Here is a 59,499-nt window from a genome sequence, read left to right on the forward strand (position 1 = left end):
CTCAGTTTCCACCTTATTAAAAAAAAATTTGTAGAAAAATAGAAATATTTTCCAAATTTGTTGCTAATTTGAATTTGTACGTAGTTTAGTCGACATATCGAGATCAAAAACATAAGTCCCGCAACATATCCTATTTAAAAATGTTCCTTCCTATTCATTAAAAGAACACTAAAGTGTGACCTTTCTGCTCGCTGCCCTGTAAAAGGAGTGACTTAAGCATTGGATCAGTTTCTTTTTAATTATTTTTATGTTTAATAACGAGTCTTTGATAATCTGAAAAGAATACCGCCGTAGAGAAGGGGAACCCTTAGGCACTTCCTTTACGATTGTCCAGCTCCAGCTAGAGCCAGAGTGCGGACAGTAGATAAACAGTTCTTTCAGGGCCTCAAAGAGATCTCAAGTTGCAAGATGGAGAAGCTGCTGTCATTCGTAAATGCTAACAGCTGCCCCAAAAGATCTAACTTAGTTGAAATTTGCTCCCATTTCTCTTCCCACGACAGTAGGACCTTAGAAGTTTATGACCCAGAAAATAAACAAATGAATATATGTACCTAATAAAGTTTAGATATTTACAATACTCTTTTTTGTATGAATATTAAATTACAAACTATATTAAAAATTGGGTAAATTCCCTTCAATTTTACTCACATATTCAGATTTTTTGTCAAATCATACTAATTTATGTGTGTAAATACGGTTCTTTGTGTCGGTTGCATATGGCGTTAAGTTTCAATGTAGCAGATGGAAATTCGACGCACGACTAACATCTTATTTACAGACATTGGACAACTAAGGCTTGAAATGGCCCCTCTTGAGGAATTGTCACGGCAAATATTCCTGGAAATCCATTATTTGCGAAACATGCAAGAAAGACAGAAATGGGCAAAGACATTGCAAGGCAAATATTTCAATGTCCTGGGACATTTTTTCAGTTTGTATTGTCTGTGGAAAATTCTCATTGTAAGTTTTGCTAAACCATATCCACTTTTTAGTAACTTATGAAAATCTATTTAGTGTACAATAAACATAATCTTCGATCGGGTTGGCCGGAAGGACCCCGTTACTCGTGGGTTGGAAATAGCTGTTCACTGGTGCGGCTTCGACATAGATTTAGCATTCTGGAATCAGCATATTTCATTTTTTCTAGTAGGATGTATCGTAGTCACGTCAATCCGTGGTTTGCTGCTGACTTTAACGAAGGTGAGTCTTTTTGTTACGATAAAAATTTCATTTGATTTATTAATGAGAGTATTGTTTGTAGTTTTTCTATAGAATTTCATCGAGCAAATCATCGAATTTAATTGTTCTGTTATTGGCACAAATAATGGGAATGTATTTTTGTTCGTCAGTGCTTTTGATGAGAATGAATATGCCAGCTGAATATCGTGATATCATAACCGAAGTGTTGGGAAATTTACATTTTAATTTTTATCATAGATGGTTTGATGTAATATTTTTAGTGAGTGCATTGACAACGATTGTTGTATTATATTTATTACAAAAGCCCATACAAACAGAGAATAATCTCCAGCAAAGTTAACACAAAAACATTGTGCGTATATAAGATTATTAAATTATATAATTTTATTAAATATCTGTTGGTTTTTCTAATAAAAAAATTAGTTGAAATTGGCGTAATTTCCAAGCTGCATCCATCTATCTTGATATTTCACCGCAATAATAGGTATGAGCTTCCAGATAGCATCCATTCTACTTAAAACAATTTCGTTGAACTCTTTGCCCACGCTTTCGAAAACCAAGAAAAAAAGGTGGAGCAAACAAAGGAAGCCGAACTGTAGGAAAGGCTTTACTAAGTCTCGATGTCATATGAAAGCCTTTCATGTATTTAAGCTATTATTGCGTGTGTGGAATAATTTTCGTATTTTTCACTTCTTAAAAGAATGCAAAATATACTCTGAATGTTCGTTGAAAAGGCCACAAGAATGCTGATGAAATAGTACCAAACTTCGCATAACTTCCACTACCTTAAAGGGGGGGGCAGTTAACTGCTCTAAATTCTTGATTGATAAAAAAGAAAGAAAAGATTTTCAATTTGAAGAAGATTTATTTAGCATTAAGTAATTAACATTACTTATATTTTTATTAAAATATTTAAGCGAACATTTAATATTAATGGTTTTACATATTATTAGTCCTAATTCTAATCAGCGAACTCAACATCAATTCTAGTCAGCGAACTCAACATCAATTCTATTTTCCCAAATCAAAAAGACTTCAGTGTTCTTTTTTCAATTCCAAACTTAATATTAATAATCAGTGACAGGTCTGAAAAACATAATTACTGCGATCTTCCACTCCCTTGGCGTGCTACGCAAAGTGGATAGATCCGCGCCATCTATATTGCTCGCACTCGCAACATTCGAAATAAATTTCGAATGCTGCGAATCCTGCCGCGCCACATCACTCCGCCCCCAGATGAAACCTAGGGGTTTCAGCGACTGATCCCCGAACTTCGTTCGCCGTTAATCCGCAAAGCGGACACGACGTTGCTTCGGGGCGCACGCGGGTTTCAGCCTGGACAAAGAGACCGCCTTTTTGTGACCACCGATCTCGAGCTGGAAGAAATGTTCTCCCCGCTCGAGAACGCGGTACGGGCCCTCATATGGAGGCTGCAGCGGCTTCCGGACGGCATCCGTTCTGATCAGCACATGCGTGCATGTGTCCAGTTCCTTGGGCGAACAAGCAGGTATGGACGAGTGTCGAGTGGGTGGTGGCGCCTTGATGCGCCGGAGATTGTCCCTCAGCAGACGCACCAACCCCGACTCCGTGAGACCCGATCTCTTGTCGAAGACCGGATCGCTTGGGAGTCTTGGGTTCTCCCCGTAAACCAGCTCCGCGGGGCTGGCAGCAAATTCCTCTCGGCGGGTTGTACGAAGGCCGAGTAGGACGAGAGGCAAGACTTGCGTCCAGGACGGGTCGTCGCGTGCCATAATGGCGGCTTTCAGCGTCCGGTGCCAACGTTCCAACATCCCATTGGATTGTGGGTGGTATGCCGTAGTCCGCTGGCGTTTAAAACCAAGGAGTTTGCCTAACTCGGAGAAAAGGGTGGACTCAAATTGCATTCCCTGGTCAGTGATGACCACTGCAGGGACGCCAAAGCGAGGTATCCACTCTCGACAGAGGGCTTCAGCACATGATTGCGCCGTAATGTCTTTCAGAGGTATTGCCTCAGGCCACCGCGTGAACCTGTCGATGATTGTGAGGCAATACTTAAAACCGTGCGAGTCTCGCAAAGGCCCTATTATGTCGAGGTGTATGGTGTGGAAACGCTTGGTAGTGCGGGGGAATGAGCCCACTTCTTTCCTTACATGCCTGGAGACTTTACACTTTTGGCATGCGATGCACTCTCTGGCCCAGGAATTGATATCCTTGTTCATGGAGGGCCAGAAGTATTTTCCGGTGACTAACCGGTTTGTTGTCCTGATGCCGGGGTGCGCCAAGTCGTGAACTGCGTGGAACACTTCCTTGCGAAATGTGGCCGGAATGTATGGCCGAGGTCCCTTTTCCGAGTCTTCGCAGCAGAGCGAGAGGTTTGAGCCGAAGATGGGCAACTCCCGAAATTTGTATTTGGGGTTGGACCTGAGGCTCTGAAGTGCTGCGTCATCCACTTGCGCCTTGGCAATAGCCGAGAAATCGAGTGAGGCGGGGATGTTGACTTCGGAGACACGAGACAAAGCGTCAGCAACAATGTTGTCCTTCCCGGACACGTGCTGGATGTCCGACGTAAACTGGCTTATGAAGCTCAGGTGTCGAAGCTGACGAGGGGACGCTTTGTCGGGCTTCTGTTTCAAAGCGAACGTGAGAGGCTTATGGTCCGTGAACACTGTGAACGGCCGGCCCTCTAGGGAGAAACGGAAGTATTTGATGGACAGGTATGCGGCGAGCAGTTCGCGATCGTAGGTGCTGTAGTTCCGTTGAGCGGGATTCAACTGCTTCGAGAAGAAGCTCAACGGCTGCCAAACTTGGTCCACCTTTTGGTGAAGGGCAGCACCTACTGCGATGTCAGAGGCATCAACAAAAACGGCTAGGGGTGCATCTTGCAGAGGGAATGCCAAGAGCGTAGCGTCAGCCAGTTGTTGACGAGATTTGTCAAACGCGCAGATAGCCTCTTCAGACCACACGATCTCTCGTGTGTCCTTAGTTTTGGGGCCAGACAAGTACGCGTTCAAAATGGACTGGAGATGGGCGGCCTTGGGCAGGAAACGACGGTAGAAGTTTAGCATGCCCAAGAACCTCCTCAACTCCCTCACTGTCTTTGGACGCGGGAAGCTTGATATCGCTTGCACCTTGTCTGGGTCGGGCTGTATTCCTTCAGGGGAAATGAAATGGCCGAGGAATCTCACCTGTTGTTGAAGGAATTTGCATTTCTCAACGTTTAGGACTAAACCGGCCTCAAGGAGACGTTGAAAAATGCACTCGAGATAGGCTAAGTGCTCAGACTCAGTGGAAGAAGCGACCAAAACATCATCCAAATATACGAAACAGAATTCGAGGTTTCGCAGGACTGAGTGAATGAACCTTTGAAAGGTTTGCGCCGCATTGCACAATCCGAAAGTCATTCGGGTGAACTCGAAGAGTCCAAAGGGTGTGCATATTGCCGTCTTTGGAATGTCTTCAGGAGCTACTGGAATTTGGTGATAAGCCTTGGTTAAGTCCAAGGTCGAAAAGATGCGGCAATTCGCGAGGTGATGCGCAAAGTCGTGGATGAGTGGAATTGGATATCGGTCAGGAACAGTCTGTGCATTTAGCCTTCTGTAATCCCCACATGGGCGCCATTCGCCGTTTGGCTTAGGGACCATATGCAGTGGGGAAGACCAACAGCTGTTTGAGGGCCTGCAGATACCCTGTTGAACGAGTTGTTCAAACTCTTTCCGTGCAATTGCCAGTTTCTGAGATGGTAGAGGACGCACCTTCGAGAAGATCGGGGAACCAGTAGTGATAATGTGGTGCTGCACATTGTGCTTCACTGGTTTGGAGAGACTACAGTTGGTAGTAATCTGGCTGAACTTTTGGAGAAGTGCCCGAACACGAGAGTCGGTAATGTCTTCTAAAAGAACGGAAAGATTATTGCCTGGGTGAGATACCATATGTCCCGACGAATTAAGGTTGGTCGTGGAATCTATAAGAGACTTGTTTTGCAAGTCCACCAGCAATCCATAGTGACACAGGAAGTCTGCGCCTAGTATGGGGAAGCTGACATCCGCTAGGATGAAACGCCACGAAAACGTCCTACGCAAGCCAAGACTCACGTCCACTTGCCTATACCCGTACGTGTTTATGCGGGAGGAATTTGCTGCCGCAAGTTTGAGCGGTTGAGGGAAAAGTTGATGATGCTGGGGTACGGGAAGGACCGAAACCTCTGCACCCGTGTCGACGAGGTAGTTGCGCCTGCTGAGTGGGTCGAAAATAGTTAGGCGACGTGGCGCTGCGTTCTGGGTGGCCGCCGCCAAGACCCCCCGCGGACCTAGTTTTTTGCGGTAGAAGAGAATCTACACGGTAGCGTACATCTTGTCGCTTTATCCCCGAATCTGCGGTGGTACCAGCAAATCCCTGGGTCCGTGGACTGTCTTGACGACCTGCTACCTGATCGCCCTTTTCGGATGGCAGACCGCGAGCGTGCTCGCGATCTGGCGCCCGAACGCTGAGCGTCCAACGTCGCCCGCATCTCGGCCATACTGGCTGTTAAAGCAGCAATTTCGCGCCTCAATTCACCCACCTCATCCGACGGTGGTTGAACGGCCGCCAAGGTTGGGCGTACGTACACCTCCTGAACCTGGTCGGCCGTCGCTGCCAGTTCCTCCAAGGAACCGGAGACGCAAGCGAGGATCGCCTGGGTGCCCTCCGGGAGCCGACGCAGCCAGAGCGACTTGATGAGATCGTCGCCGATCTTGCTCCCACCCAATTGCCTCATTTCACGAAGCAATTGGCTGGGAGTTCGATCACCCAACGTTAAACCCGCCAGCAAGTGGTCTAATTTTGCCGACTCGCTTGCCGACAGGCGCTTGATCAACTCGCTCTTGAGTTGCACGTACGATGTCGACTTCACCACGTCGGACACCAGAAGTATGGACTCTTCGTCCAGGCCGACCACCGCGTAGTTGAAGCGGGTCGCGTCCGATGTGATGCCGGACATTTGGAATTGTGCTTCCAAATGCACGAACCACAGCTCGGGGTTCCGCCGCCAAAACGGAGGAACGCGTACGGCGAGGGCGGTCACTTGTGGGTCCGATGGGCCTGGCGCGTCTTTATTGTCAAACGACATTTTTCTTAAGTACGAGATGTAGACGCGGTGAGTTTATACTGAATCACGGCAGGCCGCACCCACAAATGCACGCACGAAACGAGAAAAAACGAAGCGGACGCTATCCAGCGCAGACCAAAAACACCACCAATGAGAATGGAGGACTCGCGATGCTAAATACCTGCGCGCCGTCTCTTGCAGCGATTTCAATTTTTTTATTACTATTTTTTTTTAACTGAATAAATAAATAAATATTATATATAAATGAATAATAATTTCACTTAAGTATAACTCCTTGACGGCGGCGCTGGTCGAGTTTGTCGGCTGTAGCTGCGGCGTTGGCGGTGCTGGGGACGTCCTTTTGTTGCTGTTGTTGATCGTTGTGGCAATGATGACTAGTCCGGTGCGTGAAAGGTGTTGTGCAGGAGGGCGTGCGTACGGGAAGTCGCGTAAAAATCTACTTCTGGAGAGGGTCCGACGTGTGTCGCGCAGTACACTGTGTAGAGAAGGTTTTCTCGCGTTTTTTCTTGCCTCTGCTCCGACTCGGGATGTGAAGATGCGACACGTTTTCGTGATGTTTACCACATCACTCCACACTCAACTGTAGATGCGAACGCGTGAAAATCGCTTGCCGTACGGTCTACTGATGTTTTGGAAGGATTTCTCAGTCTTTGGAAGTTCTATTTCTGCCGTGTTGCTCGGACGAATTTTTGTCGTTAATAGAACTTCACCAATGTCGGCGATGGTGGACAATTATTCACTGCTGAGGAGGCGGCGATGGTGGCGGAGCCTTCGGCTCCTGCTGCGATAGCGATGGTTGCAGCGGTGATATTGGTGTCGGCTGCGACGGTAGCGGCTACGGCGGTGACGGCGGCGGCTTCGACCTCTGCGGCGATGGTGGAGTTGAGTGCGGCGGCGAAAGTGGCTGCGGCAGCGATGGCGGCTGCGGCTGCTGAACTCTTACTTATCTCCAATCGGTTGTTGCGGCTGCCTGCTGAGCGATTGTGCTTGCGCAGACTGCGATTTGTTGATGGGGATGATGATGTGCTTGAGTTTTTCAATTTTGCAGGTTCTGGGAATTCGGGATCTTAGTTGTTGATGCTGTTGGTGCGAGTTCCGGGGTCACCAATTAAGTAATTAACATTACTTATATTTTTATTAAAATATTTAAGCGAACATTTAATATTAATGGTTTTACATATTATTAGTCCTAATTCTAATCAGCGAACTCAACATCAATTCTAGTCAGCGAACTCAACATCAATTCTATTTTCCCAAATCAAAAAGACTTCAGTGTTCTTTTTTCAATTCCAAACTTAATATTAATAATCAGTGACAGGTCTGAAAAACATAATTACTGCGATCTTCCACTCCCTTGGCGTGCTACGCAAAGTGGATAGATCCGCGCCATCTATATTGCTCGCACTCGCAACATTCGAAATAAATTTCGAATGCTGCGAATCCTGCCGCGCCACAAGCAGTTTGAATAGACTGAAAAGATGATAATGACGCACGACCCAACCAATAGAATTAAATTTATTGTATTATTTCTACTGTGGCTGATACAGTGTTACAACTTTACAAAGATGCATCGGCGGTTAACGACCCTACTTTAGACAGAACAGAAGCCAAGCCTCCATCAACACCCATCTGCTTCGTATCATCGGAGTACCCTAGCTTGACACTGTTTCAAACGAAAAACTTGTTCGGTGCATAGGCCTGTCTTTCATACGCACTGTGGTCGGAAAGCGGAAGTGATAGTGGATAGGTCATACATTAAGGAGGACAGCAATTGCATTGCTGGTTACGCCATGCAGTGGAATCCACTCTTTCAAGATAGCAGATGGGTGGACCGCCCCAAGAGCACAGAACAGTAGAGGAGGAGTGCGAGTATCACGGGAAGTCGTGGGGGAGCTGAAACGCATTTCAGGTAACTGTGAATGATGGCGCGGAGGTGTGGTTGTCGTTCTATACCCCACCAAGGGGTAAACGACAACATAGATGGCAAATATTCAGAAAGACAGTAAACCAAGCGACCACTAGTACGATCAGCGCACAAGGAGGAACGGACTCAGGACTGAATGAGTCGATAAACTGGTCTGACTATTATTCAATATAGCTCTGGAGCCAAAGGTGGAGTTGCTAGATAATTTAAACGGGAAGTTGCTATTCCAATTATTCCAGATAGTAGTTAGCTCTGTTACTAGCTAGGAATGTCGATAATGCGCGCAGAAGAAGTCCGGGTAAGGCTTGACATAGGAATCAAAAATTAAAAACCGCCAACGCACTGTGTGTGTATAAGGTGGAGGAGAGGAAAAGCCTCTCAGTACTCAGACCATAGTCGACTCGAGTACTCGAATTCCCCGCCTAGCGGAATACTAGTGGATATGACACTAACCAATGTTTTAAATATCATGACATGAGCCACTCTGCCATCTTTTCATTGAAAAAACTCATCTACTGCTTGATGACAAACATAATTTGGATACTATTTACGCATTGACTTTTTAATTATAACTTAAAACTTCCTATTTCCTAAAATTTGTTATGACTTTTTAATTTAATACAGAATGGATGGGTAATGGGAGCGATTCACAATGTTGATGAAATTATCATTATTAGCCTCATTACCTTCGTATAAACATCGAAGAAAATCTTCACACTATCCAACAATCATAGCAATTACCCTCATGATCGGGTAACCACAAGAAAGCATAGAATTGAATGTCTGGCTGAGTAGTCAGCGTTCGAGTACCAGCCTCATGACAAAACCATCCATTAATCCGTCTCTATTCCTCTGACCTTTATGATACTGGAATCGAAAGTATTACCCAACGAACCATTACTTCAACTGAAGCCGGCAATTATACAAGTTGTCTAACCCGTCGGAGTTCTGATGCACAAATCAGTTCAATTTTTTATACTTTTACTTGCAAATTGATCTTAAAAACGTTTGGATATTGCCGTTCCATTGATAAACGATTGGGTGCTGAACAGAAGCTGCGTGCTTCAGATAATGCCATCTGAAGGTGTTTTCTTAAAATAATTTCAACACTTAATGATTTAATTGAGATTTTAGTCAAGGTGCGACCATGCCGTTGGCGAATGGGTCGTTGCCTGCAAAATCATACTTTCCTGGCGTAGGCGGTGATATAAGGAAGTTGTTATGAAATGGTACGAAGTTGACCCTCGGAATTCCATCTAGTACGGCTACGGCTCTAGGGGCTTACAGCAGGAGTGGCTCTCCAGGGCTTTCGTATCACTAGATACTAATTGTAGACGCTTTAAAATTTTTTTTTGCTTGAAAACAAAACACTTCCAACAAGTGTGAAGATTTTCTTGATTTGTCGGTTTTGTCTCTAGATTGAATCACATCAGTCTTATATGGCAAGGTATTTTCTGTTGGAAATTGGAGTGTCTAATGGCACTCAAACGAAAACAATTTGATGTCATACAATTTTTTAGGATTTTAGGCAAAGCATTTTGAACTGTCGTTTCAATAAAACTTTCATTTTCAACTCATTATGATGTAACTCAATAGAAGCAATAAGCGAAGTTTTTCAATTACCGGAAAGGACCGGAAAATATTTATTTTTATACGATAACATAATGAATGTGGATTATAAGATATAAAACAAGACAAATCAATTTGATAGTCTTTATTGAAAATTATTTCCACTACTTTGTACTTTCGTGCTGTTTTCATATAGAAATGTGATGTGCGAACCAACTATTACTATCCGCTGTTCACTGGAGTACCTTTCACGGAAGGCATAAAAAACACAAGGTTTCAACTTGAGCACAACTTCATTGAAGTACCTGTTAGCACCTATTTGCTCGACTCTGTGTTAGCCAACTTTGGAAGTTTGGTGGGTCAAGTGTTTGGTGATCAGTGCAATGAAATTGGGGTGACACCGGAAAACTGATCAACAGTGATACCCACTATTGAACGAGAGGAACTCTGACTTTTAATTATTTGAACATTCGTTTTAAAAATAAAGGTATAGAGAATAAAGGAAAGACCACTAACCGCACCATAGACTGCACTTGGACAAGAGAAGAAACTAAGAAATGGCTTCCAGAGAGAGCCACGCCGGATGTGTTCAGCAATTTTCATGCTTATGTGAAATCTCGTGTCAATAGGTTTAACGGTTTCCGAGGAAGTGCGTAGTGGAGTAGTAGGTGGAGAGTGACCGACACTGTTACTCGACGCTCTAATTTGATTTACTATGTGCCACATAGGGATTTATGGCAGCCACATATATGTATAATATAGTTACATGTAGAATCTCGCGTACTTGAGATGATTATTTTGACGTAAAACCCCAACGCTTATAAACACAAAATACAGCCCCTAGTAAAATAAAACCTCGAGTCCTTCTTTCGACCAAACCACTTGTGGCCTAAAATTATAGCTAGCTCAATATTTACCCTGCTCTTATACATACAAATCAGTTGCTCTTTATAGTTTTTAATACCTCGGGTTTCCAGCCAATGCCATCCACAATTTTTCAAATGATTTTCCTCACCATATAATATTTATGCAGCTTTTTTAATTCTAAGATTGTGAAGAAGGAATCTACTTCCTTCTTAACTTTGACAGGGTCGTTTTCCACGTAATAGGTGCAGAATATAGAGATTCCCCTAACCCACAGGTTTTGAATTCACGTCGGCTGATTTAGCGCAGGTTATCATTGACTCAAAAGTAGTACTTTGGAATCGAAACTTTTCAATTAATGCCCGGATCGACGATTTTAATAGGATTTTTTTTATTTCATATCCAAGCCTGACAAAGTTGTGTATCCAACTAGAGTAGAATTAACATCTAGTATTATCAGAAAAAAAGAATAAAATTCTTGATAACTACTTTAGATAGAAGAAGTCGGATCATGTGGAAAATTGGTGAAGAGTGAAGGGATCTATACACCGATTTCTTCGTTATTGTGCTCAATTTGCGGAATGTGATAAATCCGTCATTTGTAGGTTCGCAACTGTCGTTTTTCGCATTTATTTCATCAATTTATATAATCTAGATACATTTTGAAAAACAACTATAGAGCGCAATCAGAACAATGAGGTTGAGTTCTTTTTGTGAATGTATCCTTACATGAGACGGAATTGGGATATGAAAAAAACACGAAAACTTTCATATGACCAACCCTGGAGATTCAACTCCCAGCGCATTGTTCAACATTTTATGATGGTGAAAAATCATTGCGCATGTTCGACCGTCTACAGTAAATGCGCGAGAAAAATTCCGTGCATAAGATCTGGTGGCACTAGCCGTGTATGAGATGCACTGCATTGACGTCCGGCCATGACTACGGGCATGTGGCGTTGCATAGCTGTGTATGATTTGTCAAATGGGATGGGAAGACATACACAAGCAACCCTCTAAGCGCCATCGACACAGCAATACATTAATCACATGGGTCATGGGCCAGTTAGCTACCTCTTCCCTACCCCATGGTTACACAATGGCATTCCGTGTCCGTTAACCATTTGATTTGCTCCTGTTGTATTCAGTCTCCTTAGGTCAATCCTAAGTTACGGCAACGAGACGTGAACAGCAAGTCAGGACGAAGATCAGGCAATCAACACCTCCAAACGTCGCATTCTCAGAATGTTAGGGGCAGTGAGGAAGGATGTCATATGGAAAATTGAATACAACTTGGATCCGGTATCTTTTATACGACGATCCAGATATAACTATCAAGATTCCAAAGTAACACTGGGCATTCCATGTAGAGAATATGAATCGCGAAGAAATTCTCAGACACCAAGGAAAACGACCATTCGAAGCACCCCGAACAGACGGAAGTACTGGGCAACCCAAGCTACATGCTGCTCACCTTCAACTATTAGGGGAAACGGTCGCTCTACTTTCAGAAGCACAGTTTGATGGTCTCGACTGATAATACAGGGTGCGGAAGCATAATTTCCTTTTTTCAAAACTCAATAAAAACTATTGTATGCATCGGAAAATATTTATTTATTTTTTATGATGTAGGTACATGTCTAAAGTTTTTATTTACATTGTTTTGAAGATCAAATCTGTTAGGTGACGTCCCCCATTCTCCATACATTGCGTAAACCGATTTCTGGCGTTTGTCATGACTCTTGTTAGCATAGCAGGTGTTATGTTGGCAATTTCTTCTTGGATGTTGGTCTTCAAATCTTGTAGGGTTCTTGGACGGTTCACATAAACACGGGATTTCAAAAAACCCCATAGAAAAAAATCACAAGGGACAGATCGGGAGAGCGTGCCGGCCATTCCAAATCACCTCTAATTGAGATAAGGCGCTCTGAAAAGTGTTCCCTGAAAACAGCGAACGATGCTCTTGAAGTGTGTGCTGTTGCACCGTCTTGTTGGAACCAAGTGTCCCCCAAATCCAAATTTTCTAGCCGTGGGAAAAAAAATCCAAAGCATGTTTACATACCGGTCCGAATTCACTATCACTGTAACCTCATTTTTCTCAAAAAACCAGGGACCAATAATTCCAACTGAGAAAATTGCACACCACACTGTGACTTTGGGTGAATGCAAAGGCTTTTGATGCAATTCTCGAGGGTTGGTGTCAGCCCAGTAGCGCATGTTTTGTATGTTAACCGACCCACACAAATGAAAATGGGCTTCATCGCTAAAAAAACAATAGCACCCTCGGAAACGACATAAAGAAGAAGCTCACACGCGTTCATCCGAGAATTGAAGTCACGTTCTGAAAGTTCCTGCACTATCGTCATCTTATAGGGATGAAAATGAAGATCATCACGAAGAATTCTTCTCACAGAACGATCGGATAGTCCAAGGGCAGATGCGTATTTGCGCGCAGAACGCCGTGGCGATCGCAACATTGACGCTCTCACTGCTTCAATGTTCTCAGGTGATCTAACGGGCCGAGGGACTCTAGTTTTTCCTTTTGTCGCACTTGCAGTTTGTCTGAATGTAGTGACCCATGTAACAATTGATTTGCGGTCTGGGACGGGGGCCAACGGGGCTAAATTAAAGCGATTCCGAAATGCGCGCTGTGTTGCAATAACCGAACATCCGCTTCAAAAGTAAACCTTAACGGCAAAGGCACGCTCCTCACTATTCCAACGCATGATGACGACTGAACCGTGTCGGGACAAAACTTTACAGTATCCCCTCTTGAACGAGACCACTAGCGCTCCGCTATGACATCAACTAACTGAGTGGCGCGCATTTTAAAAAAGGAAGTTATGTTGCCGCACCCTGTAGCTAGAATCAATTTAGCCCTCTGCTAAAACTAACAATGTTGGATAAAACCTAGTAAAATTAAATACAAAAATCGTTTGTTAGCCCTAATCTTTTTTATTTCATAATTTTAGATCGATTTGTACAATCAAATTTGCTTATAAATTACATTACTACCATTTTGTACAATTTTGTACGGACGTGAACGCTGTCGCCCACGGAATGCTTTCAAAAACGTTTTATCCTGTGTAAATTCGGCTGGACTATAAAAGGGACCTTCTGTTTCCAAAAATATATCAAAACCCGACATAGCTCGCCTCAGTTGAGCAGATAAAATACACGACTTTGTCTTGGCAGTGGATATTGAGTTGACCCAATGTTCCATTTCCTGTAATAGAAACGTTTTGTTAAGACCTTAAGTACTTTTTAGCATAAAATAGAACTTACTCGTATCGCTGCGTTGTTAATTGCATTATGTTTTCCATTCCAACATAAGTTTAAATTCCATATTGGAGTTGTATTTGGGAAATCCGACGAGATGCAAACGAGGCATTCCAATTTAGCTGATCCCCGTGTAATTACGGCTCGGTAGAATAAATCGTGCGATGTAACCAAATTTTCTTCGATGAATCGTTGTGTTGATAAACTACTGCTATATTCTTCCCAGGTAGTTGATAACCATTGCACAAGGCTACTTGAAATTCTAGCAGGAGCAACATCGATTACATCAGACGAAAGATCAATATTCTTATTTTCCAATGCATAGATTTGCTTGTATAGTCCCAATCGAGCCTGCCACCGAGATTTCAAATGTTTCACAATCGACGGAACTGATTCTTGCGCTAATTCATAAGACACTGTGTCTGAGAAAAATGAAGATCGACTTGTAGACGGTTTATCTGGCACAAAATCTATTCCGCAGAATCGCTGTGCCCACTTATAAGGTTTACCGAAATTTTGTTCATTTAAATAGGCAAGAAGTTCAGCTTCATTCATATGATATTCGTCGATCTAGACCGAATATTTTGTATAAATTTTAATACAAACATCAAAACAATTTTGTATGTTTCACCTGATACTTTGTCTTTGGATTCGGACTGTTTTCCCCAAAATCATCTGCATAAATGCAACTCAGTATATTCTCCGTTGAAATGACTTCCCTACAGAATGCAAAGAAAACATAGCTCTCTCTTCGATTTTCTTATATAAATTTTTAATCCTTATGCTCACCCTGCTGCTACTCCTGTGTTATTGATTTCAATTGTCGGTTTCGCTGTAACAAATCCCAGGCCGGGAAAATATCGAAGTGTTATTATTATTTGGCCATGAGGTGAATCCTTATTAATCTGTAAAATTAACTCATCCTTAATATTTTGAATATTGTTTCGATTTTTTAAAACCCACTGTTAAAGATACACTTAACGGATGCGGCTTCAGCAAGTTCTTCCTTCGAATTTCAATAGTTTCGTTTTTCGAATACCTTTTATGATGGACTTTCCGATTGCCTGGTTCCAAATCTTCATTATCCGATTCTTGATTATCGTCATCGTCCCGATCATCACATTTGTCTTCATCATCCAAAATCTTCGCTTCGTCTTCGTCTCCCTCTATAGTTGTAGTAATACTACTATCGCAAGCTTCTGCATAGGCTGATACATTTGCGTAAACCAGATAAAGAGGACGTGACAAAAGTCGTGCTGATTTTTGTACTTCCCATTCTTTTTCTATGTCCATTTCAAGAGCAATTTGCAATGGTCTTGTTGCTTTAAGCAGCGCTTCTAGACAAGGCGCTAAGGAGTTCAAACGCTCAGCTTTCAAACCTATATCCTTCGATGCATCCTGCTTTGCAATTGATAACTTTTTGCAAAGCGCTGACAGCTCTTTACGTTCGTGCAGCTCCCAATCTAGGCGCGCCAAGCGCCTCGCATGTTCATCGCTTTTTGTTTTTTGTGGTCGCGATATCGATTCTGGTGCATTTTTGTAAAATTCTTCCTCCGAAACCAAATCAATCTCTTCATCTTGGCTTTTGAATTGGTAACAACGTTGCACCTCGCGTTTCAGATGATTTGCCTCATACAACAAATTTTGTAACTGTAAACGATTGCTGTCTACTCGTAATTTTTCTTTGTGCAAAGCATCGCGACCTGCTCGCAGTCGAATTTTATCTAACCGGTTTAGCTTTTTTAAAGCCACAAAAATCAATGAACCTTGTATACGTTTTTCGATGATTTCCTGATTACTCTGTGAAATTATGCGTTTTAAATTGTAAATTCATTTGTGTTACAAAAGGAACTAGATAGTAGTTGCAAAAATATAGGGAATCCTCCACCTTTTCGGTATTATCTTTTTTAAGTGCGGCGATTTCTTCGAATATTTTTTTCAATTCAGAACATGTCTGATAGAACATGGTTTTATCCTTATCAGCTGATCGACGATGCGCCTCCTGCTCTTCGTGTCGTATGACATTCTGTAAGCAATGTTAAAAAATCAATAACTCCCTTTTTTACTTCTGTCATTTGAATTAATATTTATTACTATTTATGCTACAAAACTGATGACCATGCCTGACCATGCCACGGAACTGGACTGATTTTTCGGTCACGAACTGATTTTTCGGTCACGAACTTTTACTTCCCACAAAGGATTCGAATTGGATTCCTAAATGGGCGCACACTCCTCAACGATAGTATCGACGTCTCCCGAAAAATGCCCGGTTATCTCAACTTAAGGGGTAATATCTATTTGCAATTTTTTTTTCTCCATTTTTTATATTGGCTTAAAATACTCTAAAACATTCCTAGATTTACAATCTCGTTCTTGTATAAAAATTAATTATAAAATTTGAAATAATAAAAACTTGTTGTTTCTTTTTCGTTGGTGTGAATATTTATTCTTGCAAATACCGATATTTCGGGAACCACTTGTTCCCTTCATCAGTGCTAACAACTAGCACTAGCGGAGGGTCTTCAAAAAATCTTTTACTCTTTAGAAAGGCCTGCAGCCGCCATTTTGTAAAAAAAGGTCAATGATAATTTTTTTCTGACATCTTCGTACATCTGATAAAGAAAACCAGTTTTGAGGACTGTGAGAGGTTTGTGGTTTTCTGCAGCTCCTACCACATCATTGATGGCACATGTTTCGAGCACAGAGCTTGACAAAGGTCAGTTGGATTTCAACTGATCAGCAACGAATATTCGATCAGATCTTATTCCGTCTGGGGCTGCTTGCCGAATTGGGAATCTTCGCCCCCACCCCTTCCATTTGAACATCGATCGCTTCATTCGAAAGTGGTAGAGCTATGATATTTTATTGATCAGACGGCAGTTTAAAAGTTGGAAAAGCACTTTACCTCGATTCTTAATCGTATAACAGATGAAATTCCATCTCTAATGGATGACATCACTAATCATCGTTTTCTTTAGTGTCTGTCTCGTTCAGTAGCGGCGATCGTTGTTTCTGTCGGCCTTTTGGGCGTTTCCCAGCAATTTCGATTCTCAGGCCAAACTTAACTAGTGAACAGCTAGCACGAATTATAATGGCCATGCCATCGAAGACGCTTTTTCAAATTATTTCACCGCGTGCGGTGGCACCTCATACCATTCGCAAATGTTGTTAATTCAGATTTGATCATAGCGTATCACGCCACTAATCGAATGCAACATCGGGGGTCAACACCAAAAAATAGAGCGGCAATGAGTTTGAGACGCTCGTTAATGCGTCGAAATGACGGCTCCTAATAAGAGAAGCCGAATTATCTTTGCCGTCAACGCGCTCAAGCGAAATAAAACCGCCGGCCTCCAGTCTTTCTGCGGCAGCCCTATGATACCTACATGACAGTTTCTCATCAGCCTACCATAAATCAATGCATCAAAAATTGACTGACAATAAAAGATAAAAAAGACAGTTTTTGTTGCACGCATTTCAAATTAGAACCATTCGGGAGTCGTTTCGATTAACGACATAATGGCAACTGAACTACACTCAACCTATCATCAATCCAGCCAAGCAGATAGATTTTATTTAAAAAATTAAATATTCAGCAGTCATAAACAATCATTTTGCCATAATTTTATCAAACCGATGAAAAATTGTTGGTGTAGAGTAGGCCTATAGTTTCTGCTGAGCTACCCATTACACTTTTCCTAATTACTACTATCAAGTACTGCTTGCGACTCATATCGGTAAACCGGACATGTTCCCGTACTCAGCCCATGCTTGTATGCAAGGTTTTGATGGATAACCTTACATACAGCATTATGCCTGGTGATGTATTGCACCGGTGCCATAACAGTACAGCCAGAAATGAGATGGTCCAACGTCTCTAACGCCGAAACACACATTCTGCACGGGTCGTTCTCCACCCGTTCTTTCATGATGAGCTTCTTATAAACTCGGGTGGCGACCACGCCGTCCTGAATGGCACACACCTCCGTCTCAGCAAAGCGCTCCCCAGCACACAGCCATCTGTTCGACAAATGGCTGCCAAAGACAATTCACACAATTATTATTTTAATGATTCTCATATGTTTTCACATGTTTGCCCTGATCATTCATATATATATACATCGCTACGTGCAAAATATCTACAAACAAACCTTCAACTTATTTGCGTGGTTGCTGCTGAAAAGCGATTGTTACAAATTTATTTGCGATTTATTTAGCGTAACTTAATGCTCCCTTTGACTTTTTTTATATATATAAATGACAATGAATGGCATCTTGCGGTAATGGAGACGAAGATGTTGCGTTGGACTAGTGGCGTAACATGTTTTGATCACATCCGAAATGAGAATATCCACGATCGTTATGAGGTCGCACTGATCGTGGAAAAATTGCAAGAGAGGCATCTTCGATGATATGGTCACGCAATTCGCGGTAACCAGAATTCACTTGCCAAGATTGGTCTGAAGCCGATTATAAACGACTAAAAGGCAGGCCGAAACAATGGTGGCTTGATACGCTGGATTGAGATTTAAAAGCCTCCCAATTGCATCCAGATCAGGCATTTGATAGAGCCATATGGTGAAACCGATCACGACGAGCCGACCCCGCTTGTGAACAGGACAGAGGCTGAAGAAAAAAACCTGTGCAATATATGTAAAAACCACTAGAATCGAAGGTGTCGCAGTTGAACTATGGTAAATATTAAATTTTAATACTTTAAATCGCTATGATTTGTAAATTGTGCAAGTCTAGCGATTAAAGTTTGGGAACGATTGAAAAAAAAACATTTTTTGAGTTTATTGTTATATTTTGAGGATTGTCATATTTTGAAGACTTTCAAGATAAGTGTAATAGAAAGGCAATCAATTTAAAGCATCATGTGACTGGCGCAAAATACGCTGGCATGGTCTCAAGTACGTTGGTAGCCCTCAATTCAAAAAAAAACCAGAAGTTGATGCGGGAATGGCAGTGCTATAAGACACGACAACGTTTGTCCGGTCAACTAATCTTTAAGAAGGGGTCGAAAAATGTAATTTCGATTTTATTAAGAGCAAAACTTTTCGAGTTACATTTTTTTCACCAAATATAGTCATGTGGCTATCAATTAGTACTCTCTAAAGCAAGTCTGAATTTTGACATTCGTTGGAAAGGTGGGGAGTGCGGGAGGTCGAAAATGATCATTTCTATAACGGACCCACTCTCAGAAACTACCCAACCAAAAAATCCGAAAAAAATCAAGAGACTGCTACCATGTGGTGCCTAGGCTCCGAAATACCTTTCATGCCGATTTCTGTTCAAATAAACTTAATAATAGTATATTTCTATAATTTTTAGTAATTGGCTGCAAAACCCCTTAGCTGAACTTAGCACCACGAAATGCAATGATGTAGGCTACGACATAGAGTATAATCCTACCAAGTTTGGTGCAAATCGCACTATTACTAACAAAGTTATAATAGGTCAAAATTGTCGCTTCTTTGGAAATTCAAGACTATGAATGTCAATATCACTCGAAAGTGGATACTCCCACATAATATATGCATATATTACGTGCTACGTACTAATGGGACAAATGCACACTCAAATGTCTTTATATAAGAAATATACAAAAACTTTCGTACCTGAAGCGTCCAGCTTCCTGGTTTCCCGACTTGTTTTTATCTCAAACCCTTAAGGGGGTCATCCCCTGTGTCGGATTCGCCGAATCGAATTTTGTTGGCATCAATTGTATCTAGATATAGTGTAGAATCTATGGGCAAAGTAATTTTTTGATATTCGGTGTCGTTTGGAAATTATAGTGTTAAACACGCGATGAGTCATATGCCAGATTTATGTAGATTGCCGTAATAAAGCTCGTATTTATCGATCCGAATGACGTTCGAATGACTTCAATAAATGGACAAAAATTGAAGCCAAGGCTGTACATGTGTTTCTTGAAGAAACCTAAGGTTTATGGATTAGGTATAGCAGATTAATGGTCAGTTAAGGTTTTATGGCTAAAAATCGCATTCTACTTTTTAAATGCGTGTTTCTCAAAACTGCATGTTGAAAATCCGCTGCCACCATAGCCCAAAATCCATCCAACGAAATTCTTCGAAATTTTCAGGACTTATTCAGAACATATTTTTACGGTCCGCAAACTAGGATAATTGCGATTCATTCAGTAGTTTGTTTTATTCATTGAAGAAGCCGTGAAAACAGACCAAAGGCCACAAAAAAAAGTTTAACACGGCACCAAAAATTTAGCTTTTAATATTTTTTAAAAATCCTAGTTTGCGGACTATAGTTAAGTCTGTACGTTAAAATGCTGTTTACTTTTTTTCTTTAAGATGATCACAGCGCCGTCTAGCGCGGCAGAAGAAAAACACCTTTTTTTGGAGATGGGTGCATAAATTGCCCCGTATTTCTCTAACCAACTATGCTATCGAGGTGGAAAATTACTATGCACGCTCAAGATATTAATAAATCTATGTTGAAGAATTCGTATTTGTATCTTTATCCAGTTCGTCACAAAAAAGTTTTCAAAAAAAACCAAAAAACAACTGCCTTCACACGGGATGACCGCCTTAATATTTAAGTAAATTATAATGGTGCTTCTCAAAATATGACATAAACCCGAAAAAAATGCGTTTTTTCAATCGTTCTCAAACTTGGGGCCGTATAACATATATAGGTACATACAAATGATCATGAAGATAAGCTGCATAACATATATATGTGAAAATAATAAACAGATCGAGAAAACGCCAGCTGGACACTACTGATATAAAAGGTGTGAGGAACTTTGACACGACTGTTCTACTTGTGCATAGCTATCTATTCAATTGTGCAGTAGCTTTCAAGATCCTTTCCACGAAGAGAACTGGCTTTTTCAGTCAATTTCCGAGATTAGTTAATTAGATTTCTTTTCAGTAATAGATAATATCCAGATAGCTGAGTGGTTAGAGTACAAGGCTGTCTTACGAAAGGTCGCGTTTCAAATCTTACTAGTGGCAGTGCAATTTATATCGTGATTTGACGTCGGATACCAATCGACTCAGCTGTGAATGAGTACCTGAGTCAAATCAGAATAATAATCTCTGGCGAGCGCAATGCTGACCACGTTGCCTCCTATAGGGTTCTCTAATCTGCAGTGTTCCGTTAGTTTTGAATAAAGTGCTCTAACACACTTCAAGGCCCTGATCCAATTGGATTGTTGCGCCAATGATTATTATTATTTCCGAGTTGTGACAATCTCAGCAGATGCCGAATTTTGCCTAATAATATCACTAAGTACCAAGCATTTAGGCTCGGACGATCCTACCTGCTTAAAAACTAAAGGGGCGCCGATGGTAGGTCAATGGAAGAATCCGTCGAGAACTCCCCGCAACATCGCCGATTGTGTACGCTGGTAAATTTCTTATACCAGAAATTCTGCACCCGATCCAGACCTGGACCCCCAGTTCTTCGAGCTGTTTATGGCTCGTTGAACTTTGTCTTCGTAACATCCGCAAAATAGATGCCAGGCATATTGGCATGGCGCGTTCATTCGGAGGGGATCCACTCAGCATGCTGGGCGGGTAACCCCCAAAGTCCACCCCAATACTCCTTCCCTTCCGTCACCGAAAACTGCACTGTCTGGACGCTCTGTTGGGATTCGTTAAGAGATTTGAAAAAGTTTCGCTGGTTCCTCGCGTAAGTTGCATTCTGGAAATGTCTGAAGTCACTTTCGCCATACCGTCATAACCACTGCATACGACAGAAAGTTTCTGCTTTAGTGTGTCCAGAATTTTTACTACGATAATTTCACTGGGAATGGCATCGTTCGTTTATTCTTCACACGTCTGCTGGTATTTCCAGAACTGAGTTGAGTTGACCTAGCAATGGCCTGCCTTAGTGAGTCCCGCCGACGTTCCAGACGAATTTCCATGGTGGATCTCTTCGGTCACTCAAACCAACAACGGGAAAGCAGATCTTCTGACCGTGCAATCTGACAGCCGTACACACGATACATTGTGTATGCCGTAACTGCACCACAATACATTATGTATACCGTAACTGCACCACAATACGTTATTGCAGCAGCGACATAACCACAATCGAGATGCGATCTCATCATTGATTTGAGATAGAATTCTCGGAGTTGTTGGAGATGCATAAAGCCTGGGAATACGTGGTCTATACAAAGGATCCATTTCCGAGGATTCTATACACGCTCTTTGAAATTCGTCCCGAACCTCAGCGGAAACTTCAGCTGGACAATGGAGAAGGGTACTTCGGCGGGTACTGAAACTGTTGCCTGCGGTGCGGCGTAGTGTTGTTAATGCCGTCACCTCTGCCCCCATCGACTTTCAGTCACCAGTTTCCGCGATGACCTCAAGTGGAACACACTCGCTGATAATGGCCGGGATTATATTATCATTAATAGATAATTTAATGTAATGATCCATAGTATCTGCACTTAAGGGGTAATACAGTATGGTTTAGTTTCCCGAATTTTTTTTTTGTTTTATTGGACGAAAGCCGCCCACCAAAGCATTAGGCAAAGCATGCACACCATGATAACGCTAGGCCACATACCGCAAATTTAACAAGGGATAAATTCGACTGGACTATGATTGGTCTTTGAAATGTGCGCACGTACCTCGACAACAGTATCGAAGGTTCCCAGAATGCTCGCTTTTTCAAAAAACCTGGATTCCAACGGCAATGTGCTCTGAGAAGTCAAGTGGTAGCAGACGCGTATCCAGTGTTGGATTATTTCTCATAGCTGCGATCATCTGAGGCCCTCTCTTCGTTTTCGTCTGACCGGCAATTAACAACTAATCAGATGGACCATATCGTGAACAGTGATCTATTTAGGAGTTAGCCTCCTGAATGTGTTCAACAAAAGAGTTTAACATCAGCCTGGGATTAGCAAGGGATCGTCACCTGATGACTGCGTGTCACCACTGCATCTGGTTACAGGAGAATAAAGCGTCGACTCCCTAAATCCAATACGAGCTGGCTTCCCGATCACCAGAAGGAAGCGACACAATCTCTCAACAACCTGCTCGAGAATATTGACGAGCACTGGGTCACCCTTAGAAGTGCCTTTATCTCTAGCGGGAGTGAAGCTGTCGATCATCCCCAAAAGGACGTTACAAGCACTACTTGGTTGCGGAAACGTGATAGAAAATCAATGAATGAGAAGTACAGTGTAGTGTACGTCATGGCAAAAGGAATTCCACCTTTGTGTTGGTGAGGGAAATAGCGACAAACAGCAACGATTTCGCTTCTGACTGTCGCACTACGAAAAAGCAGATAATCGTAAGCCTTTTGATGGTCCTGTGAGGGACGTCAACGAAAGCCCCCTATTCTTGTGGCAAGTCACCATAACATGTGGATATGAATTGCTCCTCCAAACAAAAGCGAAACGATTTTTGCCATCAACGCGCTCAAGAGGTACGAAATCACCGGCTTTGACAACGATGTTCGACATATTTGTATTCGTAAATATGAAAGGGAATATATTCGTACAATGATTTTCTACCGAATAATTGAAAATTTCGTTTTTACAGAAGTCAATATGAATACAGCTGTATACTTACATCCAAGTGTGAAAATAAATATATTCATATTTTCAAGTGTGAAAATAAATATATTCATATTTTCAAGTGTGAATACGAATACTTTTGTATTCAAATGTTCGTAGGGCCTGGATAGCGAATGTTAGCGCCTTGATGATCTGATCCCATTGCACATACAGGGTGTCAAAAAAGTCGACGATGATACTTAAATTTTTCGAGATATTGGTAATTCCGAGTGTCACCCCTAAAGAAAATCATATTCTTAGATTCTAATTTCAGTTTTTCTATTATAATTAGCCATTTCCTTAATCCAATAGCAATATTTGATTACAAAATCTGAAGTATGACATTTTTTTATTTTCCATTTCCAAACGTTGAATCCTCACCTTAGACTTAAAAAAAAATACTGAGCTAATTTGATCAGTGACTTGAAAAGTCACTTAATATTTTTTCTGGATCCTTGTGAATTGTTCAACCAGCCCTTTAATTATTATCGTTGACTTTTTGGACACCCTGTATGTATGAAGGAATTGCATTTAGTGTCCCAAAAATATAGGAAATAAGAAAACTAAAGGACAGGTGGAGATAAAAAAATATATACGTATAAACTCGAAAGATATTTCCAAGTCTGAAGTCTGATCTTGGTCTTCTGTGATTGCGTCTGGTAAATATTGTGTATGCATCAGACATCAGCCAGACAAATGTCTGTTTCAGACAAAGCCTGCTTCTGTATCAGACAAATGACAAGATTAGAAATACATTCGTTCTTTGATCACGTTTTTTTCCGGCCGTGTATGTTCAATATGATTAATTTACTAAGGCGCTAATATTCGCTATCCAGACGAACACTTAACATTTGAATACCAAAGAATTCGTATTCGCACTTGGAAATATGAACACAATAAAAATGGGTAATCACACTTGAAAATATGAGTACATGTATATTCACGCTTGGAGGTGAGAATACGAATATATTCGTATTCATAGAAAATCATCGTACGCATATATTCATATTCCAAGTTAGGAATAAAAAATATGCTCATATCTGCTTGACAGTCTCCCTGCAAATTGTGCGAAAAAAGGAATTATGGTTTTGTCTGGATCCTCCTATACCAGTCATATTAACGCCCTTCGGATCATTGCGGAGTTTAAACCACCCTTCCAAGTTCTCTTCCTCCAAGGGTGAAAGCTTTCGATAGCGTGAAGAACTGTATTTAATTGCGAGTGTAAGGGCAGTGAGTCCTTGAGGGGTTTAACGTGAGCACCTGTCTGGACGAATTAATCCCACGGTCTTCTTAAGACACGGATTGATTTTGTGACCACAATCAGAGCCCCGCTGAGACAAGCGACAATGGTACCAGTCTATACCAAGTGCATTAGCATTCATACTGGTGGATGCAAGACATACCTAAATCTCTACCGAACTAAGGAGTACGGCACCCGTTTTGAAACGCAACACCACGCCGAGGTCCGAAGGTCTCTTCTCGCTTGAGCATAACCACAACCCCCATGAAACTCCCACTAGGGTGCCTACCGCAAATAACCGAGCTGTACTCACATACCCGAAGTATGAGAGTCCAGGAGCTATCCCGGTTTCCATAGTACCAGTATACTCCTGGTAAGGTTTCGTGACCCATTTGCCACTTCAGATGAGTCTCCGTGCAGACTCGGGTCTGGCCGCCCTGATTAGGCCTTTGGAGCATTCGCCTACTGCATCACGGACGGCAAGCCAAAGTGAGTACAGCGTCTCCCGGTGCCACCACTATGGAAGTTCTCCTCGGCCACCTGGTTTTGGTTTGGCCGACAGGGTTGCCGCCCCGTCTTCCTCACCGACACCTTTGAGCACCCGAATGTAAGTGCGGGAACAATATTGGCTACTCCGTTACTTCTTGCATTACGTTAATGTACGCTACATTGTTGTGTAAGCTTACTCATTTTCCTGTCCTGTCCTGTCCTAACATCAAAGAAATTCAAACTATGCAGTGATGGAGTGAAACGTGTTGGAAACTGGGTACTTCCCCCTAACTTTCTAAAGTGAACTAGTGTTGTTGTCGTTACTCATATCTACGCGCATATTTGTGCATCTAACCTTGCTTCCCCACATTTGTAGGCTTCTAATGGGCATAAAACTTATTTTAAGAATAGTCAATTTCACCCCTGAAAATCATTAGGATTCGATGATTAATTCCAATAAATCGGCATAAAATACCCCAAAATTAAAAAAAATACATAATTAAATTCAAATTGTGAGGTTATATTCCACTTTTTATACCTCGTACGCATCTTCCTTGTTCTGCTTTCCACCCGAACTAGAATCACCACTGCTGCCCTTTCGCCGTTTTTTCTCACTCGAATCTTTTTCCGAAGAATCTTTATTCACCATTTCACTTTATGTGATATGTAAAGACGTATCTAATGCCACCAAAAACCTTCAAGTATTAAACTGACAGCGCGAATTATAGCCCAAATTACAGGCAAGGATAGATCGCGCGTTTGACAAGTTTCCAGGTTTCACTTTCACACAGGAATGTACATTTGCAAAAAACATGTATCATTAACCTCCACCAACCGCTGTAAAGATTTCCCGCTGTAGCTGTCAAAAAGATAGTGCTTTTGTTATTGCCCGCCAAATATGATAAGTTTTCTATTGGTGGACTTTACTATTTTATGTAGGGATTCAGATTAATGATGGCGAAAGGTGATGAAATATTCTCGTTGACACCTATCCCATCAAAAGCTTCCAGTAGCCTATCGCTATCGCTAAGGAAAACTAAGGTAAAGAGTTTCTACTCGTTCGGCTTAGTTTAATAACAAACTCTAGTTGTTTACATTGTTAGAGGTTACAGGGAAGAAACGGATATCTCAGTGAAAAGGAGCTTACTCTTGACGCAAATGACAACCAATTTGTTCCACCTAAATTACCAACTGGTATAGAACCAAATGAGTCAATGGTGGCAATTCCATCCTCAATTATGAAGACAATCCGTGTGAAAAGTATCGATGAATTGAAAAATCAAGTCCCATCATCCCTTGAAGGGGTGAAAGAGGGTGAGGGTCCACCAAATATAATTATCGACACAATTAACATCTCCTCGGAAGATGAAGACATATTCCAGCCAATTAAGAAAAGCGTGAAAAAAATACGCCGCCAATCTTCAACTGCTTCGAATGCCACTCCACAAACTCCCATTCGTAAATCAAAAAGACGAATTAAAGGAGATGAAGTAAAGGTAGAAAAAATATCAACTACTCGGAAACTTACAAAGAGCACCAACCTCAAGACTTTTTCGGCTAAGCACATGCCAGCTAGTCAACAGTCTATACACAAATATTTTAAGACAATTGATCAGTCAGAAAATATTGGATATTTTGATACATTCAAAGAATCTTCTCTTCAAGAAAGCCCTGCTCGTAGGAGACTTCGACCGAAGAATCTAAACAGTAAATTTATTAACACAGATGAAGTAAAATCAGAATTGAAGTCAACATCCCTGGTGGATAAGGAAACCGCAGAAAATATTCCCAAGCTCCTTGAGTACCTTGAAACTTTGTCGCACACATTATCGAGTGAAAGACAATCATCAACTTCTTCAAAACAAAACGCAACGCAATCCAAGGAACAAAATCCTACTAATGCACTAATAAACTTGGCTGGAACTTCCAAAACGTATAATATTCCCGAAATTGAACCTGCGATAAAAGAGAATATAATTCCGCAGACAGTCTCCCGTACAGCTTCTCAGAATACATCTCTTTTCGATTCTGAATCAACAGGTCCTAGTCCAATGATTAGAAATGTTGGACGCGTTCGAAAACGTCTTCCATTCACTACGAGTGAAAGCACAACGTCCACAGCTGCAAAATCCAAAGATGCTGAATGTGTTATAGATTTATGTAGTTATGAAATTCCTGAGAAAAAAGCTCTGAAAAACAATGGTCAAATAGTCTCCCCTGCAATTACAAGTGGTACACATAGACGGAAAAACGGCAAGACAAGCCCAATAAAAAAAGCGAAGCGGAAAAAGGGCGAATGCCCTTCCTACAAAGTTGTGGAAAATACAACATTTGCGGTGGACGCATTCCGTTATGGAGAAATTGAAGGTGTTACACATTATTTTCTAACCCACTTCCATGCAGACCATTATATTGGGTTGTCAAAGAAGTTCACGAAACCCGTCTTTTTATCGGCAATAAGTGGTAAGTTGATTCAAATTTATTAAAAAGCCATGCTTGCATAATGTATTGGTTTATTGTATCTGCATTTAGAAATTTTAACATTTCGATATCGCCTCCAATTACCCAGTCTTATTGCTCTCAGAAACCGAACATTTTCGATCCCATGCTTTCACAAATCACCGAAACAAGTTTGGTGAGGGATTTGCGTTCATCCTAGACCTGAAAACTCTAGAATGAACACGAGGGTAGGGAATGCTCATACTCATTTGGGCAGAGCTATACAAAAGTTGAAAATAAGGATTTCGCTGCCGGGTTGGGGGCTTAAGAATACACTCACATTACGAAACTTTACTGCTAAGGAAACGTCGCTTTCTCCAACTCGAGCGGGAATTCCAACGAAATTAGTTAGATATTCTGGGCCTAATCGAAGTAAGATGGTGAGACTCTGGAGAGTGCTCCTTACCATTACCATTTGATGGTCGCTTACGTTCGTTATCCGAATAGCTGAGTGGTTAGACACGTGAGTCAAATCAGGGTAATAATCTCAGGCGAGCGCAGTGCTGACCACATTGCCTCCTACAGTGTACTGTGGTGTACCGTTACGATCTTGAATGAAGTTATTACTATTATTACATTCGCTTGCGTGTTGCGTCCGCCACTTCTAGCAAGACTGGAGAGCTCTGACCGCCTAAGTTCAACATCGACCGCTTGTGTGATCCAACAGATGCTCGTCAGTGGGAGATCCATCTTACTTATGGGAAGGCAGGTACACTGAGTAACCGGCCTGAGAATATCGATGAGCATTGCTAACAAAAATGCTCTTTTCTCGGGTGCTATGCAGGTCGTTCGCGATGTTTCAAAGGAGCGTGATAAGTATTTTAGCCGTATCGCATTCGATGAAGTTCCTCCTCTTGTGAATGAAATTTCGAGTCACCGTAACATGCGGATACGTACTCTTCCTCCAAGCAGAAGAGAAGTCATGTCGACCATCATTACCGGTGAGGAACTTGAATGACATCAGACTGATGGCATTTCTATTTTTTTCTTAATCAGATCAGCTTTCGGAAGTTCGTAAAATAAGAGTTTTTTTAAAATCATTTTAGTGCTTACCTTTCTGTCACTTGCAGTTTATTCGGAGGCTATTTCGCTTTGTGTCACGACACTCGATGGTAATGTTGGAGGTATGAACTCTACTTGCAAAATGATGTCATTTTATATTAAATTTAGGATTGATTAGCCTACGTCAACCCCTTTTTTTCAAAATGCACCCATATGGGCTATTAAATGAAAGGTATTGATTAGTAATTTATAATTAGTTGCCGTTAGCTAGAGTCTGACGTTATTTGCCACTAGTGGTAGCTAGTGATGGGAACCCAAATAAATTCAATAATCGTATTATACATTATTATATTTTGAAATGTTTTCGCCAACACTTGTAAAATTCATTCCAGAAGTACAAATATAATCCATAATATTTAGCACAATGCTGGAAAATTTAGCTCAAATCCTAATATTATTATTATTCTGTTAAGGGAAAGTCGCACCGCGTCCTTAAAGAACTATTGTGCCCCTTTTACTTGTTATAGTGTATCTATTGATCATAGTATCTCAAGCAGGCCTATGAAGAATTTTAGTATGTTCCCTACTTCCAGATCTTTCAGCTTTGCGTCTGGTATTAAGTGTTCTCCCAGATACCTCGACCTACTTTGCAGAAGTGCCGGACACTGTCCCAGGACATGTATAGAGGTTTTGTCATACTCCTCATAAAACCTGCAGGCAGTGTCCGTAGATATCCCTAGTTTCCCTAGGTGATAGTTCAGCCGACAATGGCCAGTGAGAATTCCCACTATGATTCGGAGGTTCTTTTTGATGAGGTTTAAACAATCCTTTGTGTGCATGGGTTCGTAGGCCTCCATTCCTGGTAGGCCCGTCCAGTATAGTTCCCTCAATCGTTCCTCTTCATTTCCGTCGTAGCCCTGAAACCGTTTCCTATTCTACAGAAGGGTTCTGGCCCGTGTAAAGGCGTCCCTGCTCCCTTCTTGGCTAGTTCATCCGCTGTCTCGTTGCCTTCCAACCCAGCATGGCCTGGAACCCAAAGTATCCAGACCTTGTTGGACGAACCGAGTAAATTCAGTCTCTCAAGGCATTCCTGCCTCACTGATACTCCCGGCCATCCTGAATATTGCCCTCCTTGCCTGCATCTGTATGCGCAGATGGATAGGGGTTAATCCCAGAAGGACCTCCAGGGATACCATTGGGCATGTCCTCATTGTCCCACTGATACACACGCAAGTTAGAATTTGGAGCTTATATAATTCCCTGGCGTGTGTGCTGGTTTCGCTTCTTTCTGCCCAGATTACCGCTCCATAGGTAATCATTGGCCTTACTATTGCAGTATATATCCAAAGTAGTATTTTTGGACTACAACCCCATTTTTTCCTGCTATCGATCTACAAGTCATCAGAGTCTGCGTGACTTTCCGACAAGTGTTTCCGAAATGTGTCTTCCAGACTAATTTTTGGTCTGGCGTAATTCCGAAATATTTCACCTCTGTTTCTCGTTGACTGGGTGGTTTTGGCGGAATGATTCACAGTCCCACTTTCCTGGACCAGGCACTAGTAACCCTTAGTCCAGTTTGGATTCTATCACATAGGGTATCTTCGTATTTGCCCCTACAGATTAAAACAATGTCGTCCGCGTAACCCTGGACTTATATTCCAGTATTTGTTAGCACGTCCAGGAGTTCGTCCACTACCATACTCCACATCAGCGGCGATAGTACCCCGCCTTGAGTAGTGTTCATGACAATAGAGTCTGTACCTGCCGGTACTCCTATTTGCCTGCTTTCTAGCATTTTGCCCATCTAGAACGCCAGGGTGTTTCCCACTCCCTTGCGGCTCAAGACATCTTGTATATCTGTATGCGATGTGTTGTCGAATGTTCCTTCGATATCAAAAAATCCACACAGTACTATTTCTTTTGTTTCTATGGCATCCCGTAGTACCTCTGTCAGCTAATACATGTTATTAAAATAATTGTTTCTTTTGCATTCGTAGAAAGTCACCTTCAAGAGAATAATCTAGCATACTAAATGCATGTGCTGCGCGTTAAGAAATGATAGAAACATCCAGTTTTTAAGATATTGTGCATAATAATAATAATAATAATCGTTGGCGCAACAATCCATATTGGATCAGGGCCTTGAAGTGCGTTAGAGCACGTTTCATATAGTACTAATCGAGCCCTTTCATTTGATATCCCACATGACTATATTCGGTGAAAAAAAATGTAAACTCCACTTTCCAATGTAGGAGCTTCTCAAGAAGTCCTAGAGGGAGCTGAAGCAGAAGCCAACAAAGATGGTGCGTAGGGATGACTGATGAAATATACACTATATAAGGGTTTATGGCAACAATACATATTTATCTCCATCCTCCGAATCTATTCCTGGTGCAAATTAAAAAAAATTGGTATTTAATAGCCATATGTTTTGTTTCTTTATGGCTTGCTGAATAGTGTAGTATGCTGATACAATTAGGGCGAATCTTCAAAGTTTGCGCGTGGCTTCCGTCACGAACACTTATAGTTTGTACTGTGTAAAGATTCCCCAATGCATATTCTATGAGGAATGCGCTCACAACCATCCTGATTTTTCTCAGCTTCCTATTGGCATACACCAAGAAATTCCGAAACAGAATGGGTTGACCCTGAGTAATTAGCAAAAAGCAGCAGGATCACTTCCAGCCAAGATGGCAGCCAAAAGAGCTTATTTCAAACTGTTTTGCTCGAAAACAATCAAAGCTCCTTCTATGCAGGACAATGATGTCTTAATGTACTTTCGTAGATCTGGATTCTTAGCGAAGTCTTAGTCACCTTTTGTCCCTTACGATTCCGGGTGGATGATTTCGTACCCTACATTGATTGTGTATAAAATCCGGCTCAATAGGCTGCGGTGGGCGGATCATCTTATCCACACGATGACCATTCTTAAAAGTTTATCAGGACAATGTCCACGATAGAAAAGAAAGGCATGGTAGACCTTGCGATGGCATAACCAGAACGCCAGATGGTTATTGGAGATGCTGTGTTAGTATAAATTGGTGCAAAACCGGGATGTTTCGAATGGGAGGCAGACCTACACTGGACACGAGTTGTTGCATCGTTGATGACGATGAAGATGAAAGACGAATAGTGTTTTCAGAGTTCTAAAATTGTTGTTGTTGTTGCTAATTTATCGCTCATGATATGTATCGTCCAAATAACATATAAGGAGTTATAATTCTAGAAAATAAAATAAACACACTTAATATGAAAACGGTTTATGATCTGCAGTTTACATATATCCATTTTTTCTCAACTTTGATAATAGTTGTACAACTCCGCAAAATGAATGAGGAAACTACGCTTGGTAGAATAATAATAATCATTGGCGCAACAATTCAATTGAATTTGGGTGGACTGTAGCATTGCGCTTGGCCGTCATTATTATCCTGATTTGGCTCAGATGCTCATTCATAGCTGAGTCGACTGGTATACGATATTTACCATACATTCCTCTGCAATCAGTGAGACGCGAATCTTCAGCTACCACAGCCTAGCAAACTAACCACTGAGCTACCCGGATCTGGTAAAATTGATAAAATGCCCTCATAAAATTCATGCATTTTGTTACACAGGTTATTGTGAAAGAATAGTTGGCCCTCGTGTTGTCTAAAATATGATTTTCTAAAGGACTTCTCGAATGTAAGTTGTATTTTCAGATCCTAGAATCAAACGCATTTCATGATGATAAGTATAAATTTAATGATAAGTCTGAAAGTGCAATGTTGAGTTGTCGTTGTCTGCAATTGAATGCCCAAGCAGTTGCTCCATTTTTTCATCATCATCATGACTACTATCCTCCTAGAAACTAGCTACCACGCTCTACCAAATTTTTAAATTTCAACATCATTAATGAGTTGCTTCTGCCCTGGATAAAACCGCAAGTCGTCTATTTTTTGAATTTTGGGTTTCTAGCCCAGAACAGAACGAACCGTGGGTCAAAAAACGAGAAAGGAAGTTTCTTTCCAATTGTTCAGAACTCACTCATATTCTTAAAAAATCACATTTTTGTTAAACATTTGTACACCAATAGTCACTAACTGAAGTTTTTCTTCTAAAATTTTCTGGGCTTGGTAACAGATACCTCCTTAAAACAAAAATTATACATCCCCATCTTCATCTTATCTTCTTTAACAATAGGCGCAGATCCCCTCTAGCTTGCTGGCTGGAATGTGTTACGTGCTCTGAGGAAAAACCACGGTTTTCTTTCATAAGGTGGGTTTCTAAAATAAGGCAAGGTTACCATCGTCATTATTTTTGGTTAGTGCATCTTGCTTGTACTTTGACCTTCATGCTAAGGATTGCTCTTAAGCTATAAATTTTATTTGGATCTTCAGTGTTGTCGAGCTTGGAAGTGCTCGCTTGTTAATTATTATTTCTTCCTTTTCGTTAGAATTTTTTTCTTTTTTTCAGTATATTCACTGCATTTAAGATATTTAATTTTTTCCCCTTTAAGTCTTTTACAAAAAAATATCTTCTGCAATGTTTCTTTTAGAGAAGTTGGGAGAGGTTTGTTGTTTTTATCTTCATACGTGTATCATTGGATTTTTTCTATATATAGTCTTCAGTCGAGAAGGTCCTGTTTTCGTTTGCTTCTACAGTGGGTCCTTTCCATATATTAATGTTTAGAGCAATTATTGAGCATTCTCTAATCATGGCTGCCAATAGTAAGTTTTTAACTTTTAGGTGTTTACCGATTTTATTGATAATTATCGGCGAGGGAAATGTCACATTCAATTTGGTTGCGTTTTTGCTTTATCGGTTTTCACTGCGCTTTGTCTTATAATTTTAGATGACAATTCTGTCTTTCTTTTCTTAGAAACTCTTCTTTTTGCAAGATCCATTGACTTTATTTAGCTAGTTCTTCTTCATTCTTCACTGCAACTACTGCACTTCACTAAGATGTTCTCTTTAGGATTTCGTTTTTCTACTAAAGTTCTTTAATTTGGGTCTCCTATAACGTAAAGTTTTTCTATCCCGTTGGGCTTTTCTCCCTAAGTCCCTCCTTTTAAGGTTTCGTATAAAACAAAACCTTATTAAAATTGATTTGTCTATCACACACTTTTTTCTCGGAAACGGTTATAGTGATTGACACCAAATTTAAGGAAAAGGTGGGAACCGCGAACGCTAATGCATACAGTTAGTTATATCATTTTACGTCGAATTTAAGTGGGTCGCCATACATGCAAAAGGACTGTAATTTTTTTCTATCAAATATAGTCATGTAGAGTATCAAATGAAAGATCTTGGATAGTACTTTGCGAAACCGGTCTTAGTTTTGTTATTTGTTGGAAAGGTGGGGAGTATATATGGTGCCTAGGCTCCGAAATACCTTCAATACCGATATCTATTTAAATAACATTAATAACTGTATATTACTGTAATGTTTAGTAATTGAGAGTAAAACCCCTTAAGTTCACCCTAGAATCATAAAATTTTGTAGCAATATAAGCAATAACATAGACCATGATCCTATCAAGTTTGGTGGAAATCGCACTATAAAGATACGACCCCATATGCACTACGCGAGGCGACACCACATTCATCACAACTACCGCGAGGCGGCATTCCTATATTGCGCTAGCGCGGCAACCAACTCCAAACAACTTCACATTTTGACATTTTAACAGGTGGACACAAACTAAAACTAAAAAATCGTAGCAGTCACCTGAGTTTTTTATATGGAAATGACATTCGACACTTCAAAATATTCTCTTCCAGGCAACTCAGCCGCATCGCATCGTTTAGCTGGATGTCGCGTCACGCAGTGTCGCTCAAATGTGTATTGCAGCCCACAAAACCATAAAAAGATATTTTGACAGACAGTGCAGTTTGTGGCCGCATCTCGTCGCGTATATGGGGTCGTACCTTTGCTAACAAAGTTATAATAGGTCTAATTTGCTGCTTGTGTGCAAATTCAAACTTTGAATGTCAGTATCACGCGAAAGTGGATATTCTCACATAATATATGCATATATTACGTGCTAAGTGCTAATGAGACAAATGTTCACTCAAATATTTTATAAAAAAAATACACAAAACCTTTCATAACTGAAGCGTCCAGCTTCCGGTTTTCCGACTTATTTCATTTTTCTGAAGCGTTTTCGCGAAATTTTTAATAGGTTTTCATTCCTTTGCTGTCAACGTAGTGTTTTCTGTATTTTAGATTTTGTCTTTGATCGATAGTGGTGATCTTGTAACCTACCTGCTACTATAGGGGTCGATTAAATACAATAAAAGTTCTTCCCCAGAATCGTTAGGACCAACATTCTGAGAGGATTGATTTCCCAGTATGACTAGTTTGTCACCTTTGCTTTTAATCCATTGTGTTGTCCCATTACATATGGGTGGGTACAATCTACACCTCTTGTGAGATTTAGTAGTCTCTGTATTAAACTGTGCGTTGAGGCACTGCATACCTTTGTTCACCACCCGAAGGTTTGGTAATGGTTATCCGGGGGTTATCTTGGGAAGTGTGAATCGACTTGATTTAGGCATTGACAAGGGTGGCTACTGACCTTTGCCGAGTTAAGGGCGATCCAAAACATTATTTTGTTTAACTAGACCGAACAATAAAAGCAGTATATGTAGACATGTTCCATGATTACATCGCAACACATTTCTAGTTGGCATAACAGTTCGGTTTGATGACATAAAAATACGTTTTTTCCATTTCGAATCTTGTTCAACCAGCTTTTGCTTTCATCAAATAATGAAAATGTTTATATAACTTTGATAATATAGCGAGACTGGTAACAACATTTCTACGCACAAAACCGGAATATCTCCACATCATTGATATTGGGAAGCCGATAACTATCAACGATATCGAAGTCATAGCTACGGATGCCAATCAGTAAGAAACATTTATTATAATATGACAAAATATATTTTATTTATTTAGTGTTTGACTTTAGTTGTCCCGGCGCTCTGATGTTTATATTCAAATTCAAAAGCGGCCTTTGCACTCTACACACAGGCGATTTTCGCGCGTCACCTCAAATGGAAGAAGGCCCAGTATTTTGGAATAATCACATCCAAACCATTTATCTAGACACAACCTACCTATCAAGCAAATATGTTTTCAAATCACAAAGTGAAAGCATTTTCGAAGCGAAATGTGCTATCGATGACTTTCAAGAAAAGCATATTGGTGAAAAAATACTTTATATTTTTGGATCTTATGTGATTGGCAAAGAAAGAATGTGGACAAGTATAGCCGAAAAATATAAATTTAAGGTCTGGACTGATGAAAATAGAAGGAAGGCGCTGGAAGCCATAGGAAACCAGGAATCTTTGCAATTTTTGGTCAATAATCCACGTGGTGCTGATATGCATATTCTATCAATTGGGAATCTGTCTTACCAAGTAAGCATTCATCTTTATTAGTATTTAACTAGTTGATAACAAGTGATGATTTTTTCTTTGACTTTAGTATCTCAGAGAATATTTAGATCAATTTTCTGAGTTCAACATGATATTTGCGATCCGAGCAAGCGGTTGGGAAAAAAAATCGAAACCTCAGTACCGTGGACAAATTAACATAGTTGGTGAGCTCGATTTTTAGTATGTTGTATGTGTAGGTTGTAGGGAAATGAAATTAATTTCAAACTACTGCAAAACTTAACAAAACTTTTTCGGAGGCTGTAACATATATTGTATGCTTTAGGCATTGAATATTCCGAACATTCGAGCTACGACGAACTTCGTCGGTTTGTGCGTTTTCTGCAACCTTCTAAAATCATTAGTACAGTACCATCAGGAAGTGACATCAGTCAAACTAGTAAAATACCACGAAGTTGGTACAAAAATGAGTTGAGGATATGGCAAAAAGGATATCAAAGGTCTATAACAAATTTCATACAGATCAACGATTCACGCAAAGAATTGCCATCAAGTACATCACGCGAGATAAAGGAAATAGATGAAGCTAAACAATATGATAGCGACGATGATTTGGGTGTCTTGGATGCCACGTTAACAACAAACGTGACATCCAAACAAAAGAATAAAGATTTAGCAGAAACCATTAGTGATTGGATGGAATGAATATAAACAGCGTTTACAAGCTATCTATTCAGTGATATCCGAGAATGACAACATGTATTTTAATTGTCGCATGCATAGATATTGACATTGAAAAAAAAATTGGTGCCTATAATAAGATTAAGGCTATTTGTATGTACGAAATGTGATATGTGTGTGTTTGAATTTATTAGAAATTTTATACTGCAGTTAAGAGGAAAAGTAATAAATTTACTATTATGATAAACAAAGCAGTTTTCTTCATAGGAAAAGTATGAATTCGTTTAGCTATCACTTCGTTAATTCGTTCTAGATTTCCAATTGAATGTTTAGAACATGTATAAATATTATTATTGATATGCCGGTAAGGTTGAAAATTTACAACCAATAAAAGCAGTTCACGAAGACATAAAGTTCGTTCTGTTCTTTCACAATGCAACTGCTGGCTATGCTATATAATTGGCTTTAAGGTACAATATGAATTAAATTTCTAGACAGCATCATCTACCTTCAGTACAAAAAAGTGTTGTTATCCACCATGTAGAAACTTGAGATTATCAAGGACCGATTTCTGGAAAGTGCCAGTGACTAAGTGGTTAGAAGTCCATACCATTCGCTGCAAAACTAAATAAGCAGGACTACCTGTGCACAATATAATAACCTTTACAGGTAAATCAGGTTTATGAGTTTCTAGCAATCCGTAAATCCTGGACATGCGCATGATGCCTGTGTAAGGTGTTAGTTTCACTTTGTTATCCTCTATGTCGCCTATTTATTTCAGTAATTTTGCGCTGTTCTTGGATTGCAATTAGTGAATTGAATTCGCCTTCATATTTTATAAATTGTTCTTTCATCCACCATGGCCCGCATCTTGAAAACATTTTCATTCCATCGCGATAGTGTTATCCCTTTCTAGGCTGTTGTACACAAGTTAAATTAGGGTAATATTCACGGGCAAGCGCAATGCTCAACGCATTGCCTACAACAGGGTAATTTAAACCTGTAGTGTATCAATACAGTTTTGAATGAAGTGCTCTAATACACTTCAAAGCTCAGATTGAATTTGATTGTTGTATAATTTCGCTTTTGTAATGTTTTAAAACTCAGTGCCTTCACACTTGTTATCATTTTGTCAATTCGTTTTCGCTTCAAATTAAATACAGTGGAATCCCGATAATTGATTATCCGTTTTTCTAGCTAATTCGTACAAATTTGCCGGTCCCTTGAGTCCCAATATTTCGTACCAAATTGTCAGTTCCTTGACCATAGGAGTTATCGGGATTCTACGGTAAGGTAAAAAAAACATTTTGGGAAGACATCTTAAAGTTTTTTCTATTCTTTTGCAATTCTCTTTAAGGTTCATCAGTAGAGCGAACCAAATTAGCAATTGATGTTGCACCAAAAACTGCAACAATGAAAAGTAATACATTGCCGTATCAAGAGCAAGGGACAACCGAAAAAAATATCAAACGCTCAAGAGATCTCTATTTTTCTAAGTAGTGATATACGTACAATAAAATTTTAATAGCCGTTTTCAACTCAATTTCAGTTGATATACACGATCTTCGTCAAAATATTGGATAATATTTATTGGTTTGCATACAAATAAATTCCCTTTTGCAACTATAAACTTTAAGTACACTTATGTTATTTTCAATTCAACCATAATTTTATCAAGAAGAAACCTTTCAATCAAGTCTGTTTTGCATTCTAGGGGCTTCTAAACTCTTAGAAGCCAATCTTAACGGTTGAAAGCTTTCAACCACAAGAGAATTGTTGAAAAGTTTGAAGTAGTATTTGAGCGAAAGGTCTGCCAAGTATGGAGAATGAGGAATAATTTCATAACCGAGCTCGTCTAATTTTCGCCAGATCTATTATGTGACCTGCATTCGAACGTTGGGTGATTTCTGATTTCTATCCAAACCACCCGGCATCCATTTATTAAGCTTCCTCCCATTTCCTCACATTCCTGTTACAGCAAGTCGAGTTGGAAATTCCCGACAAGTTGTTCATGAATCCTCTGCGAATAAAGCATGTTTGAGAACCCCTCCCCTCTAAAATGCAATGCAAAAGAGTTACATTCACCAAATGTCTGTTGGCCCACAATTTCAACCTTTCCATCAAACTTCTTGTTAGTGATTATCACGGATTTCATTCAAGTTTTTTTCTACAACACCTTAAAAAGCCATTTATTTTTTTTTTGTAATTTTTGGATAAAATTGTCATAGTCTGAATTTTGTCAAACGAATGATGCTACAGAGCGAGTGGTCTGAATTGTGGTTGTAGCAAATTAAAGGAGTAGGCCTCTGTAGAAATTAACAGAATCGATTTTCTTTGTTTTGTTATACCACAATACTTCAAAATAGTGTTTCTTGTATTCGTTACATAAAAGAGAGAAGGATATATAAAGAATCTGCGGCGAACGGATAGTAATTACGAAGAGACCGAAGACCGCTATTCAAACGACGACGTGAATGTTGATTGATTATTACGGCTTATACCGGGATACATTTATGTGGATAAGATATTTCAATTTGTTGCATTCATACATAACAGCCGTGAACAGAACTGTTGGCCAGTGAAAGATAGATGATAAAACTGAGATCTACCGACAATTATTTTCAACTTGATTTGAATCCAGAACTAAAGTAAAACTGATTACCATTTGACATTTTTACATTGCATTCATCATCATCTGCACAAATGTATCTACGTATCAAGTCGCCATATACAAATCCCATATACAATGTTTGTCCATTGAATTGTGAAAGCTAAGAAAATATGCAAAATTTCAGCTTCGAGCAGCAATAAAAAGTGAAGTTTTCAGTTTCAATTTTTATTAACAAAATATGATTTAATTAATTGACACACTTGTGTAAATTGTTGAAGCTCAGCAGCTCCTTAAATTTAATACTTCGTAAGCCCGCCGCCATTTTTGATTACATCTCTTATGCGATCAGGTATACCGCGAATAAAATTTCTAATTACTGTTGTTGTATCATATGTCCTTAATGTTTCCCTTAAAATTTGTAAGCATAATGTTTCCGTAGTAAAATACCTTGTGTTTCAATTAAGCCCAACAATTATCTATCGGAATTAAATTTAAAGAATCCTCGGGACAAGGCGGGAAATCCAGATCCACTGAGTTTAGATAATTTATACTAGCTCTGGATGTATGCAGGCGGACCATCTTGCATGAAGGTATATTCTATCCGCGGAAACTTCTTCTTGATATATGGCCCAAAGACGTTTTCTATTATGATAAACTGCCAGCAAAATCGCACCGTACCTTCAATAAAATGTATTGGATAAGGTCCTTCAGGAATGCAGCTCCAAATTATTAATGCTGGCAGATATTTGACCTTTTCAACCATATAGTCATCAGAAAAGCCTTACCCTCTCTTCTCTGAACATAATTTACCACGCCAGGCATTGCCTCTAGAAACCATTCCATTCATTGCTAACGATGACGTACAACAAATTGAAAAGAAGTCAGAATTGGCAATTCGAAAAATCCAGAAGAATCATTTTTAACCAATTTATCCTTATCCTTTTGCAAGCAGGCCCATAACAATCGCCGATGCTTTTAGCTAGTCTACCGCATTTCAATTCGTTTTCATACAGATGTCTGAGTAGTGTATGATGTGATACCTCAATGAAAGCGTCATCCAAAATTCTCTGGGAAGTTGCACCTTTGCGGTTTTCCCAACTACTCTGAAAAACTTCTGCTTTATCACGAACCATACTGAATTTTCTTGCGACTACAGCCACTGATGATTTAGAAACATCGACATTTACATAAACTGCATCTTCCTTTGTACCTTAATATCTTGTTTCGTACCTATTTCCTGTTAATTTAATGTTACTATAAAATTGAGGTTTGTGCGTGAAATTAAACAAATAAATAAAATCAAATAAGCCTCAGGAATAACTATTCTGAATTTAATTTGCCGAGAAAGTCAACACAAACTTAGGTAGCGGAAAAACAAATAAAGATGACAAGATATTATGATTGTTTTGCAATCCACAAGTGTATATGTGTGTAATAATGGCATTACTCACAGGGACAACATTTATACGTACTTATGTGCGTACCACCCATCATATGCAATTCAAATATAAATATCCACTTAACAGCAAATTGCAATAGCCAATTCAGATGCATAAATGTATCGTTGTTGATACAAACACAACAAGTTGTAATGAACAAAAAAACAAATTTTATTTTTTAAATGCCGAATAGTGAGTTTTTTATTCCTCATATGCCGGTATTTTGCAGACCTGTTGTCTCCTTTCTCAGTATAAAAGACTCACTACACGGGATTTAAAAAATAAAACTTGTCTTTTTTCACTATAAAATGAGTCGAAAAAACGACACACGCAACCAAAGAAACAACAAGTTCCGTTGTGTCGTTATTTGTGGTTCTTTTTTTACCGATGGTGTGACCTACGAGTAATAAAGTTATGAAAATTTGAATGAGCAGAGTTTCCGATCAATGCAATTTGCCACGTTTACGCGGCGCTGCCAAATGCTTTGACATAATCGATATAACAACAGTCGACAATGAGTTGCTCTTTGTATATAAAAGTTTTGTTTTACACAAAACCTTAAAAAGGGAATGACAAGGGCCCACGTAATTTCCCGTTTTTCACATAATTTTCACTCCGAGCCCGGATTTTCTGTTAACGGCCCTGAACATAACTCGGAAACAATCTGACATATAAAAGTTTATTCTTTCCATTCCAAGTCAAAATGGAGTATATTTTTGCGTGCAACAACGAATTAGAGACAATCGAAACTTCACTAAAAATTTTATATTTACCATCGAATAATCGTTGGTGCAACAATCCAATTGGATCAGTCTTTTGAAGTGTGTTAGAGCACTTTATCCAAAGCCGCAACTTAGGCTAACAGTACCCTGGCAATGTAGTGAGCATTGCGTGCGCCCGTGATTATTACACTGATTTGACTCAGGCATTCATTCACAGCTGAGTCGATTGGTATCCGACGTCAGGTCACGATACAAATTCCGCTGCCACCAATGAGATTTGAGACTCGTCCTTTCGTTTGACAGTCTAGTATTCTAACCACCGATAGATTTTAAACGCTGGAGCAGGAATTATTGGAGATCAACTTACAGGCCATTATATTGCTGTTAACATGATTGACATGAGTAAGGCTTAAACCTTTTTTGCAGGATGCCTAGCTGCATTTATTAGAAAATATGTCACTTAGCAGAGAGATGGATGTGGTTTAAACAGGAAGTTATGCATCCACTTAATTTCATGGAGATTACATCCTTTCCTCCTAATGAATAATATCGTGAACAATGGATAGACTGTTATGGGTCAGTAAGATGTCTTGCAAGATCACCTAATGTAAATCCACTAGACCACTTCCTGTAAGTGTAGTTGAAAGAAATGTCTCGTAAGGACATCCTAAGATCCTTAAAAGGAGTTGGCTATCAAAACCAATATGTAATTTCAGAAAAAAAAACTTATTTTTAAGAGTAGGCGGTGGTTACTTCTAACATTTTCATAAAGGAAACTAAATAAAAACACTCGGAATGCAATTTCAATTCATTATAGTATCCGTTGTCTTTTTGCCCACTGAAAATAAATTTATTGGTTACTGTAAGAAATTTAGATTTTTCTTGTTTTTATGATCACATTTCAAAATATGTAACCGTGTAATCGGGATAAAATGTTAACTTTCTCACAGTGAAAGACAGATTTTCACAAAGAGATACATTATGTCTGTCAAAATTCGTAAGAAATCAGATTAAACAGCAAAATCTTATGGGAGATAAATACAATTTTTGCATTTTGAGAACTGTTACTACTTACACAGTTTACTATATTTTTGCAAGTATGTTTTCATATTTTAGATGGAAGTCCTAGCTGGGATTCGACACTTATTTCAATGCTCCAATTATCGTAGTTTTGGAGGTACTATGATTTACTGTTGTAAAGCGATTAAAATGCCTGTGGCAATTAAAGGGTTAAACAATCGAAAAAATACTATCTTTTGCTTAGACTTACTCTAGACAATCAATATTTCAACAGTTTGGCTTCCCAGAATGACGAAATTTAAGCAAACTGATCGTTTGTGGCAATGATTGATGTAAAATCTATCAGTCCGACTGGGAGTTACCTTTGTGTTGTTAGTCGAAACGTGACTTGCGAATGATTCGGGTGTCTACATCCATGTCTCAACAATTTTTCATCAGTCTATTTTTGATGAATTGACTTATTGTAGACTGACGAAATACTGACTGTGTAGAGTAGGACTTAAAATTGCATGAGGAACCGCCTAGCATACAATTTGTCTGGTAGTTTTGAAGCACTCTCTGTATGAACATATATCCCTGCGAGGGCAATAGCCCGTCAAGCCCATAAGGGACAATGGCCACCGATTTCTGGCAATATGCATAGAATAGACAGGAAAGAAGTTTTCATTATTATCCTCGTATATATACTATCCATTTCTAGTGCGGAAAGTCTCTATAGCTTATTAGTACGGGTTGACGTCATGAATAGATTTTTCATAAAAAAAGCGAAGTTATATTTGTGTTAGTTTACTAGAATCTCCTCGGAGCCTGCTGCCCAAGCAGTTAGAAAGGCACCAAACCAAATCTCTGGATTTCAAAGTTGATGTCCGTTCGAATATAACTAAAGCATTGAATTATGCCAAGTATGGACAATGAAACACATCTTTTAAGCTTATATATGATTTTTATTATTTTAGTTAAATATAGAGAATATAATCCTAGTTATATTTTCCATCCACGATTTTATTTTTCTGTACGAATTTTGTTATCCTTTTTTTAAAAAAAAATAATTCATTATTTTTTAAATGCCGAATAGTGAGTTTTTTATTCCTCATATGCCGGTATTTTGCAGACCTGTTGTCTCCTTTCTCAGTATAAAAGACTCACTACACGGGATTTAAAAAATAAAACTTGTCTTTTTTCACTATAAAATGAGTCGAAAAAACGACACACGCAACCAAAGAAACAACAAGTTCCGTTGTGTCGTTATTTGTGGTTCTTTTTTTACCGATGGTGTGACCTACGAGTAATAAAGTTATGAAAATTTGAATGAGCAGAGTTTCCGATCAATGCAATTTGCCACGTTTACGCGGCGCTGCCAAATGCTTTGACATAATCGATATAACAACAGTCGACAATGAGTTGCTCTTTGTATATAAAAGTTTTGTTTTACACAAAACCTTAAAAAGGGAATGACAAGGGCCCACGTAATTTCCCGTTTTTCACATAATTTTCACTCCGAGCCCGGATTTTCTGTTAACGGCCCTGAACATAACTCGGAAACAATCTGACATATAAAAGTTTATTCTTTCCATTCCAAGTCAAAATGGAGTATATTTTTGCGTGCAACAACGAATTAGAGACAATCGAAACTTCACTAAAAATTTTATATTTACCATCGAATAATCGTTGGTGCAACAATCCAATTGGATCAGTCTTTTGAAGTGTGTTAGAGCACTTTATCCAAAGCCGCAACTTAGGCTAACAGTACCCTGGCAATGTAGTGAGCATTGCGTGCGCCCGTGATTATTACACTGATTTGACTCAGGCATTCATTCACAGCTGAGTCGATTGGTATCCGACGTCAGGTCACGATACAAATTCCGCTGCCACCAATGAGATTTGAGACTCGTCCTTTCGTTTGACAGTCTAGTATTCTAACCACCGATAGATTTTAAACGCTGGAGCAGGAATTATTGGAGATCAACTTACAGGCCATTATATTGCTGTTAACATGATTGACATGAGTAAGGCTTAAACCTTTTTTGCAGGATGCCTAGCTGCATTTATTAGAAAATATGTCACTTAGCAGAGAGATGGATGTGGTTTAAACAGGAAGTTATGCATCCACTTAATTTCATGGAGATTACATCCTTTCCTCCTAATGAATAATATCGTGAACAATGGATAGACTGTTATGGGTCAGTAAGATGTCTTGCAAGATCACCTAATGTAAATCCACTAGACCACTTCCTGTAAGTGTAGTTGAAAGAAATGTCTCGTAAGGACATCCTAAGATCCTTAAAAGGAGTTGGCTATCAAAACCAATATGTAATTTCAGAAAAAAAAACTTATTTTTAAGAGTAGGCGGTGGTTACTTCTAACATTTTCATAAAGGAAACTAAATAAAAACACTCGGAATGCAATTTCAATTCATTATAGTATCCGTTGTCTTTTTGCCCACTGAAAATAAATTTATTGGTTACTGTAAGAAATTTAGATTTTTCTTGTTTTTATGATCACATTTCAAAATATGTAACCGTGTAATCGGGATAAAATGTTAACTTTCTCACAGTGAAAGACAGATTTTCACAAAGAGATACATTATGTCTGTCAAAATTCGTAAGAAATCAGATTAAACAGCAAAATCTTATGGGAGATAAATACAATTTTTGCATTTTGAGAACTGTTACTACTTACACAGTTTACTATATTTTTGCAAGTATGTTTTCATATTTTAGATGGAAGTCCTAGCTGGGATTCGACACTTATTTCAATGCTCCAATTATCGTAGTTTTGGAGGTACTATGATTTACTGTTGTAAAGCGATTAAAATGCCTGTGGCAATTAAAGGGTTAAACAATCGAAAAAATACTATCTTTTGCTTAGACTTACTCTAGACAATCAATATTTCAACAGTTTGGCTTCCCAGAATGACGAAATTTAAGCAAACTGATCGTTTGTGGCAATGATTGATGTAAAATCTATCAGTCCGACTGGGAGTTACCTTTGTGTTGTTAGTCGAAACGTGACTTGCGAATGATTCGGGTGTCTACATCCATGTCTCAACAATTTTTCATCAGTCTATTTTTGATGAATTGACTTATTGTAGACTGACGAAATACTGACTGTGTAGAGTAGGACTTAAAATTGCATGAGGAACCGCCTAGCATACAATTTGTCTGGTAGTTTTGAAGCACTCTGTATGAACATATATCCCTGCGAGGGCAATAGCCCGTCAAGCCCATAAGGGACAATGGCCACCGATTTCTGGCAATATGCATAGAATAGACAGGAAAGAAGTTTTCATTATTATCCTCGTATATATACTATCCATTTCTAGTGCGGAAAGTCTCTATAGCTTATTAGTACGGGTTGACGTCATGAATAGATTTTTCATAAAAAAAGCGAAGTTATATTTGTGTTAGTTTACTAGAATCTCCTCGGAGCCTGCTGCCCAAGCAGTTAGAAAGGCACCAAACCAAATCTCTGGATTTCAAAGTTGATGTCCGTTCGAATATAACTAAAGCATTGAATTATGCCAAGTATGGACAATGAAACACATCTTTTAAGCTTATATATGATTTTTATTATTTTAGTTAAATATAGAGAATATAATCCTAGTTATATTTTCCATCCACGATTTTATTTTTCTGTACGAATTTTGTTATCCTTTTTTTAAAAAAAAATAATTCATTGCCAATATTTCTCTATGGTTTTCGTTCTCAGGCTTGATAATCAACTATATATTTTGTATTATAGTATGGTCGAAACAAAGAAAAATCTTCGTTTAAATTTATACAAAAAAAGATATTTTTTCAAAATTATAAACAATTTAACTTGTAAATATAGCTCAGAAAATTGCTATACTATTAATTTATTTTAAATTTAACCATTTGCATTTGTTTCATTTAGATGTTATCTCGTTCTTCACCGCAAAATCAAGTGCACACAATTCCTTGTGTTTTTACTTTGTATTGATTAAAATTGAAAACCTTGATTCGGTATATTTGGATTCGCGGTAAATTGAAAGCCACTTTCGTCAGCTGCCGGTGCGAGATTTGCGTCGTAATCAGCCTAAGAGAAAACAGAATAAAATCGTTAGTTTCCAAATTGAGTTGAAGTTCGGCAAGTTTACCTCTTCTGAGAAGAAGTGTTCAATAATATCGTAGGCCAATTTGTAAATTTCGACATTTTCGTGATTTTGCAACGATTCAATTTTCGCCAGTCCATCGCATTCTTCTATCATATTGGCAATCTGTTCGACGTGCGGTCCGGCCATCTTCAACATATTGTTGATACCATCTAGCACAACCTAGAATATAACAGGAAATTGCTTGGAATTCGCTTCATGTTGACATCAAACTAAAACCTACGTTTATCACTTGAGTATCTTTGCATGACAGTAGATCACAGAATGGCGGTATGGCTCCTTCTCGAATGAGTTCGGCAACTTGCTCCCTGTTGCCGCTGATGGTTAAATTACTAATAGCCCAAGCTGCTTCCTTCTGCGTTTGGAATTCGCCCTTACTTAGGTTGTCAATAATCTTGGGCAGCAGTCCAGCGTTTATGACAGCTTGAACTTGGAATTGATTTCCTGCCGTTATGTTAGATAAAAACCAGACTGCCTCCTTACGAATCTTTTCCTTGGTATGAGTCAAAAGAGCAGGGAAATATGCCAGAGCTTCATAGTTGAGAACTACTTGCGTTTGCTCGTCGGATCCGGTTACGATGTTGCCAACAGCTCGAAGGGCAGCCGTCTGAACCTTTACCTCAACATGCCCGAGTAGAGGTATTAACTTCGGAACAATGCCACTATCAATAACCATCTGGATCTGATCGTTGCCACCGTCTGTCAAATAGCTGATAGCCCATACAGTATCTACCAAGATATTAGTGTCTGTGTGATGTATTAAAACGTTCAGTGCAGGAAGAATCTCTTGAATGGTAGTAGGCGGTGGCGGTGGATCCTTGTTACGACATAAATTTACAATGACCCATGTCACATTTCGCAAAAATGAAATGGGGATATCCGGTTTAATGAATGACAGTAGTGGCTGCACGACACCATGCTTGATGACAAAATCACGTAGATGCGGTCCATCGCCAATAATATTACCGAGAGCCCAAACTGCTTGCTCACAAACTGTTTGCGCTGGCGACGATAAAAGTTGAAGAAACAGAGGAACAGCTCCAGCACGCACGACCTGTAACAAATTCACATATTATAGTTTCTACTTATTTCGGACAGGATAACACGGAACCCTGAACCTTCTTTTCTACACACCTGGTTTGTTTGTTCCGACGTTCCAGATGCTATATTTGTAAGTGCCCAAGCGGCTTCGAATTGTAACATAGTGTGGTCGTGCCTTTTCAGGCAATCCACTAAAATTGGAAGTATGTTGCTATTGATCAGGTCATTGATCGGAGGATTCCTGTCCGATGATAACAGTTTACGGGCGGCTTGTACGGCTTGCAATTGCTTTTCGGGATCTGTTGGATTTCCAGCTGTTTCTACCAATTTCTTTAGATTTATGTTGGACAGCAAATCTTCTTCATCTGTTGAATCAACCGGTACATTTCTACGCTTCAGGAGTGTTTCTTCTCTTTTATTCTTCCGAAGTTCCACTGTGACTTCATTTCGTCTTCTTCGCATTTCCTGAAAAAAAGTACGAGGATAAAGGTCGATTTTCACTGCTTCTAAGTTTTCTATGGCTGGAACTCTGATGAAAAAATACAATGTGTATCGAAATATAACTAAAAGTACAGAATAATATTTTCGTCTATATACCAACAATAAATATTGATTAAAAATTATAGAGGCTCCAATTAAACATTGGTGAGATTGAGAATGTTTCATTAGGGAGCCGCTGGTCTCATGCTCAGAAATTTGGTGGTACTAACAAATATCTGCGCTTGCTGCCTTATGATCAAAATTTTAACTACTAAGTAAATAAGATTATTATAAACCGTAGTTTCCTGAAGCAGACTAAATCGATATAAGCTGCTTGTGTTTTTAGAAAGACCCCAATAGAAAGTTGTATTTCAAATCTCTTTGGCGAATGAGGGGTTTGTATCGTGATTGGATGTCGGATACTAGTCGGCTCAGCTGTGAATGAATATCTGAGCAATTAGGCTAATAGTCCCCTATGAGTGCAATGCTGACCACACTCCTAGTGTACGTTTACGATCTTGACACAAAGTCTTCGAACATGTTTCAAGGCCTAAATTTAAATTGTACTGTATTGTACTGTGTTAGCGTACTTTTAACAAATCGGCAAGTGCTTTCGGCATCCTCGGTAGTGTGACAAAGACAAATGGCCAAAAGTGCGTTTCCTTGATCTCCCGTGCCTAAAAATTGGAAAATTGTATCAACTGGTCCTCCAGGTGTGGGGTTGAGTAGGACTGACAACCCTCCTACACGGAAAACATGTTACGAAGCCACAAAAGGAGCCTCGTACTGAATGTCAGAACACATAGGGTCGCCAATATAGATTCGGATCACTAACTCGTTGGCATGGTGCTCTGCGCTTGAATAACAACACCACCCAGAATCCTCTCTGACAATCAGGGGAGAGTTAACACTGAAGCCATCTACAGCACAGTCCTCGGCTACACCTATAAGGGGGATATGGATGCCGCAATAACCGCAATCAACAGAGATCCTGGAGATGAACCACCAATAAATGAACTTCACAATCAGCTGAAGAACATTATCATAAATACGGCCACCAACATACTTGGCCCTAGTCGAAAAGGAGTCGCAATATATTATAATATTATAATTTTTTGACATGAAGCACTACAAAATAGCCGGCAGTGCTATTAAGGCACTCTTGTGTATCGACATAGGCAAGTGAGTTAGTCGAAGTAAGCCGACTCACCGAAAACCAACAGTAGGGTAGTTTATCGGGAAAATAAAACTTGTTGAAAATGAATGTAGGTTGATCTCATAAAAAGCTTGTGTTGAATCAAAGTCCAACCAATGTTTCCCTACGACCCCCCATTCATATGAGCTGATTTTGTTGTGGTATGGACGAATTGATATGTTATATATCGAATATGGGACCAGCTTCGAACCCTTTCATTTGGTACCCCACATGGCCATATTCTGTGAAAAAGGAATTTGCACCCCCCTTTCACATGTAGATTCAACACAAATTGACGCTATATGCAGTGGGATTCATAAATCAAGCGTTCTCACCAAAATTCATGATTATCCGCCCAGCCGTTTCCAATTAAATTGGGTGGGACCGACAGACATAGAATTGATTCTAATAAGATTTTGTTTCACCCTAAACCTGAAAAACGACGAATTTGAATAAACATGATTTACGATTGACCATTTTCCATTGCTACCTTATTTGTGCGAAAATGTTCAACCAATTTGCAGACTACAATTTATTTTCTTTAAACAAGCATAGCTCGACGAGATAGCACAATCAACGTAAACAAGGAGATAGGTACCAATACGATAAAGCCGAAGCCTGGGACATTTGGACACATTCGTCTACCTTATCCTAAATCTGACGAAGGATGATAACGGATAAGGTTCAATGGCAGATAACGATGGCAAATGAGACTTATTATTCAGTCCTTTAAATAATGAAGCGTGATTGCGACACGAGAAGATAAAACCCTACCAAGAATTCTAGGTCTGGTGGAAGACGCATACGATTGGCGAATTCGATGCAACAACGGATTGTAAAATCTGCATTTCGATCCAGCGACATCAGTAGTTTTTAGATTGTGAAAAGTACTCCGCAGGATGGATTCCATAGGGATCGAATCGAATTGATTACTAGAAATATGGTGTGGTAGTGCAAGTAAATATTGTCTGTACGGTGACCGTGGAAGTGAGAAATGCATTTAATTCTTCTAATTAGAGTCTGCAATCGAATTTTCTTCCGTTGATTAGTATTTTCAGTTATCTCGTCATCATTGCAGGCATATACGAGAAAAAACATTAGTACTTAATCTTTGGAGTCCGGAGGATGAGATGGTGCTGCAAAGTATAATGTGGATGCGGAGTTATACTCTCGCAAAGCTTAATTAGACTGCTAGATTCGTAAACAGCACTATGTCTGCTATATTCATGGGAAAGAATTAACCGCGAGTATGGCTCTGGCAAGGATGATGTAAAGCTTAGGAGGGCCGATATATATAGAAACTGCTTATAGCTGGGGTGGAGAGCTCTGTCTTATGCGATGCAGGCTCACTTTTGGACATATTTCAGGTAACGCATATAAGTAATATTCGGTAACATCGGCTGCCGACTGCAATTTATGATGTTGGTGATATAACATGATGTTATGTTTCACTCATCTTTCGAGGAAACACCAACTCTTATTTCTTTGTCCGCGGAACTATAAAGATAGTTCCATTTTTTTTTAAATTTATTTTCTTTTAAATAATTTAACATTGGAATAATTACTTGGATGAGAACATAAATCGCTTATTGGAAGGAGCATAATATATATGTCAATATGTTCATATATCTGAAAGTTTGGAAATACATATTTGAAGTATTATTTTTAATTCCTAGCTATCTGCGAAAAGGAAAACGTGCATTCCTCACATAAGATGAACACAAAACCTTTATACCTTAAAGCGTTCGGCTTCCGAAATGTTTTTATACAAAATCGAACAACAAACGAACGGCGATGGAGAGTTCATGCCATAATTATTCATGAATGGACCGTCTACAGTTAGGATTGAGAATAATCAACACTCCAGAGGCCTTCTTCCTGAAATCTGGGTAAGATATGTAGATATTTTCACTATTCTTCATCAAGATAAAATATAGACGTGGTTGGAGGTTCTAAAACAAGAGACATCGGACTTTACAATGCAAATTATGGATGTGTCCAAACTATGAGAAGTGTTCTTAGGATAAATGAAAAGACATTGAACAACCTGTAGAGGATTAGAATATGCAGCAAAAGCAAGAAGCTGGATGCACAAGAGAGTCAATAAATTTACGTGAACCTGAGGCAAATAGAAACCATGACAGCAGCAATATTCAAAGCTGCTCAGAGATGTGGCAAATGAGATACGATGAAATGTATAATTAGCAAAATTCAAACCCAAATAGCAGTTAAGAAGGAATTGAAAAAAAGTCAACTGGCATTTACAACTAATAAAATAATTGTATCCTGTCGTACGAAAAGCAACTAAGTGATTTTATTCTTTACATTCTAAATGCAACCAACACTTGCATAGAAGCGCTGAGCGTCTTAGTCGGCCAAATGTGGCATATTAATTATTATTCATCCCGTGTGTCAGATCCGCGAAATCGAATTCTCTTTTTTGGCATCAATTGCATCTAGATATAGTGTAGAATATATGAGCAAAGGGATTTTTTGATATTCGGGGTTGTTCGGAAATTATAGTGTTAAACACGTGATAAGTCACATGCCAGATTTACGTCGATCGCCGTAATAAAGCGCGTATTTATCATTCCGAATGATGTTCGAATGACTTCGCTAAAAGGACATGAATTGAAGTTAAGGCTGTACATGTGTTTCTTGAAGAAACCTAAGGTTTATGAACTAGGTATAGCAGGTTAATGGTCAGCTAAGGATTTATGGCTAAAAATCGCATTCTACTTTTTGAATGCGTTTTCTCGAAACTGCATGTTGGAAATCGGCTGCCACCGTAGCCCAAAGTCTAACGAAATTCTTTGAAATTTTCACGACTTATTTAGAACATATTTCTACGGTCCGCAAACTAGGATAATTGCGATCCATTCAGTAGTTTTTTTTTATTCATTAACACGTTCACTGCGGCGAACGACACGATGACGTCAGCCGTCTTTTGTTCTCCACTCCGGCGAACGACACGGTGACGTCCAGGTCATATTTACTTTACCCAAGGCCCCTGTCTTGCAGGCCCTCTAAAAGGTTTAGTTCTGTCCTCTCTAGGCTCCGAGAAGGATCAATTGACCACATTCTTTCTTTGAACTCCTTTTGTCGGCTTCCTAAAAGGGTTGACCAGGTTTTCCTTCACATTTCTAAATAATAACTTGGTTCAGTAACTGTATGTCGTGGAATTAGATACTTAAAAAAAAAAAATCAACTGTTGCGGGTTTGGCCGCATAATACTGTTCTCCGGGGCGGCGGACGACAGGGTGACGTTCATTAATTATTTTAATCCATTCGAACATAATTAATAAATGTAAAACAATGCCATTTCAACTCTAAAGAAGGCTTATTCGCAAAAAAATGGTTAGGCGGACGAAAAAGTTAATCTGCTTCGAACCCGCAGTGAACGTTTTAAAGAAGCCTTAAAAAAACACCAAAATTCACAAAAAAAAAGTTTAACACGACACCAAAAATTTAGATTTTAGTATTTTTTAATAATCCTAGTTTGCGGACTGTAGTTAGGTCTGTACGTCAAAATGCCGTTTACTTTTTTTCTTTAAGATGATCGCAGCGCCCTCTAGTGAGGCAGCAGAAAAACACCTTTTTTGGAGATGGGTGTATAAATTGCCTGTTTTTCGATAACCAACTATGCCATCGGAGTGGAAAAATTACTATGCACGCTCAAAATATTAATAAATCTACGGTGAAAAATTCATATTTGTATCTTTTCCCAGTTCTTCACAAAAAAATTCTGAAAAAAGCCAAAAAACGGCCTTCACATGGGATGACCCCCCTTAAATATAGTGCCGGACACGTGATCAAGATAGATATGTTTTCCGGTAAAAAACGAAAATATTTACAATAATCCGAAGCTCCCCGTTCAAATGACGACGAGTTGGTTGACCGACAACCATGTACGCCCTTCAATCGAACCTTTCTGGAAAATCGTTCAGATCAAGAAACGAAATTTCATAAAAACATTGGAAGTCTCATCCAATGGATCTGAGTTTTTAGCTTGTTTACTGCATAGTTCAGCGCTGTCGTGCGGCGAGGTATGCGACAAATTATTGAACTTTTAATTCGTATACTTATTTTTTCCAATTTTGTTAAAAAAAAATCGCATTTTAAATGAATGAGCAAGTTTTCTGCGCCCAAAATATTGACAAAAACGGCAAAAATGAAAGCGGTTATTTCATGACAACTTGTTTTCAAAAATTGAAATTACACATTTTATAAAATATGCTACAAGATCATATACAGTAGAGACTCGAAATATATGGAAAAGTTAACTAGTTTTCCGCCATCACATAAAACTGTAAAAAGTTGTTTTTTCGTTAACTTTTCAAAGTTACTTTTTCCATTTGATTTCTGTCAATTTGTCACAATTTGGATGTTCACAAGAAACAAAACGTTAATCGGTATTAACTGTTATGAAATATGCGCATACATGATTGTAAAGACATGAAAATTGTCTTTCGTTTGTCCAAAAATGCTTCAATTTACTAAGCTAGAAAAAGGAGTTTCGGCCAATCGGTTAGCATTGAAGTTTAGTGTTTTTAATGCGGCAGTTTCCAAAGGCGAACAGATTATAAATAGACGAATTATGTTAATATCCTTAAAATTTTAATAATTTACAAAAGTTGACAGCCTAAAAACGGTTAACTTGTATCAATCTTTACTGCATAAACATATAATATCAAAATTAAAATTACATCCGTCCTTGAACAAAAAACCTCTTTAAAAACGTTGTTTCCTTCCGGCATTGTAAATAAAAACAAAATTATCCCACTTGGTTGAAAGTTTCCTAAAATTATTATCCATAAAAATTGTCAGACAGCTTCCGCTGTTTATTCCCGAAATACTAGTATTTGAAAAATAAAAGCTGTTTCGTTAGCGACGGGAGTTGTTTACAATTTACCTTCGCTAGAAAGCAAATACCAGGAAAGTTAACAGACTATTTCGTTATTTTCAAACGTTTCGACCCTTGAATTTGGAAATTAGATAGTTCTTGATTAGGACTAATTAATTGTTAGTCACTAATAGCGGTAACTTACTAATTTGTTTTTACGACGACCATGTTTGCAACTTGGTTGACAAGCAGGTCGCCAGTCTGTGGACCATTTTAGGAATATTGGTGAATCCATATTTGCCTTCCGGGCAAGCAGACGAATTCCGAATCGGGGAGTAACCGAAGTTATCACTGTCAAAATTTAACGCGAAAGGAAATAAATTTGAAGGAAATATCGATATGGATACAATCTATTATTTTAAACTACTTTTTTCGGGAAATCACTTAAGCCTGAATCCTAACAACACAGGTGCTAGCAAGGTTCATCCATCAAAATAATTATTCTAGGGAAAGTCATCCACCCAATCCTTAATCGCAAGGACTCTCATAACTATCTGAGGCGCGAAAATGCCTAGTTTACCCATTTGAAACGGCAACAGCAGAAGCCAGTTTGGGGATAGGTCGCTGCTACTGAATGCAAATCATGAAATTTTTTATGCATGAATGGCCTGCCACCACCTTGACCTCGTTATTTTTGTTCGGTTTCCTTCCCGTATTCAATTGCTCAACATCTAGGGGGGTTCAGTTCCCAAACATTTCGCACTCGCGCCCAGACACGTCAAAGAGTCGACCCTCGTGTCAAGATCAATAAAATTGTAAATACTTTCCATGACAGCGCTTCCATGCCGCTAAGTGACTGGGCTGGACGCGTGACGAACATATTGAGGCATTGCTCACCGCTCCCGAGTGCACCGTCCCATTAAAAATAATTTTAACCACAATGCCCGCATCCGATGAGCCGAATTTGAAAATATTGAATATTCAAAGACGGGCTGCGCGGACTGTCTCTGCCTCTTTGTGCTCGCCGACCGACGAAAATTCCACATCGCTGCGCAATACACATGCCACAGACCGCGACGTGCCGCGGATTCCACAGATCTCCATCAACGGAAATTCTCCGCAAATCACCCGCACACAACACACCAACATCACAATATTTTATACTTACATCTTGATCTTTTCCTTTATTCTTGAAATCGTGTAAACGATTCTTGACCTGCGAATCCGTGGACGCCATTTTTCGCAAAAATATATCTCAGTAAAGAAATATCGTTGTCTTTGTCGTTTTGACAAATGTACGGACCTGCAATCGAAATCGGGAACTAAATCAGTCAACGAAATACGAACTCTCGGAAAATGCTAGAAACTCGCGAACCACGTCAACTCCACTCGCTCCTAATTATCTTGAAATGACGCGACCGAGCATCTTACTTACAATTAGTTCAATTTTCTTCAAACAAAACGAAAAATACTCAGAATCTGCAAAAATTATTGACCTCTTGAACGACTACTATCACTTGTCTTTCCCCATTTGATTCCTCATGCTTTTCAGCGGCATGAAGTTGAATGACAGTTGTGCGAACTGCACTACACACTGCCCCAGATCAGGTGTGGAAACTTATGGAATCATAAACCCGGAGAATATGGTGGGTAGGTGAATAGCAGTTGTCCTGGCTAGGGCGAGTACTTTCCTTTTTATGATGTTGAGTAGGAGGTCATTACTATAAATTAATTCATTGATATAATTGAGCTTAAATGTCTTTGCGTCGGAACAAATGGGATGCAAGCTTCGATTACTTTAATAATGAATAAATCGAGGAAATAACGATCATCACTCCTCCCTTTGTTTCCCATCCACTCCTAAACCATTGAAATTGCGAATACTCTAATCACGCAACTTATTTTTGATGTTCGTCATTCATTAGATAACCAAATATGTGTTATATGTTCATACATATAATGTAGAATAAATTAAGAAAACAAAAAGTGTTTTTTTTTGTATAAATTTATCTTCTTTTTTATAACTCTGAACAATAGAATAATCATTTCGCTTCAGGAAGGACTAATGCATTAGTTTCAAAAAACACAAATCGGTTAATAAGTGTTCAATTACGGGTATAGGTTCCACGTAATAGCTGCTCTTATTTATCTGTCCATGAGTGTACATGCAGTGAAAGATTACTGTTTTGACCACATAGTTATCCCTAAGTCTACAACTAAGGCGTTCTCCTAGTGTTACAAAAATTTCTGTTCGATTTTTTTAAAATATATTCATTCATATTTATTGATGTTCACTTTCCTTGTAATTCTATAAGTATATTTCGGAGCACACGTCGAATGATTTCTCTAAAACAGTAATAAGAAAAAAAATTCTCCAAACATGTAGGGAAAAATCTGATAAATCAATTTAGTTCAATTTCTTAACAAACGTATGGCATAACTAACGGCTAACCCCACCTAAAAGCAGACAAAAATACTAAATTTTGGTAATAAGGTTGGCCCTTTTTCAGAAAAACATATGACAGAAATCGAGTAAGCTGCCACTTTGTTCTTATTTTTTATAAGCATGAAATTTTAATTTCAAGGACCCAATTAAAATGCATGTAAAATGTCGGTAGCTATTATAGTTTCTTTTTTGTAGCAGCTTTAAAATGATACCCCTTTTCACATGTTTAACACTAGAATAACCCCTTAAAAGGATATCCCAGTCTAAGAGTTCAAAATGTATGTACTTACTAATTCGGGAATTGTTTAAATAAAAAGTACTGAACCAATTGTTCCCAAATTTATAGAAGCATTTATTTTAAAATAAAGTATATGTAAAAAAATTATAAAAAAATATTTAAAATTATCCGATTTATGTGTTATCTGCTGAGACTGTTAAAAAAATTATTATAATAATTATAAAAATTATAATTATATTATGCAAGAAGCTGCAGTGGGTGTGCGTCTGAAGCATCGAAATGCGAAATGATTATTGAAATGTAAGTTATTTTCTGTACGATCGAATGTTTTTTTTTTATAAAAATAAAATTTCGAGAAAAAAAAGCGTTTGAAATTTAAATTACTGATTTTAATACAATAAAGAGATTTTGGTGGTCAAAGGGTAGTCTAGGTCCCAGGGTGAAACGTGGATTGGTACCCACGATGGAGCATAAAACCTGGGAAATGCCTGCTGAACCAACACCAACAGCTCCACCTGCACGTGGTGACCGCTGGGGGCTCTTTCATAACGAAAATCTGCAGACGGAGAAGGATGAAGGCGCGCTTAAAACGGGACAAATTGTACCATCTGGGCTGACAACCCTACACCGGTTTTCTGGAGAAGAACCGCTACACCATATATTATAGCGGTCATCCAGTAAACCATGTGCTCGGAGTGGGTTTCTTAGTCAGCCAAAAAATGAAACCTGCTGTTATCGGTTTAGAAAATATAAGCGAACGGCTATGCATTCTGCGTTTGCGAGGCAAGTTTAGAAATATAAGTCTCATTAACGTTCACGCCCCTACAGAGGAAACTGCAGAGTCGGAGAAGTATACCTTCTACGAGGCAGTTGAGCGGAGCCTCGAAACCTGTCCCAGATATGATATCAAAATCATACTTGGGGATTTTAACAGCCAAGTAGGGAAGGAGCCCGTATTCAGACGATACGTTGGCTCCCATAGCTTACACCAAAATACAAATGATGGACTGTGGATTATTCAATTAGCAGTGTCACACGAAATGGTTGTTGGAAGTACCCGGTTTGTGCGGAAAGCAGTCGACAAATATACATGGGCCTTTCCAGACGGGACCACTTTCATCCAAATTGGCCACGTGTTGATCGAACGCCGCCACCTGATGAATGTCAGAACATATAGGGGGGCCAATATAGATTCGGATCACTATCTCGTTGGCATGGTGCTCCGAGCTTGAATAACAACACCACCTAGAATCCCATGCGACAATCAGGTGAGAGTTAACACTGAAGCCATCTACAACACAGCCCTCCGCGACACCTATAAGAGGGAAATGGATGCCGCAATAGTCGCAGTCAACAGAGGACCTGGAGACCTGAAGAGATACGGTCACAGACATACTTGGCCCCATCCGCAAAAGGAGTCGGAACGGCTGGTTTGACGATGAATGTAAGCTAGCAACGGAACGGAAAAATGTCGCATGCGAGCAACCGCACCGGGCGCGGAAGTTCTACCAACAAGTCAGCAGGATGAAACCTTATACACCTCGATGCTCATCCTCCCGAGACAAAGAGGGAAATTTGATTTCCAACAGAATGGACATATTGGAGCCATGAGTTGAGTACTTTGATGAGCTACTGAATAACACATCGGCGAGTTGGAGGTCCCGCCAACTGAAGACCACAAACAAATACTGCCACCACCAAGTGTAGAAGAAACAGCCCATGCAATTCATCGGCTTAAAAATCATAAGTCGCCAGGAGCCGATAGAATTACAGCCGAATCGGTTAAATATGGAGACGACCAGTTACACCAAGTTCAACCACTTACATGTGAATGGAGGGTGCAAATTTTTTTTTTTCATAAAATGTGGCCATGCAGGGTATTAAATGAAAGGGCTCCACTAGTACTTTTTGGAACTAGTTCCATATTTTATATTGGAAGAAACTTAAGGGAGTGGAGGCTCAAAATCTGACCACCAAAAGTGTAACAGGTCTCGTTCTCAGAAACAATCCAACCGAAAAATCTAAAAAAAATAATTGCATCTCTGCGAAATCTGGGCCTCAAAATACATCCGGTTCCGATATCTGCGCAAATAAAGTTAATAATAGTATATTTCTACATTTTAGAAATTTACCCGGCAACCCCCTTACGTTCATCCCAGAAGTACAAAATTCGGTATGGAGATAAGGGATAACACAATGCATAATTTGGTAAAGTTTGAAGAAAATTCAACTATTATTAACAAAATTATAGGGAGTGAAACTTTGCTTTTGTTTGTGAATTTCGTGCATTCCCGATTCCCAGAGTAACATTTCCCAATTCTGTCCAGGGGCAATCACTCGATCCAATTCCACATTCCAAAGACTATAAAATCCGTGCGAATTTGCCTAGAGATCATTTCCGGCGATTGAATAACATCTAGAGCATCAAACTTTGGGAACGAATTATTTAAATGCATACCTGTGCATTTCCGCAGAAAGGTAACATTTTAATTAACAAGTGAAATTGTAATTAGTTTGCATTCAAATCGTGAATAAAAAAAAATTAATTCCGAAATTCAAG

The 59,499-nt window shown here is 39.4% G+C and overlaps 4 protein-coding genes across 7 annotated transcripts in view; 2 read left to right on the forward strand and 2 right to left on the reverse strand.

The window, feature by feature from the left end:
• The window catches only part of LOC119654385 (Golgi pH regulator), an 11,905-nt gene extending 10,311 nt beyond the window's left edge, over nt 1-1,594 (forward strand). The window contains exons 6-8 of the mRNA XM_038059753.1: nt 779-960; nt 1,015-1,200; nt 1,262-1,594. Coding sequence (XP_037915681.1) covers nt 779-960; nt 1,015-1,200; nt 1,262-1,540 — 647 coding nt within the window. The 3' untranslated portion in view covers nt 1,541-1,594. The remainder of the gene's footprint in view (nt 1-778; nt 961-1,014; nt 1,201-1,261) is intronic.
• Nucleotides 1,595-13,580: 11,986 nt separating this feature from the next.
• LOC119654815 (THO complex subunit 5 homolog) lies at nt 13,581-25,985 on the reverse strand. Of its 2 annotated transcripts, none has more exons than XM_038060373.1 (7): nt 25,743-25,985; nt 15,808-15,945; nt 14,883-15,719; nt 14,709-14,824; nt 14,551-14,638; nt 13,926-14,489; nt 13,581-13,866 (listed from the first exon to the last, which is right to left on the reverse strand). In XM_038060373.1, exons 1-7 carry the CDS (start codon nt 25,851-25,853, stop codon nt 13,627-13,629), a joined length of 2,094 nt encoding a protein of 697 aa, XP_037916301.1. In that variant the 5' UTR covers nt 25,854-25,985; the 3' UTR covers nt 13,581-13,626. The 2 variants fall into 2 exon arrangements, with proteins under 2 accessions (XP_037916301.1, XP_037916302.1); XM_038060374.1 differs by lacking the exon at nt 25,743-25,985 and adding an exon at nt 16,014-16,148.
• Nucleotides 25,986-26,087: 102 nt separating this feature from the next.
• Nucleotides 26,088-37,011, forward strand: LOC119654814 (DNA cross-link repair 1A protein-like). Of its 3 annotated transcripts, none has more exons than XM_038060370.1 (6): nt 26,088-26,245; nt 26,308-27,667; nt 35,492-35,603; nt 35,665-36,115; nt 36,183-36,297; nt 36,417-37,011. In XM_038060370.1, the coding sequence occupies exons 1-6, from the start codon at nt 26,156-26,158 to the stop codon at nt 36,794-36,796; spliced, it is 2,508 nt and encodes an 835-aa protein (XP_037916298.1). In that variant the 5' UTR covers nt 26,088-26,155; the 3' UTR covers nt 36,797-37,011. The 3 variants fall into 3 exon arrangements, with proteins under 3 accessions (XP_037916298.1, XP_037916299.1, XP_037916300.1); XM_038060371.1 differs by having other exon boundaries at nt 26,317-27,667; XM_038060372.1 differs by having other exon boundaries at nt 26,126-26,245; nt 26,292-27,667.
• Nucleotides 37,012-46,109: 9,098 nt separating this feature from the next.
• Nucleotides 46,110-55,849, reverse strand: LOC119654231 (importin subunit alpha-3). The gene is made up of 6 exons (XM_038059454.1): nt 55,691-55,849; nt 55,424-55,558; nt 47,831-48,202; nt 46,920-47,750; nt 46,682-46,858; nt 46,110-46,620 (listed from the first exon to the last, which is right to left on the reverse strand). Exons 2-6 carry the CDS (start codon nt 55,490-55,492, stop codon nt 46,525-46,527), a joined length of 1,545 nt encoding a protein of 514 aa, XP_037915382.1. The 5' UTR covers nt 55,493-55,558; nt 55,691-55,849; the 3' UTR covers nt 46,110-46,524.
• Between the last annotated feature and the right edge of the window lie 3,650 nt (nt 55,850-59,499).

The sequence above is a fragment of the Hermetia illucens genome, chromosome 4, assembly GCF_905115235.1.
Source record: "Hermetia illucens chromosome 4, iHerIll2.2.curated.20191125, whole genome shotgun sequence".
Taxonomy (NCBI): domain Eukaryota; kingdom Metazoa; phylum Arthropoda; class Insecta; order Diptera; family Stratiomyidae; genus Hermetia; species Hermetia illucens.

What these genes read in the sequence shown, in the direction of transcription:
- LOC119654815 (XM_038060373.1), bottom strand. Translation starts at nt 25,853, where the DNA reads ATGGTGAATAAAGATTCTTCGGAAAAAGATTCGAGTGAGAAAAAACGG. An exon ending in AAAAAGATAATACCGAAAAG is followed by an intron (nt 15,720 to 15,807) that starts GTGGAGGATTCC and finishes ATAATTTCACAG; the next exon opens with AGTAATCAGGAAATCATCGA. An exon ending in TTAACAACGCAGCGATACGA is followed by an intron (nt 13,867 to 13,925) that starts GTAAGTTCTATT and finishes TTTCTATTACAG; the next exon opens with GAAATGGAACATTGGGTCAA.
- LOC119654814 (XM_038060370.1), top strand. Translation starts at nt 26,156, where the DNA reads ATGATGGCGAAAGGTGATGAAATATTCTCGTTGACACCTATCCCATCA. An exon ending in ATAGCTACGGATGCCAATCA is followed by an intron (nt 35,604 to 35,664) that starts GTAAGAAACATT and finishes GTTTGACTTTAG; the next exon opens with TTGTCCCGGCGCTCTGATGT. An exon ending in TTGGGAATCTGTCTTACCAA is followed by an intron (nt 36,116 to 36,182) that starts GTAAGCATTCAT and finishes CTTTGACTTTAG; the next exon opens with TATCTCAGAGAATATTTAGA.
- LOC119654231 (XM_038059454.1), bottom strand. Translation starts at nt 55,492, where the DNA reads ATGGCGTCCACGGATTCGCAGGTCAAGAATCGTTTACACGATTTCAAG. An exon ending in AAGATACTCAAGTGATAAAC is followed by an intron (nt 46,859 to 46,919) that starts GTAGGTTTTAGT and finishes GTTATATTCTAG; the next exon opens with GTTGTGCTAGATGGTATCAA. An exon ending in AACACTTCTTCTCAGAAGAG is followed by an intron (nt 46,621 to 46,681) that starts GTAAACTTGCCG and finishes GTTTTCTCTTAG; the next exon opens with GCTGATTACGACGCAAATCT.